This window comes from Hibiscus syriacus, unplaced genomic scaffold (assembly GCF_006381635.1).
Source record: "Hibiscus syriacus cultivar Baekdansim isolate YM2019G1 unplaced genomic scaffold, ASM638163v2 tig00110858_pilon, whole genome shotgun sequence".
Classification (NCBI taxonomy): Eukaryota; Viridiplantae; Streptophyta; class Magnoliopsida; order Malvales; family Malvaceae; genus Hibiscus; species Hibiscus syriacus.
The window spans coordinates 1554584-1624974 of NW_024062890.1; the positions used below are offsets into that span (position 1 = coordinate 1554584).

The 70391-nt window shown below is 32.8% G+C and overlaps 3 protein-coding genes and 5 pseudogenes across 3 annotated transcripts; 4 read left to right on the forward strand and 4 right to left on the reverse strand.

Moving 5' to 3' along the window:
* Window positions 1-4668: 4668 nt before the first annotated feature.
* On the forward strand, window positions 4669-7253 carry LOC120143506 (protein CUP-SHAPED COTYLEDON 3-like). Its single transcript, XM_039157813.1, has 3 exons — window positions 4669-4961; window positions 6323-6588; window positions 6674-7253. The coding sequence occupies exons 1-3, from the start codon at window positions 4793-4795 to the stop codon at window positions 7043-7045; spliced, it is 807 nt and encodes a 268-aa protein (XP_039013744.1). The 5' UTR covers window positions 4669-4792; the 3' UTR covers window positions 7046-7253.
* A 49-nt stretch (window positions 7254-7302) lies between these two features.
* Window positions 7303-8815, reverse strand: LOC120143613 (annotated as a pseudogene).
* Window positions 8816-8826: 11 nt separating this feature from the next.
* On the forward strand, window positions 8827-13247 carry LOC120143614 (annotated as a pseudogene).
* Window positions 13248-18493: 5246 nt separating this feature from the next.
* LOC120143616 lies at window positions 18494-20094 on the forward strand (annotated as a pseudogene).
* Window positions 20095-37713: 17619 nt separating this feature from the next.
* On the reverse strand, window positions 37714-38608 carry LOC120143617 (annotated as a pseudogene).
* Window positions 38609-42171: 3563 nt separating this feature from the next.
* On the reverse strand, window positions 42172-42982 carry LOC120143501 (ethylene-response factor C3-like). The gene has a single exon (XM_039157807.1). The coding sequence runs from the start codon at window positions 42887-42889 to the stop codon at window positions 42191-42193; it is 699 nt and encodes a 232-aa protein (XP_039013738.1). The 5' UTR covers window positions 42890-42982; the 3' UTR covers window positions 42172-42190.
* A 7967-nt stretch (window positions 42983-50949) lies between these two features.
* Window positions 50950-51462, forward strand: LOC120143497 (ethylene-responsive transcription factor ERF098-like). Its single transcript, XM_039157802.1, has one exon. The coding sequence runs from the start codon at window positions 50966-50968 to the stop codon at window positions 51344-51346; it is 381 nt and encodes a 126-aa protein (XP_039013733.1). The 5' UTR covers window positions 50950-50965; the 3' UTR covers window positions 51347-51462.
* Window positions 51463-52104: 642 nt separating this feature from the next.
* On the reverse strand, window positions 52105-60326 carry LOC120143618 (annotated as a pseudogene).
* Between the last annotated feature and the right edge of the window lie 10065 nt (window positions 60327-70391).

The window sequence follows — 70391 nt, forward strand, 5'->3', positions numbered from 1 at the left end:
ATGATATTAGGTAATTTGCTCATTTTAATTTGAACAGAGAGCCGTGACCTATGATTTATGGTAGAATTACATATAATTAATGTAGTCTGATTTAAAAGAATTTCAAAAAGTTTGAGAAAAGAAGAAGTAGTAGATATTAGGTAATTTGCTCATTTTGATTTGAACAGAGAGCCGCAACCTATGATTTATGGTAGAATTACATATAATTAATGTAGTCTGATCTAAAAGAATTTCAAAAAGTTTGAGAAAAGAAGTAGCAGTAGTTCTCTCCCTTAGTTTTGGTCGAAGAATTTTATAGTGACCTTTAATATTAATATCAGGCCTATGATTATGTTGGCTACTCATAGATTTATAGGTGAATAGACATAATTGACTGACAATATATTAAACTTTGACAAATTATTTGAAATTACTAGTAATCATATTAAGAGAAGATGACTGGTGGGAGAAAATGAAACTCAAAAGTATATAATAGATGAAAAAAAATATATTACGAAGACATTTGTTTATCTAAAAAAATTGATTTTCGAGAAAATCATTTATGAAAAAATCTAGAATAATAACAATAATAATAATTGCCAAAAGTTGTTAACATAGAGTTTCTCTAAGATGAGAAGCAAGGTAAAGTTGATATGAAAAACTGATTAAGTTTGGTTTATATATAATACTATTTGTGGGCAATATTTTTAGGCAAATTAGGGGAGGAAGGGATATCCCTGGACCTGAATTATTGGTTTCAAAGAGGAACATGAAGCCGTCACATCTCCTCCAACGTCATCGCACATATAGAGCTTTTCATTACATAATATAAAATAAATCAAAATATTATTCGTTACAAAAAATAAAATTATCGTTAATTTCATCAAAAATTATTATATTATTAATATCATAAAAAGACCATTTTACAAAAAATAATTATTTTAATGATTCTCTTATAATATCTGAAAGCTCGTTGATTAAAAAAAATCACATTAACGTAATTTAATAACCTTTGATGCAAGGATGACAAACGGGTACAATTTCGTGGATTCTGTATCGTACCCGTTCTAATTGGGACGGGGATAGATATAACTTTAGTGGGTAGTAGGTGGGTATAGATTTAGAAAGTGGTATACATCGTGGGTAGTGGGCGGGTGATGGGTTTAAGATCTTACTCGCCCCACATCCGCCCGCCCACTAAATACCCATTAAATTTTAGACCATTATGAATTTAAGTATAATTTTAGAGATTAATTTATAAATCTTAATATTATATAAGATATAATATTATGATGTTTTATGTACTTTAAGATCTATGTTAACACTTAACTCAGAAAATCATTGGTTTATTTTATTATGTTTCTTAATGGACATGTTTGTTTTATGTTTGTTGCTTATGTATAACTTAAGGTTGCTGTCAAACGGGTCTAGCTGGGTATGTCTCCAGTTAGGTAGTTGGTGTGGGGATGGATTTGAGAATGTACCCGCGTGGGTGGGTGTGGATTTGAATTTTTTACCCATCATGGGTGATGGGCGGGCGATGGATTTGAATATGTTAGGTGGATATGGGATAGGAAAAGGGAATCAGCACCCGACTCGTCCGTTTGCCTTCCTTACTTTGATGTATGCTACCCATATATTTTTTAATCTAAACCCATCTATTTTTTAATCTAAAGTAGCATATGATTATTTAGTATTTTTTATACAAATATAATGCATAAATTAAATAAACATAAAATTTTTAAATTGAAAATATTATATATTTAACTGTATTTAAACTAATAATATTTTTAAATACAATAATGATCATATCAATTAAATGAAAACTCAATTAATAATTTAATTGATCATTTTTTTTCTTTTGCAAGGATACGAAACATGGATTGATAATTGTCCAAAGTAGAGTTAATTAGGGTGACAACATATAGAAAGATGTAATGTAATTATGATAACGACGACAACCTTCACTTTCATAACTTTAATTATTAGCAGGCATAGCTCTTGATCATGAATTTATGTAGATGCTTCCAAATTATTTCGCATTAAATTCCCGACAATATTATTATATATTAGACCGATTTTTTTAAATTTATATTTCATTATATATTATTTTGATGTAAATTATATGTATTTTGGTTGTTAATTATTAAGTAATAAATTACAATTGAAAATTTTTCCAATTTAATTTATTTTAATTTTTAATTTGAAATTAAAAAATTAAACAATTGACAATTTTTCCAATTTATATATTTATTAAATTTTAAAATTTTAAAATGAAATATAATCTTTATTTTTGAGTTGTTAATTTGAGAATTAAATAAACAAAACTCTAACAGAAACTCCCAATCAATTTTTATAATTCAAATTCATAATTTAACAATTTAATATTGATTTATATTTACATGAACCAAACAACCTAAGAGGTTAAAGATTTTTTTTTATGTTTCGAGTTCGAGCACTACGTATGCATTGATGTATTAAGACTATTAACATTTAATATTAAATGGTTGAGAGTTTTTGAATATATACTACCTTTTATTCATAACATAATAATAAACAATATTTAACAAATATTATTAAGTAATTACCTCAATTTTTATTATCAAATGATTAATAATCTTTATCGAACAAATTTTACCTTATAATCATCACATACTAACAAAAAAATAGTGTCACGAGTCTCATTTGAATTTACAGATTTAAGATTAATATTTTAGATTTTAAGACTTAAAATTTAAAAATAAAGTTTTATATTATAATATTTAAAATTTAAATAAAATGAAATTTATATAATTTATGTATCAAATAATAATCCATATAATATAAACTACAATATAACAATAATAATAACAAATGTCTAGTGGCAGACCCGACTATTAGGGGGAGCGCCCTGAGCATTTTTTCATCCTTGTAATTGGGGCTCTCATTTTTTCATCTTTATAATTAGGTTCTTAACTTTTAAATCTTATTTTTTACCTTTATAATTGAGGTCTTAATATTATTCAATCTAACTTTTTATCTTTATAATTGAAATCTCTAATTTTTCAATCCCTTTTTTACCTTTATAATTGATGCCCCTAATTTTGTAATATCATTTTTAACTTTACAATTGAGGCTTTTAAGTTTTTTCAATTTCACTTTTTACCTTTTCAATTAAGGACTAAGTTTTTTCAATCTCAATTTTTACCTTTATAATTGAGGCCTCTAAGAATTTTCGATCTCAATTATAATTTTATAATTGAGGCCCCTATTTTTTTCAATCTCAATTTCCACCTTTATAATTAAGGCCTCTAACTTTTTACAATTTCATAAAATTCTCAATTTCTCATAACTTTCTCCATCTCTCTCGTTAATTCATTTAATTTTGAATTAAATCAAATTATATTTGTCTCTTTTTTTTACAAATCTTATTTTTCAATTTTCTAAATATTCTTTAATTCTTAGTCTTCTCCAATCTCAATCTAACAATAACATAATATGTTATTCTTTATTTTTTAATTTATTATTTAGAATAAATCTCTATATCATAATTTATACCCACATTCAATTTTTTATTCTCTTAATTGTATTTAAGATGTTTTCTTAACAAAACAATGAAATTAATATTCGAAAAAGTTTAATAATTTTCTACGATATTAAAGTAATTGTTTAAAGTAATGAAGTATATTTTTAATCAGGGCCTATTTTTTATTTTCGTTCAGGGTTCCGAAAATATTCGAGACGATCTGTCCGGTGGCAAAAATGACCTTTCATCTCAATAGGTAGCCAACTTATATGCAAGTTAATGAAGTTATTCCTGTCCCCTCATAAAAGCAGAAAGGGCAATGTCAACTTTTCGGTAATGATATATACATTTCTCTAAATATTATTATATTAAAAGAATTTTTTTTGAAAGGTATATCTTAAAAGAATTAAATCAAATTACTAACCGAGAAGAATATTACATCAACATAATTAATTTAAAGTTTAATGCTAACATAAAACATTTTTTTATAAATTGAAATTTGATTTCTAAAATATCAACAACAAACTTTAATCACTGCTTTCTAAAGCCATTGACATTAATAAACTAATAATAGAATTTAAATTCTTTAAAATGATGAAATTATATATAATTTTTTTAAAACATGATAAACTTATATTTAATCTTTATTAAAACAATATTATTATAGTTTATTTTGTTCTTCCTCTACGAGAATGTTTTTTATTAGTCTATGGTGATTACAATGTATTATTTGTTCAAAAGATCATCTCAATCATTTAACAATAAATGCTCAAACACCCTTACAGACGATGTGCTCAAACCCGAGACTTCTGGAGATAACAATAATCACCTTAATCAATGAGATCGTTTGATTTGTGAATGCTAAATATATAAAAGTTCATAAAAATAAATAAAGTTACATTAGTTTTAAATTGAAATAAGTAGGCCCGTCCTAAATTTATTTTACATAAAGTGAAAACTGATTATCTAATAAAACTGTCTTGTTTTTGTCCAATGTATATCCACAATAGTAAAGATTTCTTTTAACTTTAGTTTTTCTTATTACTTCCCAATTATGACTAACTAGTCACACAAGCATGGCCCCTATGTACATATATGGTAGAATATATCGTAAGAAGCAAAGGCACTTGATTTTCATCCTAATCTTTTCCTTTATATACATACACACGTTCCTATTCAATATACTTCTATATCTATTGTCAAGTCCCCTAAACAAAGCAAATCATAATCATACCCTTCTTTTACTTGATTCATAAAAAAACTTTTTCTGAATTATTCTTGTTTGTTAGGTTGAAGATAAAAAAAAAAATGGGACTAAGGGACATAGGAGCAACACTGCCGCCTGGGTTTAGGTTTTATCCGAGCGACGAGGAGTTGGTGTGTCATTATCTTTACAAAAAGATTGTGAATGAGCATGTTTTGAAGGGTACTTTGGTGGATATTGATTTGCATACATGCGAGCCATGGCAGCTCCCTGGTATGTCTCTTTGATTTCCAATCTTTATTCTTTCATTGCTTTCTTTCTTTCTTTACCTCAGTTTTATGGGTTTTCCACAAAATTAAAACCTTTTAAGGTCTGGTAGTAGCTGCTGTTGTTTTTTAATACAAACCAGAAAAAGGAAGAAAATTATTGAATTCATCTTATAACTGATAAAACTAAAGCTGTCGTCTGTCATGTTTGCTTATGCATGCAAATATGTGTGTATGATTGTATGGTGGTGTACCTGAATAATTAAGAAAAATCGACCTCGAAATCAGTAGGTGTTGAGGTTCGAAGTCGAGTTCATGAATCGAATAATTTTAAAGGACTCGCTTATATTTTCATCTTTTAATTTTAATTTTTTACAACGTAGTATTTCCTTTTTAAAGTAGGAAATATAAAGATATATCATGTTATTCTTACACATGATACCTAATATCTGTCCACCATTTACTTTCTTTCTCTTTGTGCTATCTCGTGTACTTTCCAAATTAAGAGTATCTTTGTCTATGTATAGCCAAAATGGCAAGTCCTAATATTATACATAAGCAAGATCATTACAACATCATGTGTAAGGTAATTAAATTACTTGAAAAAACAGAGAAAGTTGCATAAGACAATCTCTAAATGTTTGAGTGTGGTCTTGGGGGTCTTAACATGTGACCTATAAGTAGAAACCTACTCTATTTTTCCTACTTAATTATTTTATTGACATGTGACGGTTCTTGTTTTGGTGTTCTTTAAAAGTTTATAAGTTTTTTCCAAATATAAAACCTAACAACAAAGAGGATTCTATACGTAATTGTTATTGTCTCAAAGTTGGTTTCAAATATTTCCTTTTGGTAACTTTAATATTTTATTGTATATATTCGGAATTTACGGTTGTTCATGTTAATAATACGTAGAAGTAGGCTAAGGGGACAGTTGTTTCCTTTGAAAATTTTAAATTCTCTTATATTTTAGATTTTTTTTATATTCCTTTATTGATAATTTGTTTTTATCCTCTCAAATTTTATAAATTTATTTCCTTATAAATTTTATAAGTTCTACGTCTAACATAAAATCTTCCGTTTATGATAATATGATTTCTAAGATTTAGATTTGAATTCTGTCGTTAGAAATGTAATGTACATAAGGGCAAACAATTAATATATATTTATACATAAAAGATATTGGCATAGCATGCAATTCTTAGACATAAATCAGGTGGTGAAAAAGACTTACCAACACTCTCAGCGATTCAAGGAGATAAGGTTAATGAAAAAATTATCTTTTTTATGTCGACTCTAAGAAAAATGAAGCATAAACTGTATGCTTGGGATTAACTGCGGACTTCTTCTTTTTGGATTAAATTACAGAGGTGGCAAAGTTGAATGCAAATGAGTGGTATTTCTTTAGCTTTCGAGATCGAAAATATGCGACGGGATTCCGAACAAACAGGGCAACAACATCAGGTTACTGGAAAGCAACAGGGAAAGATCGAGTGGTGGTGGACCCAAGAACAGAGACGGTCGTAGGGATGAGAAAGACATTGGTATTTCACGGAAACCGAGCACCTAATGGAATCAAAACAGGATGGATCATGCATGAATTTCGCCTCCACACTCCACATATGCCTCCTAAGGTCAGTTAACTTCTCTTATGTATGTATGTAAATGACTAACTATATGTATGTATGTATGTAAATGACTTATTATATGTGTGTATAGGAAGAGTGGGTTTTATGTAGGGTGTTTCACAAGAGCAAAGAAGAGAACAGCACCAAACTTAGCTCCCCAATGATGTTGGAGACCTCAAATGACACCCCTTCTTTAACCCACCGAACAACTTATCAACAAATAAGCTCTTCCACCACACCTACCTATCAAAGCCACGCCCAGTGCTTGCTAAACCTGCTTCAATATAATTCTCATCAGGAAAACAACAGCAATGAAGTTACCTCCAAAGTCTATGACGGCTACGACGACTTATTGTGGAACATGGAAGAAAACAGCAGCTTGGGAGGTCATCATCTTCCCCAGGTAGCTTCTAATGTAGGGAACACGAGATTCGGGACTGACAAAAAGTATGGTTTCTCATGAAAGATGTTGAATACTTCATGGAGTAAGAAGGAAAACCATTTGTAATGGTGGTATGATCAACTCAAAGTATAAGATTCGTGTGTTTTAGCTTAGGGTTTATTTATTTTTTGTATTCAATACTGGTATTTGTGAAAATTAAGCATAAAACATATATAATTGTTCTTTACAAGCCTTGAGAAAAATATATGAGATTATGTCATGGTTGGACTAAAATTCTAGTTAACACATACAAAAGAATTATGTCAAGGTATTAATATTCAAGAACAAATATAAGACAGTTCCATATCTCAAAGGCCAGCAGAAACTAATCCATGATATGTGACAATGCCAATCAAGATATTCTGATGACCAATAACAGGTAGAAATTGTACAGGGGAAGGCGGCGACTCCATCTTTTGCATGGCTTCCACAGCCATTGCCTCTGGACTGATGGTTCTCGGTTCCCTGATATAAACCAAAACGGTATTATTTGAGTGACTTGATTGAAAACAAGATCCTCTGATAATCAGAAAACAACTTCACAATTTGCTACAACTGATTTGAAAATGCTCCATTTGAATTTACCTGTTGCACATTTCTCCAACAGTGAGCTTGAATATGGCTTCTCCACTGGCATTAAGAGTACGCCTCAAATCGCCATCTGTAAATGTGCCGAGCAAGTGATATTCATCGTCTATAACCAACAAGAATCCGCATCCTTTACTAGTCATCTCCACCAGCTGGTCCATTATCAAATATCCTTCCTTGCAAATTGGAAGTTCATGTTGCTTATTCATCACATCTTTTACCTACAAACACAAAAGCCCCAATCCATCATTCTACAAGTCCAAAAATGTTTTTTTTAAATAATTCTTTTCTTGACCTTCAAGTCGCCTCCACATTACCCAATTAAGCAATGAAGAAGACAATGCACAATTCAAGCAACAATAAAATATGAAAAAATAAGACAAAAAAGAGAGGAAATTTCAATTTCAAATGTCCACCGATCTCAGTTGACAATGACATGATCCTAGAAGTTGAAGCTCGTTTTAATACATCAAAATTACTACAATAAAAAGAATTTAATTTTCTTTTTTAGTTTTCATCATTCTACTGCTTCTTACATCAACCAATTATTATAGCAAACAAAAATAACAATATTTTTTAAATCAACTTTATCAAAATTCATTAAACGCCCACTACTGAAAAAGTATCTCATCTTCACAAGCAATTACCAAATTTACCAAAAATCTGATTTCTAATAATGAAATAATAATAAACCTTGAAAATAAGGCTTTTCCCAATCCTCCCAGCGGGATGATAGGCAGCGTATTGCTCCTTAGTCAAGTTCCTAGCCCCCATAAGCGCAATAGCCACGGTGTCCCCAAATACTATCTGGATCGCAGTCGAAGTCACCGGCGCCAGATCGAACGGACACAACTCCCTCCAACGGCAAATGCACATTCATATGCAAGCATTGGACAATGCATTGTTGGAAACGGAGATGAGATAAGCCCCCTTGGCTCTAACACAGGGAACCAGATGGAGGAGTTCTTCGGTGGAGCCGGATTTCGAGAAGAGAACGAGAACGTCAGCGGATGAGATTGCGCCGATGTCGCCGTGGAGGGCTTCGAGAGGGGAGAGGAAAGAGGAGCGTATGCCGAGGGAAACTAGTGTTTGGGAGATATTGTTGGGGACGAATCCGGATTTTCCGACGCCGGAGAAGAAAATGGTGCCCCGGGAATTGAGGAGTGTTTGGGTGAAGGACAATGCTTGGGACAAGTCGAGATTTTGTGTTGGAGATGAAATGTTTGCTAATGAATAAAGAGAGCTTTTGACAGTTAATTTTTCGCGGTAAATAGATGAAAATTTAGTTTTAGAGACGTCTTTGCTCTAAAATATTATATTTTGATGGGATTCTCTCTTGCCAAATATTCTGGAATACTTTATACTGCCAAATGAGGAATAGTATTTTATTATATTTTTATAAATGATGATTTTTCATTATTCAAAAGAAGTAGTGATATGCTATAAATACAAGAACCCTACTGGGGATTGAACATGAAGATATGTGCCATGATCAACAGCCAAGAGTTCGACACAACCTATATCTCTGGGGCCATCAAGAAGAAGTTATCGGCCAAAAACAACGTCACCCAATCGTTGAGCCTTGATTTGTTGGAATCTTGTACGACGAACTGCGCTAAGGTGGCTTCGGAGGGAGTGCTGGAAGAGATGGTGAAGATGATCGAGAATCCGCACACCAATCCTGGGAATAGAGGAAGGGCTTTGCAGTTGATTTGTGTTTGGGGACAGTCCCAGGATCTTGCTTACTTGCATGTGTTTCACCAAACTTATGTGGTAAAAATACCCATTTTTTACCCCCATTTACAAAAAGTCTCAAGGTCCAAAACTAAAAACCAACCGGGCCCTAAGCCAAACCAAACCCAAACCCTTTACAAAATATAAAACCCAAACCCTTTAATACAATCGGGCCTCAAGCCCCATACCGAAAACCCGACCAGGACCCAAAATCCAACCTAAAAACCCAAACTCGGGGCCCAAAATTAGACCCGACCCAGGTCTAAACCTAGCCCTAGGTAGCCGCCCACTCCCCCAACCAATGGCCACCATTTTTTGCCCCAATTCCAGTAGAAGTCATCCATGCACTCCAAGCACCACTCTCCTGCAGAAAACATAAAGCAAGCAAACAAAAAAATTGTAATGATTCATTTATTTGTAAATGTGTATAAAACCCGAACAAAAATTACAATGTAACTCTCTCGGTTTCGGATACATCCAAAAGCAATAAACATAAGTTTTAAAGGTTATTTTTCTTTTTATTTCAAGTATGGATAAATCCTTTTTGTGTGTTAGTTTTGAATATCAGTAGAAAATATTTTTTTGTTTGTTTTCGAAGAGTAAAAAAAACTTTTTGATTTTTTGAACAGCTTGTTCAAAATAACCGAAGAGACAAAAGTAAAAAACAACATTTTATGTTCGAAAAATGAACAACCCAACCATTTTTACAGTAAAAATGCGCTAAAAATTAAGGGAATAAATAGATCCGAAGTTTACCTTATTAAGAGGCTTCGTCGGTCGTCAGAGTCCGCGAAGCATAGGGGTTTCGGTGTTTTCGGGTGTTAGGGGAGCTCTCTCTCCTTTTTTTTTATTACAAATGAAAAAAATGTTTGGTATTTATAGAGAAAGTTTGGGGGGGAATCGCATTAAGGTCCCCTCACTTTTAGCGTGCTTTTATAGTTTGGTAACTTGTAGGGACCAAAATTGTTATTTTTCCTTTTTTGTGTGCTTTAATTTTTTTAGGTTATTCGTGTTTTAGTCCCCTTAACTTTAGTGTGTTTTTGCATTCTGGTCACATGCATGGACCAAAACTATTATTTTCCCTTTTTTTGCATGTTATATATTTTTTTGATAAATTTATTATTTAGTCCCTGTAAGTAGGCGTGTTTTTACACTTTGATCACATATAGTGACCTTTTAATTTTATTTTAATTTGTGTGGACTGATTTTATAATTTTTCCTTTTTAGTTAAACATGTTATTTTATGCTTAAATAAAATTAATAATTATCTTTAGGTCCCTATAGTTTTCACGTTTTTTATATTTTAGTCCTTAATCTATTTTTTTATTTTGTTTAGATTTAGCCATTTAATTTTGATTCATTTTAATTTAGCCCCTATTGTATGTCTAATTTTTTCCCTTTTTAGTTTGGTAATTTAATGTTTATGCGATTTAATCCTTATGTTTATGCTTATCTTTATTCTTTTTATGTTGTGTTTTTGTCTTTTTTTATTATTTATTTTAAATAGGTTTAAAATGTTTCGTTATTTCATAGTTTTAATTTTTAGATTTAACTCTTAGGTTAGGACGACACCCTAGTTATTAATTAGGGAGCAATTCAAATCGAATTTTCGCATAAGATGCCCGATTACTGAAATCGATTGCTCGACTTTTTAAAACTTATTAATTACCAATATTAAAAGAACACTTTAGGTTTAATTCCTTTTAATAGGTTAATTTAAATAATACTTAGGATTTTGGTTTATTAATTAGTCCGCAAACTTTAAAAACCATTGATTTAGGTCCTTAAACTTTTAGTCTCTTAAAACTCGGTATTTTAGACCTTTGACCTTTTAGTCCCCGAACTTCAATTAGACCTTTAAGATTGACATAATCAAATAAGTTAAATAGAGCCTCCATTTTTAGCTAGATTTCAATATAGTCCTCTTAATTTAGGGAATAATTCAGTTGACCCTCGCGTAAGTGCTCGAGGGACCATCCCGATTATTCGATCCAATAATTGGTTTAAAAATCAAATAGAGTTAATATTAGAACCTACACTTCTAGGTTTGTGCCCATAGGTTCTTTAACTTTCATAATTCGACACTTTAAACTAGAAAAAGCCTTAATTTACCCTTAGCTTAATTAGGATTAATAAAAATTTGTTTGATCACATTTTATTTTTAAACCTAAGGCATTGTTCACTTATTAGGGAATTAATAGTATATATCCCGCAAGTATGCTCATGGGGTGATTACCGGTGATTCCCGAAATAGGTCGACATCCTTTTCAAAACTGCATCATGATTTCTAAAATATCGAGGCAATATTCGGTTATTGAGCACAATAGCTTATCTCCCGCATTTATGCTAGGGGCGAATATTATCGACCTTAATAAACAAACATCCTTTTCAACTTTGCATCCGTAATGATTTTTAAATTAAATAAAGTTCAAACTCAAAGTTTCCGATTCTAAATATAGGGTAATCAACTAGGTATCAATTTTTTGGCTCTTGTGGGGGTGTTAATTCTTACCCACGCGTAACTGACTCCCAAACCTGATTTCTGGATTTTCGCAGACCTTAAACTTGGTAATTTGATGAAAATAAAATATTTTATTAAAATCACCTGGTTTTTATAGTGTCTCAATCGCATCTTAAATTATTGGTGGCGACTCCTCACATTTCAAATTCTTTTTAAAGAAAAACCCCCAAGTTGGTATCGGTATTTCCCCGCCTGTACGAAAAACGTCGTCGACACACATGTTGATCTATGACCATCCCTCAGAAAAATATCTGGACTTGTTCAAAATACATTTAACAACATGAAATTTGTCATCATGTTTATTGTTAATTATGATCCCATTAGTATTCTCTCCTATGATTATGTCAAAATGTTAGTTTTCCTCCTTTTTTGCTAATGATTTCTGTTAAATTGCCTTTCAAGTGTGCCAACACTAATAGCATGTAAGATATCATGCATTTAAAGAGAGTAATTCTCCAGATTTTTGCTAACCTTTTTCCCTATAAAGCAGAGCTTGAAAGAAAGAAGTACACATCCACCGGTAGCCAATGGGAAATGCACCCCTTTGCACTTTACCTTGGAGTCTTGTATGAATTTTCCTCCCCCCAAAAATTATCCTGTTGATAACATGGGACCGGAAGTCGGTGATTTTACCTATAGTTATGGGAGTCTTTCTGCTGAAGAAAAGAAGGAAGTTTTTGAAGTAACTCGGAACAGCCTTGAGGTGCTTTCTAGCATGTTAAGGAAACAGAGCCGAAACCAATGGTAATTATACTGCTTTTAGCATGAAATCATGATTTCAACTGTGATTGTGTACTTTGTATTTCACAGTCCTTGCTGTAGGCCCACCCATTTATGCTTATGTAGTCATTTGGCATGGTAGGAAATGAAGTGTTATTGTTTTTAGCTTCTGTTATATCTTTCCAGACGATATTATCAACTTCATCATGAAGCATTTTGTTCTTCCTATGTAATCTTTTTTGCCATTCTGCCAGAACGACGTTTGATGAAGGTTCTTGTGTGATTGTAGGACGAGCTGACGGAGAGCATGTTGGAGAAGTGGAAGCAGTCGCAACCTGTTATTCAGATGATCATTGAAAGCACTACCGATGATGATGGAGTTCTCTTCGAGGCCCTGAATCTGCATGATGAGCTTCAACGGGTCATTTCCAAATTCGAGGAACAAAGTCCGGAAGACATCTTAACGAAAACGCTGGCACCACTGCGGCTAATCCCACTGTTCCTGTCGAGGCTTCTAACGAAAATATGACAGGTGCTTCCCCTTCGACCAATGAGGAACCCAAGGTGAGAGCATCTCCCACCATCCATAAAGAAACCGTGATGAGTGTTGCAGAGACAGTAGATGGTAATGAACGAGCAGTAACAATAAAGCATGATTGAGAATTGAGGAGTTCAAAGAGTGTTTCCCTAGTTTAATTTACAATGCATGATTTCTTGTGCTGGTGACTTATGGTTGAAATATTGTAAGTAGCGAATAAGATTATGTAGACCAGTCCCAATGAATGCTAGTTTATCAGGTCCAATAATGTTTTGTACCGTTAATACAAACATATATGAAGTTCGTATTCGATACATTTGTCGGACTTCAATCCGCGGATTCGGATTCCTGATTTTGATTCTCTCTCAAACACATTGCAGGGGAATGCCATTTTTCAATTTCATCAACAAAAACAACAACATATATGTATTTTGTCAAATTTACTTAATTCATGTTCTATTGTGGTTGGCAGGGGCGGAACGTACTTAATAAAAAAAATTAGTTTTTTAAAAAAACGTATATTATTTTAGAAATTGAAAACCAATAAAATATTATTTATTAAACACAATTGATATCCATTTTTTTATTTCAAAATACAAAAATTATGTATTTTCCCTCTTTAGTTGTTCATCTTATTTTAGTTGATGAATATTTAAAAAAAATTACTTTTAATTTAATAAATATATATATATATTATGTGGGATCATGAATTTTTATCTTTAAATTTTTTTACACACACACTCCTTGTAACATCTTGAAATCAGGGTTAGTGACAAAAATGAGAATTTTTAAAATTTGGGGATCAATTTAGGAAAATTTAAATTCAAGGATTTAAATATGATTATTTCAGTATTGGATGAAAGGGGTAAATATTAAAGGATTATAAGAGCATTATGGTAATTTTAGCTTAAAAGATATTTCTCCCCTTTTATAAGAATGAAACACGTGGGTTTGGAGAGTTATTTGGAACTCTTCTTTTTTCTTCTTTCTTTCTTCTTCCCGTGTGTTCATGCTTAAGCCTCAAAGGTGAGTTTTAATTTTGATGGTTAATTCTTGAATATTTGAGTTGTGTTTTATTCTTTGAGTGTTATATAAGCTTAAAGAAAGCTTATATAAGCTTAAAACACCAAGAGGAAAGAATTAGAAAGGAATTTCTATTAAGTGTTTAGAAATGAACTTTTTTTATAGAAAGGTTTTTGAAGTTCCAAGAATGAATTTGACTTGGCAAAGGGTTAATTAAGAAGTTAGAGGTGATAGAATTGAATTTAGAACACATGAAAATTTTAATGAAATTCTTTGATTCAAGAATTATGGTGGATTATGGGAGATGGTAAAGTGTTATAAGAAGGTTTATATGTATAGATAAGTTTTAAGGTACAATGAGGGATTAATAAGTAGAATTTGGGGTCAAAACAAGACATTTTTGTGCTCAAGATGTAATTTATGAGTTGTGTGCATCGATGCACATTCAATGTGTACCGATGCACTCTCAAATAAATAAACATCGAATTCCATTAGTGCATCGATGCATAAGGAGTGCATTGATGCACCCCCTTAAAATGAAAACATCGAAGGTGATTGGTGTAACGATGCATGGGTAGTGCATCGATGCACATGTTAAGGGATGCATCGATGCATGGTATAATGTATCGATGCACTTCAATAGGAAATGGAATAAATCTTTCTTTCAGTCTAAGAAATTATAGATTATAGTATATCAATGAGATGCTGATAGTATAAATATATGATTGTGTAGACATCGATCAAAAGCAAAGTTCGGATAGGTCGACAGAGTAAGATACGCAAAGAAAACAAGAGCTTAAGAGTGTTCATTGAGACAGGTGAGTACATGATAGTAAGTGTACGTTATGTTTAGGAATTAAGACTTGCGATGAGTCCAATTCCGATATTATATGATATAAGTACTAAAGCATAAATATGTAGTGAAATGGTGTTAGATGTATGGTATATAAGTAAATGCATATGTTTAATAGTTGAATGACATGAATACATGTTAGTATAATAAGATAGACTAGATGTTATAATTGAATGAAGGGATTGTATGAGAACATGTGTTGTATAATAGTGATCTATGAGATATTGATAATAAGACATAAGATTACATGCATATGTAATATAAGTTAAAAGATAAGAAATAATATGTTATATGCATATGAGAAAAAGGTATATGTGATGTGACCATGTGTGAAAAGGATGAATAATGTGAATTTCATGGAAAATGCTATGTGAAAGTAAACTATGTGACTATGTGATCATATGAAATGTGATAAAGAGCTATGTAAAAGAACTATGTGATATGAATATGTGAATGTGTAATGAGGTAAAAGATAATGCCCATGTCATGTGTTATGAGAGCTATAGGTATAGTTGGCATGCCAAGAGTCGAGGGTCTACGCGGTCCTTCGGGACATAGTGGTCATTCGGGACATCTACGTGGTCATTCGGGACATCTACGTGGTCCTTCGGGATAAATTCTACGCGCCCCTAGTGGGATTTATACGAGCTGTGGTGACAGCATAGTGCACAACCTCTATGTACTCACATACCTTAAGTTCTCAATATTGTGCATGGGCTTTGAAAAGAAACATAATTTGATATAATGATATGTGTGTTTCTCGTGAAATGGTATATGTGATATGTGATATGTATAAGTAATAAGTTAGGATCATATGATAGTAATGGTAACAAGTGCATATGTGTAATGGTAATATTAGATGTTATATGGTTATGTATGATATGATCATAGTAATTACTCATGTATTGTTGTGTGTTGAAGTTATATTATATGTTTTTTTCCAATATATGCTCATATAATGGAATGGAATTAATGACAAGGAAATAAGTAAGGATAAACATGTTAGTGATGAGTTCAATAGGTGTATAAGTATAATGTGTATTACATAAGATGTTCATGCAATTGTTAGTTTACCTTATATTTTACATGTCTCACTAAGTCTATGACTTAGCGTGTAAGTGTCTTACATGTAGGTGTGGATCAATCAGAAGATCAAGGTTGGGATCCGTAAAGCAGCATATCTCCGCGCAAAGTTCAAATCAGAAATATTTTGTAAAGTACGTCGTGTCATATAATTTAGTATGTTGGCATGTAACTAAGTCACTAAATATGTACGCTCTGATGGAGTTTGTTAAGGTTTTGACACGTTTATGTAAAAGAATTTCTTATAGAATAGAAGTTTTAAATTTTCTATGGTTTCTTTTATAAAAGTATATACTTTGACTGGTTAATGTGACACCTCGGACTCGTATCCGGGTCGGGTACGGGTTGGGGGTGTTACACTCCTCCTATATCTCTGGTTGTTGAGGTTGAAAACTTTAATCTTTCATTTATAGAACGTGATCCCGAGTTACGTAAGTCAATGTAGGAATATCAAGTTAATAAATATGATAGGGGTTAATAATATTCTTGGTTTGCTCAAAATCTTTTTAAATACCCCCATAAAATAATGTTGAGTTCCTCTACTGACTATCATTGCACAAAATAGTGGGCAACCGTATTTTGATGAATTATTTGTTGAACTTAAGGTTATTGTTTTCTTTTGGGAACTTAGTGTAAAGTAGGGATGTGTGTTAGTGTGTGACTGTATTCATGCGACAAAAAGAGACAACTATCCGTCACCAAAATGAAGAGGATGCTTCTTAGAAAGGCCCCTCCAAGAAAGAAATGTTGGAGCTTGAAGAGTTGGTGAAAAAATCACATAAAGATCAGAATAGATGAATTACTAAGATGATATTTGTTAATTTAATGATGCGTATTTTATCTGTTTTCACATCTCATTTTTATAAATTATTGCTAGAGTGTATAGTTTATTCATGAAGCTATAAGAATGAACTAATGAATAATGATATTTTCATAGGTTGAGTTAAAGATGAACAAGTCAACCATGAGGCTCGAAGGGCAGTTGAAAGAGGAGCGAGTGGCATGTAAAAAAGGATGAATACATGGTAAGTTTGTCCAAAATGCATCAAATGAGGAAATTCACAAGCTTAGGAATGATCTAAAAAAAGAATTGAGAGAGAACAAGGAATTCCACAGAAAAAAGATGAAAGCACGTGTACCATCCTTTGACTTTACTATTGACGCAATTATAAAAATTACCACCAAATTTTTAGAACTATTGGTAATGAATACATGGTAAGTTTGTCCAAAATGCATCAAATGAGGAAATTCACAAGCTTAGGAATGATCTAAAAAAAGAATTGAGAGAGAACAAGGAATTCCACAGAAAAAAGATGAAAGCACGTGTACCATCCTTTGACTTTACTATTGACGCAATTATAAAAATTACCACCAAATTTTTAGAACTATTGGTAATGTTGCATGTCCAAAATTATCGATATTAATGAAATGGGGCTAAGAATGGAGTTTCAAAACAAAGGGACAAATACATTTTAATGATGATTTATTGTGAGACATGATGTATATATATGTGCTATAAACTTAGATTGGAGACATATTATACTTTTTTTTAAACAAGTTAGATGATAATTTATGAGGTATTTAATGTATTTTGGCAATATCATATTAAATTTAGGGACTAAATGATTACATAGTTGAAGATAATGTTGATTAAACATTGTGTTGAAATCCAATACAACTTCTATGTAAATATACAATTATTATTTAAGAGATATAAATTAATATAGAAAGAGTAGATATGCAGAAATATCCATAAAAAATAATCTAGATATTTGTATTATTTAATATTATGTCTAGAATTATCTATTAGAAGAATCTAGATATTTATATATAAATGGCTAAGATGTTAGCATGTGTCAACAATCCAATGACTACTAAAATCTAATAGGGTTAAGTTTTATCATTGTAATAAGATTGAAAAAGAGAGAAACGAAATCTTATAATTTAGATTCTTAATTAAACCCCGTCTTATAATTTTTAAAAATCTCACTAAACTTTTTAAAATTTAAAAAAATTTAGTTAGACCCATGTAAACTAAACCCTTCAAAAAAAAAATTAATTGTTTAAAATTTTAAATTACCTCCAAAATTTTATCATAACTGCCATTGGTTGTTGGATAGTTATCTATGTTTTGGCATACAAAAAAGCCATTTCTTTTTATAACCTATTAAACAAGTTATCCTAACTGGACGAAGAAAAAAAAAAGCAACACCAATCCTTTTTAGCCAAGAAGGAGCTATTTCAAGGGTTTGCAAACCTGGCATGAACTAAAATTTAACTCATGCATTTGACTCTAAATTTGTGGCCTGATAATCACATATTCCAATACCATTTTATTTATTTATCTGTCTTCATTAAATCTCTTCATCTTTAGGGATCCAGTTTCCAGTCTGATTCCCTTTTCCAGCTATGGGGAAGAAAAGAGAGAAGAAGAATGAAGCAAAAGATTCTGGAAAGGTTCAGGATCAAAACATGGCTAATGCATTTGAATATGAGATTGCCCTCCAAGTTCAAGAAACCAATGAGGAAACCTTTGAAGAGCCTTCATCAGTTCTAGAAGATGGAAAGAATGTTTCAAAGGGAAAGAAGCTAAGCAAATATAAGGCCTTGGTCGAATTCAGGTGTCGAGTTGAAGAGTCGATTCTTGGGAATTATCTCTTGGGGAAGCCTAGCAGCGACATTAGTCGAGAAGAAAGCGCAGAGGCCATTGAAGAACTGAAAGAGATTAAACTTTGGGGTGTACCTTTGTTGCCGAGCAAACGCCACGAAGGAACAGATATTGTGTTGTTGAAATTCTTAAAAGCCAAAAACAAGGTTCACGAGGCTTTCGAAATGCTTAGGGGGACGTTAAAATGGCGGAATGAATTCAAAACCGATGAAATCGTGGAAGAAAACCTGGGTGATGATTTTGATAACCTGGGTTATCTAAATAGCAGAGACAAGGAAGGTCACCCTCTGTATTACAACATGTATGGTGCCTTGAAAGACGATCAAATCCAACATAAAATACTTGGTTCAGAAGAGAAGCGTGAAAAGTTTTTAAGATGGAGAGTTCAATTCATGGAGAAGGCTATTAAGGAACTCGAGTTTGAAGCCGGTGGAACGAACTCCATTGTTCAGATCATAGATTTGAAGCACTCATCGGGGCAAACCACGAAGGAACTTCGTTCCGTTTCTCGAAAATCTTGGAAATTGTTACAAGATCATTATCCTGAGCTCATCCATCGAAACGTAAGAGCAAAAAGATTCTCATATGTATCTCTACGTGTGTGTAATTGATCAATATCATAACCATTGAGATACTTGCAGATAATCATAAATGTTCCCCTGTGGTTCTATATATCCAATGTGTTTTCTTCACGGCTGAATGTTCAAAGAAAGAATAGTAGGATTGTCATTGCCAGACCAGGGAAAGTTACCAGCACTCTTCTCAAGTAAGCAATGCCATAATAATTTACTCATCAATTCTAGTTTTTTCAATGTCAAATCTTCCATTGTCATTTTCTTGTTTCGAAACTAGATTTATACCTCCGGAAAATCTGCCGGTCGAATATGGAGGTCTCAAAAGAGAGAACGACGACGAGTTTTCCGCAGAGGACAAGGCTTTAGTGGTTAAGGCCAAAGCAAATACAACTGAGCACATCCAAATTCCAACCCCTAAGGTACGAATATAGTAACCCAAAAGACTATTCATCTTGTAAGAGAGACTAAGCAATGTATATGTGATTATATCAGGTTGGGATGACAATGGTTTGGGATTTAACGGTGGTGGGAGCATGGGACGTGTCGTACAAGGAAGAGTTCATCCGGACGATGAAGGGTCGTACAGAGTGTTGATCCAAAACGAGAAGGATAAGAAGAAAGGAGGGAGTGTTAGGAATTCATTCTATATTAGTGAACCAGGGAAGATTGTTATTTCCATTGGTAATTCCCTGCGACAGGAAAAGAAGGTTCTTTATAGGTACAAAACCAAACCCACTGTTCCCGTGTACGCAAGGATTAACAAGTAGGAAGTAGAAAATTTAACCTACCGTGGGGGAAACCCCCTCATCCTTTGTATTGATTGTCTCTTCGTAATTTGTAATCTATATACTCCAAAATAGATATCTATATTAGATAAATTTCAAACCCTTAAATAGAAAAATGATATATTTTTAAGAGCGTTTAAATTTAAGTCTTCTTAAGTGTTACAACACTATATATCAACTTAGTTCAGACTGATCGGTGTTTTCCAATTTTGTTTAAATATTAATTATGGCTAGTCGTATTTGATATTGTCGTACCAACGTGAGAATTCTTGTTTCTCAGCTGGCTATTCTATGGCTACTAATAAAAAGTAAATCAAAAGCACTAGAGATTTACTAGCTATGTTTTCAGCAGTGGCCTTAGTTTTATTAATTGTTTCCGCTTTGAAAACTTATATCAATTGAAAAGTATGAACCTGATCACCGATGTTGTTCACGTTGCCCAATTGATATGGCTATCGCCTCGTAGCGGGAGTTTGTGTGTTCGAATGCCATTGGAGCAGTAGTATAATATTTTTGTTGGATTTTGGCCCAAACAATGAAACTATTCACCCGAGTAATTCTGGAGTGGAATTTTCTTCAATGCGTTTGTACTTTTTCCTTTTTCAAAGGCTATTTTCTATTTCTTTATTTGTTTTTTTTAACGTGAAACAATAATGAATTTTATTAAAACAAAAGAAGATACAAACTTAACAACACAACGAATTAAGGAGAAAATTTTAGAGACTACTTCCATAAAAAAAATCAAACATAAAATAAAAAAAGAAAAAGAAAACTCAAAGATGCAAAAGACGCAATAACAATCGAATTCTTCTTTTGAATATGACGTTCATCATCTATTGTAACCCAATAATTGTCAATAATATTCTTTTGTCTCTATCCAATTATGTTAAATAGATGATGAAAGAGTGACGGAGGACCAAAACAAACTTACAAAGCTGCTTCGCAAAATAGATTTGAATACATCAACAAACAACTACAAAGAGAATCTAACCAATAAAAGATCACTAACAATTGTAAATCATATACGAGCGACAAGAAAATCTTTACAATCACATATATACCACAGAGGTAAACAAACAACATTTCATAAGGTAGAGTAAAGGGTGCCACAAGAGTAAGGTTAAAACATACCAAAAAGCATATGAACAAGTGCAAAATATACGGAAATTAGAAGTTAAATAAAAATATTTTTATTAATAATTAAAATAAAATTGAATAAAATATCACACCAAAGCGGAATATGTTAAAGATGAATATTGACGGTCGATGACCAACACTAAACTGATATCACTGTCAATAAAATTAAAATAATATATATCATTTAAACTCGAATTATTAAAAAGTATATGTCTTCCCTCATCATTAAAATCATTCTTTGGGTTCAACTAAAAGATCAAAAATTTGATTGATAAAGTCATTTTTGTAACACCCCAATTTAGGGCTAAAATTAAGAAATTATAAAGTGGCGGATTTAATTGATATTTTGAAAGAAACATTGGGGATTAAATTGTAAGTTTTAAAGTTGGCAGACCGTTTTATGAAGTGCAGGAAGTTCAGTGGCTAAACTCTTGGTTTAACCATTTTTAATTATGAGATGTTATAAACCCCCAGACTCCCGTATGTTTCTGGAAAATTTTCCAGTTTCCTCTCCCGTTCTCCTACTTCCAACTCCGATCTACTCGCCGTCCGACCTCCAAACGACAAGCCGAAACAACCATCGTGTTCGTTGTCAACCGAGGAACAAAACCCCTCAAACCTTTCGTCGTGAATCATCACCGTTCGTCGTGAATTTCAGTCGGAAGTATCGTCGGTAATAACTCGGTTTTAGTTGGTTTTTCATCGATTCACGACGATCGCGTCATCCGTTTACAACACCTCCCGCACCATCGTGTTCCTTGTGCCGTTCCGAGTCCACCGGTGTTCTCCTTTTTCTCCGGCGGCGGCGGCGCGTTGGGAGGTGAACCGGTCAAACTTCCCGATTTGTTGAAATCGAGCTCTCCGCCGTTCAAAATTGTGAACCGAGCTTGTAAGTATCTCGAAATCGCTCAAAATAATTTTTAGAAATTTTTCTGGGATTTATCACTGTTCACGCGCCCCCGCGCCTCACTGCGCATGGGGAAGGGAAAAGTGACCGGTTTGACCGGTTTTGGAACTGTTTTGACCGGTTTGACGGTCAAACCGACCCGACCCATTTACCCGACCGTTGACCGTTGACCCGTTGACCGTTGATCGGAGTTGACCACTGTTGACCAAAACTTTGACTGGCTTTGATCGGCATTAAACGACCTTTGACTTCGACCGAGTATACCTATCCTGACATTTTTCGACGTTCCAAATCCGATTCCGCTGTCCGTTTTTTCGAAATTCGAACCCGAAGGCCTCGAAATTGTCAGTCAAACCCGTTGACTTTGATTTTGACCGAAAATTCCAAATTTCTGAAAAGTCATATTTTATGCTTTCAACGTCCTGAATCCAAATCCGAAGTCCGTTTCGCCAAATTCGAACTCGGTAAGCCGTCTTTCACTGATTTATCACCCGATTTGATCCGTTTATCGTAATTAAGCTCCGTTTCTGATATAATTTATGTTGATGTATCTGAGGAATTATTGGAAGTTGAATTGAAGATCAAAGGGGTTCGAATGGAATTTTTATGGTCGATCAATATTGAAATCGAGGTAATACTTTACTACCTCTTTATGCTTTATAGAACATGTTGGTATTGGTAAATGCATGAATGGAAATGTTTGGTCTCATATGTGTAATTAATGAAGTTCTACACTCGATCTGAATACGGTAAAAAGGTTCAGTAATTGATTATGGTTCAGATGACTTTTATAAGAAATTAAGGGATTGCTAGAATTAAATTACAAGTTATGTGCTTAGTGGTAAAGAAATCAACCTGGATCTGTAACTTATAATTTATTTCATCAAAGGTTAAATGTTAAAGGCATTTGGATGTGAATTTATGAAAATACTCCGGTAGGGTAAAATTACGAAAATACCCTTGTGTTATAAAAAGACAAGATTGGAATATGGAAGTTAGATAAGAGATTTTACAGACATATTGATCTGATAAAATATTGATGTGCATAAGAAATGATAGTTATACGTAGACATTATGGATAACCGGTTTTTAACCCCAAGAGGGTTTATGCAAGATACTAGAAGTGTGTTAAGGGAATTATTTCAAGATCAGAGATTGTTCAAGAAAGCAATTAATCATAGGATCTCTAAATTATATTATTTTCGTTAAGAGCTAATATCAAACTTATCTGGTTAAGAAATTACGAAATGCCTTAAGAGATAGAATAGTCTGAGATGACTCTGAATGAGAAAATACTTAGAGGATTCGTACTTAACTCGATTAAGTACGGATTTAATTGTTAAGATCCTGACTTAGTGTAGGAAAATTTTTGATATTCCGTTTGTAAAGTCTGAGAAGACACTTGACCTGAAAAATATTCGAATAATGATTAAATACTTGAAGAGTAATTTATCGGGGGTATTCTGCTGTCAGAATTGTTCGAAGGACTGAAGTAAATGATAAGATTGAATTAAATAATAAGATCGGATGGAAGGAAAAGATTGAGATACCGTATCTGTAAAATGACCAAAATACCCCTGTAATGGAAATGACCCAAGATTATCACCAAGCTCAGGAATGATTGGATATCCTCGAGCTCTGAAATGAATGGAATAAAACTAAATACCAAAATTACCAAAATACCCTCATACCTATACCAGTAAATGCCTTGGATTAATTAAGGAATCCAAATAAACATAGGTATTGGCATACCTTTAAAGTAATGGAAAACAACTTAAGTGAGTAGATCAACCCTAAATTTATGTCAATACCTTAAAGCATAGATATTACTGGAATGCGTGTTCGTCTTCTTAAGTTTGGCTCGATGATAATTTTGGAAGTATTCAACTCAACTCAACTCACTCTAGATCGCATTCAGTACTATGAATTGGACGTTTGTTAGTCAAATCAACCATGAAGACCAAATCGAATGGAATGGAAGTACAACATGTATCTAAAAAAAACATAGAACAGTAAGAAAATTAATTATTATTTCTTCCTAACAAATCATATAAATTATATAATTTATAAGTTATTATCAATAACTCATGTAATATTTTTTGTGGACAATCTGTAAAGTCTTATGTAAATTTTAATTGGGTCTTAAGTATGTCCTGATCTTGGATTGAGAGAGCCACCCCTGACCTAAACTTTATTATACAAAAAAAAATAACTCATGTGATATTTTTAATTTCAATTGTAATTATTATCAATTGTATAACATTTTAAATTATTAAAAATATATAATTATTATTGCTTCATAACTAAATTACACAATTAGTACAATCAAATAATTTCAGTGGTTAAAATATTTATTATTCTCCCTAAAAATACCGATTCAAATACCAACAATGATATGAGCATTCATTGTCAATTGATTAAAAATATATAAACAGATATTGCTTGTAGTTATCTCATGTGCATTAATTTTTTTTTGCATAATTAAATTACATATCTATCATGATTACAACTTAAACTGTTATCATCAATAAATTCATGTAACATTGTTAATTGTAATTAAAATTATTATCCATTATATTATTTTTAGAATAATAAGGATATTATTTTAGGTTAAAATTAATATAATATAATTTTTTAGTTATAATTAAAATTATTATTAATTATATAATTTTTTAAAATAAACATAATAATATTTTAAATTAAAATCTACCAAAATCAACATTAAATTTTCCGACTACAGTAAAACTTCCGGTTATATATTAACAAATTGGAAATAAATATTATTTTGTAGTATATATATATATATATATATATATATATAGGAAATATCCTTTTCCTTGATCTTTTATGTATCAAAATCCCTTCCTATTGAAGTGCGGCGACGGGGTGGTCGAAAGGTCAAATTAAGATTTCTATTATATATCATCATCCATGACTAATACTAAAATGTAAATTAAACAACACTATCTCAATAAAGAAAAATGCTCGTGCTTTGGTACAATAACCAAAGATTGAGGTGTTGGACAATTAAATCAACTTTCATTTTATGTAAATTATATATTATTTATATCTAGGTTTTATTTTAATGTAAACTTTATTAAAATTTAAATATATATTAATTATTATTCTGATTATACTTATACCTACAACTTTTTAATAAGAATAAATAAAGTAATAAAAATCAATTAATTATAACTAAAATATTAGTATAATTAAGGTATTTACGTTTTTCATTTTTTTCCATATATTATATTTGAAAAAGGACTTGATTTACCGACATTATTTTAACTTTGTATCTTTGTTTATTAAATAAATTAAATTATTAATAAAAAATTATATACAAAGATGAATATGTTTTTATGTATGAGAATGAATTAATAAAATTTTAGGGAAATAAAATAGATTATCAATAAAAAAATTATTATATAAACATTTGAAGTTTTCAAGAGAAGGAGGTGTTTTGTTGTTTTCCTTAGACAAATACTCAAAAACTACTTTTTATATATTTTATAATTTATGACTTCCAAAAGTTAATCAGGAAAAATGATTTGGAAAGATTATTTAAGGTAAAGGTTTCTTGACGAAATTGAGAAACGTTTTTCTAAAAATAATAAGGTTGAAATGACATGACTTTTGATTTCTTTGATGTTTATCAAATATATGATTTAAGAAAATGTGAGAGTATATTGTGGTTATGTTATATGTTGCTACAAAACTTAAGACACTTAAGATCGAGTTTTTTTCTCTAAAATAGTCCCTCATTATAGGAAGATGATTTGTTAAGTCTCTCAACAGTTAAAAGTTACAAAATGATCACTCGACTATCCATTATGTTCCAAACTCGTCATTTTCTGTTAAAAAAATGACGAGAATCTGAGTTGGACGTTAACATGCTGACTGAAAAATGATAAAATTTGATTTCATAATCTCAAATGACTATCATATCTCAGTCGGCTTGTTAACGTCTAGCTTAGACAACAGTTAATTTTTTAACAAAAAAATGACGAGTTTGGAACATATTGAAGAGTCGAGAAACTATTTTATAATTTTTAACAGTTGAGAGACTCAACAAAAACAATTTCCTATAATCGATGGATCATTTTGTAACTTTTAATAGTTGAGAGACTCAACAAAATAGTATCTTATAGTCGAGGATCATTTGTATACTTTATCCTAATATATTCTACTAATAAAAAATAAGTTTGAATACATAAAAAAAACATATTGAAATGCTATGAGAAGGGATAAAATTATTGAGAAGGAGAGCACGTGCTGATATGTGAGGAAATTATTATATTCATTGGCCAATAAAGTCTCAGACAAGTGGGATAGAAAGGCAAACGGGAAAGCTGCTTTGGCTTCAATATATAATTATAATTGCTTCTCCTTTTTCATCCTCATGCGTACACTACACAAATCGTTGCAGAATCTTTTCAGTTTACATTGTCTAATATTATACTATATATCTAATATTTTTCAATATCTGTTTTATGTATACATTGTGTAATTTGTTCTGCTTTTGTATTATATTTAAATTTTGGATTTAATTTATATTTTTTAATTTAATCGTTTTAATTTTTTTTAATTTTGCATGGCTCGATAATGTAACGTCCTATAACCAGAGACCATTTGTGTACTTTACCTTGAAGTATAACTATTCAGAATTTTTTAAAAATGAACGAGGACAAATTATTAATATGTGTACTTAGATGCTATTGGACAACACGAGTTAAATAAATTTTCAAGGAAGCTAATATGGTAGCAAATGCTCTTGCTAAGCTTGATGCTTCGGACCACAGTAATTTTATCTCCTTCAATACCGCTGGTTCAACCATTTTGGACCTTCTTACGAGGGAGTAATGTTCAAGGCTCTCCTTATATAAGATCATGATATAATTTTGATTTTTTTCTATTAAAAAAATACGTGTAATTAGATGTATAGAGCATTAGAACCAGTGGCGGATGTAATAAGCCCCCATATGGGCCAAGTGCATCCCTATTATTTTGAAAAATTGGTTAAATTTAACTTAATGTGTTAAGAAAAAAAGAAAAAAAAATTACAACTTTTGCATACCCATTATTTTTAATAAAAGAAAATTAAAATTTTGGACCCCTATTCTTAAATTTCTGGATCCGTTACTGATTAGAACCCTAGATTTCCTCCAAATGATGTAAACAATTAATTAGGTAACAAATCGCTTGTTTTATCTCGAAAATTGCCATTGTTTTACAAGCAGATTGCCAAGCAAGTGTGAATTGAAATAAGTTTCAACGTTCAACTACATGGAATTTACGCCGGTGCTTTTTTTTAATGTTTTAAAATACATTTGATGATATTATTACAATATAATATTCATTTAGAATCTTTATTAATTATTAATAGACGTAGATGTTCGAACCTGAAACCATTAAATATAACTAATTTTTTTACCATTAAAGTTACTAAAACTAATTAATTAGCTGAATATCATAGGCTTACGTAGACTTAAAAGTCACAATCTTTTACGTAATTTTATTTATGAGAATATCAGGTTTTATATTTTTACTTCGACAATATTAAAACATTATTATTTTGATTATATTAAAAATTTTGAGATGTTAGATGAATTTGTTAATAACATGAATCAATTCATAATTGAAAACTTTCAAAACCGACCTTACATAAATGGTCAAATTGTTTTAGTTGGGAGTCAATCAATCATATGAGGTGGATGGCAATTTTTTCTACCAATGAAAAACTTCTACCATCTTTGACTAAAACAGAGGAAGGCTAATCACAAAGCTATGTTTTTTTTTACTCTAAAGGGAAAACAAAGCTATATTTCGAAGGGGTGCGCAAAACTACCTAACCCTTTAACTTGACCTATCGATCTGCATTTAAAAAAATCGAGTAATTTTTTAAGAAAATTTATCCGGACGGGTCGGATACCCAACCCTACATTTTTCACGTCGGGCTCGGATCACAAAATTGAAGTTTTTCGGGTATCCGTTTACCCGAGTACTTGGTTAGTTATATATATATATATATATATAATAAATTATTTATATTATGAATTATTAGATTTTGTATTTCGAACTTTTAAATTTTATGTTCGGATGTTGGAATATATAACTCGAAGTTATATAACATTTAAATTTGTGTATATATTTTTTAAAATTAATACTTTGAAAATGAAAAAAAAACTGGGTACCCGCAACATCTGGGTCGAGACACAAGCTGAGAAATCACCGACCCGGATGTTACGGATACCCAAAAAATCGGGTATCCAGATTTGCACACCCCTAATATTTCATTAGGTCAAAATTTATTGTAAAAAGATTAAATAATTAACATCAACAATAAAATAAAATAAAATAATTGATGTCAGCTAAACTATTTACTTGTTGTTAATTGATTAATTTGATAAAAAATATCAAAATATTTAAGGTAAAGTATATAAATGGTTCCCTATTTATGTGATACTGCTTTTTTCAGTCTCTCAATTATTAAAAATTATAAAATAGTCCCTTAACTATAGGGAGTTGCTTTGTTGAATCCACTGACTATTAAAAGTTACAAAAAGGCCGCCTGACTTATCATTATGTTTCAAACTCATCCTTTTTTGTTAAAAAATTAACGGCAGTCTGAGCTGGACATTAACCTATTGACTGAGATATAATAAAATTTAATATTATAATCCCAAACGACTATCTTATAGTTAATGTCCAACTCAGGCGACTGTTAATTTTTTAACGAAAAAAAAATTGTTTGGAACATAATGAATAGTTGGGTGACCATTTTGTAATTTTTAAAAGAGAATGTTGTTTTTCGTAGATGTTCTATGTTCAATCAACTGTTTAGGATGTGTGTACGTTATCGATGAACTAAGAAAAATCTGAACATATACTATCTTTCAATCCATCCAAATTATTAAAAAATGAAAAAGAAATTCAAGGATTAACATGATTTTTTTTTTTTGATAAGTTATAGGATAAAAATTGTTTTTAGACCATTTCATTAAATGGAAAAGTATCTACTTTGACAAGCTTTTTCTCCTCGGGTATATGTAGGGAGACATGGAAAATGGACGATTTTGTTCGGCACATCCCACAATCCAAAATACTTCTTAAAGCATGCTTCAATCTTTATTATTATTAATATTATGAAAGCTTTGAAGGAGACGTATCCAAAGTAGCTTGCAAATTGCCAACATGATTGTCCTCTCTTTTTCTCACTTAGTATAGATGTATGATTTATCAAAAACAAATATAAGTAATTATATTTGAGATTTTCAATAAAAAATATCAAAATATATTATTTAAATTTTAGGATCATAAATATATCATCAATTAATCAATAATATCTCATCAATTATCAGAATTAAAAACAATTAATCCATAATATAATAGAAGACTCCAACCTGAATCTAAAATATCCATAATCTCAATTTTTATTGGTTGAGGATGGGCACATCGTCAGTGTGAAAAAAGCCAACTCAATCCATAATATTTGAGATACCTTTTACCGACACCATGTCGATACGATTTTCTATGGAAATAAAATAAATTATTTTTATTAATGGAAATTATAATTGATGTGATAAAAAATTTAAATATGAATAATATAGATGATAAATTTTTATAATAATATCATGATATTAAAATAGTTTATGATAATATAAATTAAAAAGACATAATATAAAAAATAATTAATATAATATAACATTAAAATTATAAAAAATAATGAACGAATAAACTTGAAATGAAAAACCTGTAGACGACTTTGTGTATTTGTGAAACAGGAGAGTACACAGCCAAATCTATCGTTGTACTTGCATACAAAAAATGACTAAAAGTCTAACCCCTTTTGACGCATGCATGCCAAGTGCTACCTTTACATTAAATAATATAATACTTTTAGCTGACCTATTTCATATGTAAGATAAGAAGAAGTAGGGTAGTAGGATGCTTCCAAAGCTTAGGATGAGAGTAATTTCTATGGAAAAATTTCGGTAATTATAAATTGGTCAACATGAGACCTGATCCCACGATCACAAGATTAAGAGACTTACGCTCTACCAACTGAGCTGGACGGACAATTCATAAATAATATAATATTATATGTTTTAAATAATCAACAAGTGAATCTATTTAATAACCTCAATTATTAAAAGATATATTATTATATTTAAAATTCTAGATTTGAATAGTTTGTATTTAAGATGTGTGAGAGTTATTTATGATTAAGAAATATTATAAATAAATAAAAACTTAAAATCACTAAAAAAAATCAACAAATTCTCATAATAGTTAGCAAAAGTGAGGCTATATAAATATCTAGTAGAAGAAATTTAAACCTCCACGAAAAACTCTTTAGTTTTTTCTCTTAGGATTCTCTCCTACCATTTGAATTTTTTTCTATCTTTGCTTGGTCGGTGACGATATCATTTTTAGTGTTAGTTATAAATTGACAGTATTCCTTGATTTTCTATTATTTTATTACATTACATCCTTTAGTTATCTTTGTTTTTTATTTTTTAATAAATATATCTTTATGACACATTTTTTTCTGTCTTTTGGTATATTTTTAGCATTTTTTATCTATAATTATACCATTCTTTTTGTTTTATCTTTTTTCAATGTTAGATTTAACTGCTTTATTTGCTATCATGTTGATTTGGACCCTTAAACAATTACGTTTGTGGATAGTTTTCTTATGTCGATCGACTCTGATATGCAACTTCTTTCAGTTGTTCATGGATAGTTTTATTTTTTGATTCGCTTGCCGATGCAATCAGATCTATTCGTATTTATTTGTTTATGAGCATAAAAATATCCTAATTATATATTTAATTTATAATCATGATCGTAAATATTATTGTAATTGTGAATATTTTTCTAATAAAACTAGCTGCTTCTGTTAAAAATATTGAGATAGTAGATTTTTTAACTTCTCAAATTCGACTCTTACTCAGTATAATCCAATGTAATACATATTATTTATAACTGTAATTTTACCCATTATCACTTCATTAAGTGATATACAAGACTTTATGCACTCACTAGTGAAAAGAAAACTTTTTTGAGGCTCACTTTTGATATTTTACCTCGCTAATTTTTTTTTTATCATTTCCTGTTTACATCCTCAAACTATAGTGAAAATTCATGAAAGTGAAAAAACAAAATAAAAAGAAGAGCGAATCGTATAGACTAGAAAACGGACGAATGATTAAGAATTTAACATGTAATATATATATGTGTGTGTGAATGAACGTGCAATTTATATTTTTGAGTATTTGATATGATGTACAAAATATTTTATTCAGATATTATATACAATATAACAAAACGTAATAAATTATCACAGGCACGTGGTTGAGCATAGCCTCCGGTTAATTTCAACACCACATGGCATCTTTCATTTTCTAAAAAGATTACCATCTACACTTTAATTCAAATAACAAAATGATGAAAGTTTAATAAATTAGGGTAAAATACATATTTCATTATCATCTATTTTAATAGCAGTTTTGATCACCTATATTAAAAAAAATAAAACTGCTGACGTGAATTTTTTATTCAATGATGACATGTCATTACCTCATGATAACATATAAATATTGTTGTTGGTAGGTAGCTAAAATATAATGTTATGTATGATATTAAAAAAAGTAGTTGATAGGAATCACAGAATAATGGGTGAACTAAATACATAGTTTACCCTACATTTTAGGACAGTGGAGGGAAATTACAAAAAAAGATTGGGAGAGGACAAACGCAGAAGGGGGTAACATAGTAATTACAATTGCTATTACGATTTAGATATTTAGATATTTGATTTTATGTTTATTTAAGTAAAATGATACATGATATCCATGTACTTTTCTGGAAAAAAAATCATTGAGACATTCGAATTATTTTTGCAGTCAATGTAGCCCTTAGACTAAGAAAAAAAACTTAATGTGGCACTTTAACCAACAAATTTTTAGAATAGTATAATTATATTGTTATGTTCATACATCAATTTTAATGTGAGTTTTAATTTATTTTTACTTTGTAGAGACATATTTGTTATTCTTTGAAAAAAAAATAATAAATAAATATTTTGGGTGACAAAAATACCTCAAAAACACATATAGTCAATATCTATTTGGACATTATAGAGTTGTATCTAACATGAATTGATGGTAGGTCGAATTTCCTATTTTTTCTACAAAAGGGTATATTGTTATATTCACTAAAATGCTCCTCTTAATTGTATAATTATTCTTTATATATTTTTAAATTATATAATTTCATTTCAATTTATAAATAAATTTTAATTTCATAACTTTTAAATTTTATTTTTATAAGACTTTATAATATTTACTTAATTCAATTTTATTAAATTTTAGTGAAATAGAATTAGAAAGACACTTGGAGTTTAAGATAATTAGATGTAAATATATGAAATAAAATTTGTGCATGATTCATGAGTTTAGATTTATATAAATAAAAATCAGGTTAAACTCGAGATAAAAATAATATATATATTTTAAGTTTTTAGCAATTTTATTTTTATTTTTGGTATTTTATTATATATATATTTTAAATATTTGTATATTTTAAATATTCAATATTTTTATTTAAAAAAATTAATTAAATCCACAAACTAAAAAACCAATTTAGCCCTCAAACTCAATAAAGAATTAACTTAACCCATCTACCATATCATCAGTCACGTCACCATGGATTGCTACATCAGAATTATGAAGTGACACATTATCATCGTAACAATCAATGACGAAAGTCATTGGTCAAAGGATTACATTAGATTATTTTTCTAAATTCTAGAGCCACATTAAAAGTAAAATTAATTCGATGACCACATTGATTTTGTTTTTTGAAAAGTACATAAAACTAATATACACTTTTATATTTTATTTTATATTTGGAAGTCAGAAATTAGAAGTGAATGTTGGTATTAATAGTTACATATTATTATTTTATTTCATAAAATAATAAATTTGTATTTAAATATTTATTATCTGGATCTATTTTATTTTGTCGAGATTTAAATTCAGATATTGAAATTTATCATGTACGAACTAAATGACCTTAGTGATAAAAAATTATTATTCTTTTGGGTCCTTATCTTTGAACAAATATTACAATATTTATCCTATATTAATAAAAAAATATAAAAAATATTGGATTCACCATATTCTTTAACTTCTAAAATATTTATCTGCTTTTAAAGATTATCAAATTGGGATATTTAAATGTCTTATATTTTTTTCAATTAGAAAAATAGGAGAACCCCATTTGGGCGGGATCACGATCTACACAACGCATATCCCAAATATTCTGTTCAAATAAATTAAATTTAAAGCTCAGATCTGAGATTTTATTTTATATTTTAATGAAAGAGCATAAGATTCTGAGAAATAACAACAAAACAAAACAGTAATCTAAAAATGTTCTTATCCGGGCCGCAAGGCGGCCACCAAAAAGTATACCTAAAAGTGATGCCTTTTTTCACCTTATATATTACTCCCTTTTCTATTTCCCTAAATTTCTGATCCAAATTGTAAACTTTGACTTTTTATTTTATTGACATCATCACAATCGATAGAGATCGTACTTATTTATTATCATATTGATTTTTTTACGTTAGATTCTTAAATTGGATTTAGTCATACGATTTGTTTTCGTAGATAATTTTTTCACATCACTCGACTCTAATATACAGTTTACCGGTGATCTTTGAATAACTTGATTTTCTTTTGTAGTTTATTTATCAATGCAGTCAAATCTGTTCGTATCTACCTTTTGTTGGAGTTTATTTGGTTAGATTATTTAACATTTTTTGGTTCTTGTGTGATATTAAGTGATTAGTTTATTGTGTTAACTATTATAGAAAAATATCCTTATTATGTGTTTAATTTATGAATATGATTGTAAACATTTATTGTAATTTGAATATTTTTTATTTTTAATAAAACTAATTATTTTTATAATAATAAAAAGAAGTTTAAGATTAAAATGAACAAAAAAGTCGTCGAGTATCAAAATAATAATCAGTACAATTTTAGGGGCTAAAATACTATTTAAACTTAATTTTTTTTAAATATTTAAAGAAAAAAGTGTGGATGGAGCAACCTCCAAAGTTCTAAATTTTGATGTTACAAATGCTATAAATTAAAAACATCAAATTTAACTTAATCATTAATGAATAAAATATTAATAATTGTAAAAAAAAAAAGTTAAGTCAATACGAAAAAGTTGGAAAATGAGACATTTTAGAATGATAGGTAGCAATGACGAATGATAGTCAAAGATAGGTGAAAGACGGTGTCTCTTTTGTGCCACTTGAGCACTTGCGGAAGTAGTAGTAGTGACATTGACATATAGCTCAAGCATGAATCGTGTGATATATAAACTTGAAAGAGACCAAGTCTCCCACTCCCTCGTCTATATCTTGTTCATCAACTATTAGGCTTGATCTAGGGAAATAGATAATATTTATGTTAGAGAATAATTTTATAAAATTTTAAGGACGAAAAAAATATTTTTTAATAAAAAATACATAAAAATATTTAAATTATATAAGAATTTAAAATTTTCAAGAACCACGGTCCCTATCTGCTCTTTTAATCCATCTCTAGTTTACCCACGTGCATTAGTTCCATGGATTTTTTTTTCTTCATTTGTTGCATAAACAATGCGAAAAGAAAATTTAGTAATCAAGTCCCTTAATCATGAAAGTTTGACAAATATTGCATTTCAAGAAAGGTGGCTGAAATGAGGAAGAATGTGGATTACTGGGTTGGGTACATTGGAAAAATATGAAATGAACTCCTATTCTTGCGAAAAGGGTACGTTGATTTTCAATTATTTCTTCTTTGGTCAAATTAACAAAATTGATTTTTTTGGGGGTTGTTTGAGGATGTAATTCGATCTTGTAGGAAAATGTCTATGTTGGAAAAGTGACATTAAAATTAAATTATATGTATGGGAATTTGAAAATTTTATTTAAATGTACTTTTTTCAAAAATTATTTAATAAAATTCTTTAAAGTTAATTCACGAAATAACATTTATTTATTTATTTTTGGATAATTTGAAAATTTTATTACCCAAAAGAAAGCAAAATCAATTGCTACAATCAACAAAATCACAGAAAAAAAACCAACAATACTCACCCACAAGGGGAGATACCCCAATCCCCACACAAATGGGAATTGACCAAATCTACATGAATAATACGCTTTTTACTAAATTGGACCCGAACTACTTCAATAATTTGACTCAAAACACTATTTGATGAGCGAGAGAGACTGAAAGACCTTCTTATTCCAATCAAGCCACACAAAGTATAAATGGGCACTCCACGCCACTCTCAAAATAGAAGAAATCCAATATGAGCTGGAGTTTAAAGCAAATTCTGAAGCTAAGGGCTGGAGCTTCATCTTTTCTGCCTTAGGTTTCCAAGAAAATTAATGACCTATGGAATGACATTCGAGTGAAAAATCCTAAAGTTCAGGCATTCACTGCTTTGGTTTCCTCTTCTAATTCCCAAGCACAGTCTCATTGCGTGGATGGCCTTCCTTGACAGACTTCCTACAAAAGAGAGACTGCACAAAATCAATATCGTTAAAGACTGCCAATGCACTCTTTGTGGTGGTGGTGGTATGGAAACCAGAAACCATTTATTTTTGGAGTGCCCGATTGCCACTGCATTATGGACTGAAATCTTCACCCTTAATGGTTTTCGATTTAGACACTTCACGTGGACTGCTCTCTTTTAATGGGCAGTGGCAACTTGGAAGGGTAAATCCCTTCTTACTTCAATTATGAAAATTTCTTCTAATGCTTTGATCTACATTATCTGGAAAGAAAGAAATAGGAGGCTTTTTCCAATCTCATGCATCTACTGTCGAGGCTATGTTTGGTGAGATCAAGGAAATTGTTGAGATCCAACTTAGGAGCAAGTTTTCACATAGATTAGACATTGTTAACACTACTCTTTGTAACCAATGGGGTATAGTCTAAGTTTGTTTTGATTAGCATTTTATTTTTTAAGGGTGATCCTTGTATTTCTGAACATTGATTGTATTTTGTAGCAGTTCACTGCTCCTTGGGTAATTAAATCAAATTATCCAAAAAAATAGAAGAAATCAAAGACTTACTCTTAAGGAGAGAAACAACCCAATTGAGCTCCTGATCCCAATCATGACATGTCGGTGCACATTACATAACCTTAGCATCTCTTCCCTAACCATCATAGAGAACGGGTAAGAGAAAAACAAGTGGTTCCGCGATTCCAACTGTCCACAGAACGCACACTGAAAATCAGCCACCAACCCCCAACGAATCAACCGATCCTTTGTTGAAAGCCTTCCCAAGATTGCAAGCCAAGCAATAATAGCATGTTTGGGAATAAGAAGGGGAAACCACACCTATGCCAACAAACAGTAGCATACATCGTCCGAACCTCATACCAAATCCATGTAGTGGTAATCAAACTCCAATCGGTCACACCCCCAAGCAACACAAAAGCCTCCTCTTTAACCTTAAGGTTTCGTCTCACACACCAACTACAGTACATTTTAGTGCTAACTTGCCATAAGGTAGCGCCCTTCAAAACATACACCGGAATCCATGTAACCCAGAAAGAACCTTAATGTACCAAAATATTCCGAATCAAAGAAAACAAGCAGGCTTTATTCTAAGTACAAAAATCCTTTAACCCAAGTACACCCTCTGATTTGCCATAACATCTATTTATGTTGTAAAGAATAAAGACATATCATATTAACTATATTTATTGGCAGTGGCCCAAATCATTAATACTGGAGTCTTTAGCTAAAATGCTGATTAAATATGTGAAGGGAAGAAGCTTGTTGCCTGAACATGATTGCTTATTCTACAAGTTTAATCTCCAAAATTTGTGAAATTTTTTAACCCCATTTGGATTAATCATCTGTATGGAATTATGAAAAGCTTATATCAATCAAAAAATCGCATGACAATCTGGTTTTGTTTGCAGCCAAATGCCATTTGTGGCATGCGTGCTGCTAATCACACTAATGATACATTTATGGAACTAACATGGAAGATAATTTTCCCAAGAGAATTTGGTGTACGAAAAGAAGCAACCGTAGAGTTCTCTATTATTAGAACAACGTACATGTGATAGAAAAATAGCTGGAAAAAAAAACCTGTTGGTGAACTAAAGAGATTTAGAGAGCTTAAACTATCAGCAACCATAAACTGTCCATTAGGATGATGATGACAACAATGGCGGTGCCTTTTCCGATTCTCCATTGTTTTCGTTCTCGCCTGACATCTCTTCTAAAGATTTCCCTTTTGATTCAGGCACCAAGAAAGTGAACAGGAAGCCCAAGGCATTGATTACACCTAATACAATAAGTGAATTCTTCACCAGAATACCTAGAGGATACCCTGCATCTGCCTTGGTTGGCCTTATCTTTATTCTGAGCCAAATACAAGAACCCGAATGCACCGAACTTTCCTGAAGCTGCTGATATACCATGGCAAGTGGACCTCAATCTTGCAGGAATCCAGCCGATGGCGCTAAAGATATCCTTTTGGGCCGTAGAATGCAATGTCCAGAAAGAACCAAGTGGTGGTTGTTCCAAGCAAGTGAAGTCCATGGCGTATAGCAAACTCCTTGGAAAACAAACCATAACTGGCTTTGTCCTGTTCCAATTGCGTATCCTTTTCTGGTTCAGCCTCGGTGTCCACCTGCAAAACCTTCGACATATCAGACGCGGCCTGTTTAATGTTCTTAGCAACGAGGGATGTGTAACGAGCGGTTTCCGGCATCTTCAGCCTCCAGTAGTAGGTAAGAGCTGCTTGGAGTGCACCGACCATCAAAATAATACGCCAAACGTAGTCTGCTACAGGAATGGTGGAGCCAACAGGGTCGACTTCATAAGGCGGGGCAGGAAACCATGCCTCGAACGCAGCCGATAAATAATAGCAAAAACACCACCTGCTAAAATACCAAAGCCTTGCATTGCAAACACTGCAGCAATGAAAGCTCCACGAGTCTTTTTGTTAGAATATTCGGACATGATGGTGGCAGAAAGCAGATGCTCACCACCAATTCCAAAGCCAAGCCAGAACCGGAAGAAGCAAAGGTTTGATATTACTGATTTCGGGTGACTGCCGAAAGAAAGAGTCGATGCAACAGAGCCTAACACCATGAGCATGAGAGTCATATTATATACCCTTTTTCGGCCTAGCTTATTACTCAGTCAACCGAAGAAGAGCTGGCCCGCTAGCATTCCGCAGAACGGTACACCGTTAACACATTGAAGGGCAAAGATCCAGGGCTCTTACCGCCATCGACGTGATAGTATATCTGGCCGAGCAATTTGGTTACGAGAGATATGCAGAAGAGATTATATGGATCAGTGAAGAAGCCCATCCCAGCTATGATGATTGCAGTGAAATGGTACCATTGTGTTTTACTTTAAGCATACACATATTTCAAATGTCGTGGCATTTCTAATAGCAGTAATATTCATTTTGCGTGAATCACAAAATCCCAGATATTTGGAAAACTTCACAAAGGATGAACATTATTATGAGAACGGCATTGCAACTAAGTCATTCATCTTATCTGCTTATCCTTGTTTAAAGTTTCCACTGAACAGATACACCAAAGGATGAATTAAGCAAACATATGGAATGGGTTTTGAGAAAAGCGTTCAACTCATAAGATATATGTGCTTCAACATTAAAATATCAAATCATACAATATAGTTTGGCTTATGTTGTGTCATTGAATAAATCAATAAAAGTAGGTCCATATAATCTTTAGTTGTAACATAAAGAAACTGAGAAATGTATACGAAATTTGGCGCCGGGGGGGGGGGGGTGTTTGAAGTTGTAGTGTCTGATGTGATTGTTTCCTCAATATCATATTAGATAGAGCACAACCAAATGCCTGGTAGACCCTTCTGCTACCTTCTGTTTCTTGGTCAAAACATTAGATTGAAGATCATGATGATGGCCCAAAATTAGAGGTGGCAAACGCGTAGTTTGGGTCAGGTCATTTTGAGCATTGACAACGTTCGGTTTAGGTTTAATTTGAGTCGAATATGGTTTAGATTTAATCGGATCGGATCAATATCAGATCAATTATTTTTTGGTTCGGGTCAATATTGAATCATTCGATTTTTAGGTCGAGTCAATATCAAATTTATCAGTTTTTGACCATATAAGTTGATTTTCGAGTCAGGTAAACCTTGGATCTTCAAGTCAATTCGGGTTGAGTTAGGTATGAGTACAATCGAGTATATATAAAATTATTGATATATTCGTATAAAAATGTATTTTTTGTTTGTTTGTCAATCTTATCATTTAGACTCAATTTCATTCGAATTCAATCATCATTTAGTGATGATAATTTAACTTGAACCCAACTTATAAGACGTGTTAGAGTTTGTGACTTTTTCGTATTGGTTTGATCTGAAAAATATATGATGTGACCTATTTAATTAAAAAAATAATTATAAATTTTATTATCAATTAAATTTTTTTACTAGATATTTGTATACACTTGGATACGTCTACCCCATTATAGGGTATTCTTTAATATAGAAATTTAAAATTTTATTTGCGAATCTGTGCGAGGCTTACCATATTACGATGTGACGATGGCTGACCCAAAATCGATCAAGACCTCCTCAGACGAGTATGCCTTCTCGTGTTGTCGAGGCCTCGTCCCGGTGTCCTACAGGTCACACAAATTATAGAAAATAAAGTTAAGTTGGGTGGAGATGGTATGTTTCCATTGTTCTCTACAAGGATTGGAAGAGGCATAGCATAACTCAGATGGATGAGGACCTGTTGTTTTAGTGCCCTTTTCTCCGTCGTATGTTGCACTCCAATAGTTGAGGTGCACCTCATGCGTACATCAAGTGATTCCAGGAGGGGACATCTTGGCCATACGTTGTGTGTGTAAGAAACAATGTCCTCGCTAGAAACAATGTCCTTGCTGATGGGCTTCTTCAATGTTTCTTGTTAGAGGCAGTGTATGCTTGACCTTGGAGGTCGTGAGTTCGTTCACTGAAATAGAAGTCTTGTTGATAATTGATTGAGGAAAATGTTTAGAAGAGTGATCAAATATATTATGAAAGGTTAGGAAGGATTTGTAATCCGTCCGACTATAGGCATGTCTGTGTAACTAACTCATTAATACAAATAGGTTTGAGGAGAGAATTTTTGGATGAATACGGGAAGTGAGACAGATTGCTTGAGGATAATCAGTTTGGAGGGTTCATCGTGATTGATACCTTTGGTTTGAAGTTGTTCACGTTTACTGTATCAATTATTGATTGAAACAAATGAGTTAAGTCGATTGTTGGCGATTCATCTTTTCTAACTTGAGAGAAAAGTTGCAACCAGTATTTATTCGAATGTAGACAGCTATTCAAGTTTACTGTCTCCATAAAAAGAGAGAGAACGAAGATTGAAGATGAAGATATCATATCCTTTTCTTGATCTTGGTTGAGAAGCTTAATAGTGACTTCTAATATGAATACCAATCGTATGGTTATTATGGTTGTCTGTAGCATGGCGTGCTTGATTAATATGATTATTTATCAAGATTAACATATTTATTGTTTATCATAGATTATATCAAAACATTATAATTTTTTTTATACGATATAATTTAAAAGTGTACTCCCGAAATATTCTCTGAAAATAGAGTATAGAGATCAACTTTGTGGAGGAAAGGTGGAAGAGGTACCACAAAATTCAATTGAAATTAAACTTCTAGAACGCGGCCTCCACATTATTGCTTCAAACTTGGCTCCCTTGAGCTGGCATAAGCATGCTAAAGCCATCTTGGTTTACATAAACAAAGGATAAATTTAGATTAAAAAAACAACCCTCTAGATTCGAATTAGAACCCTAAATTTGAGCACAATTTACTTTAAAGAGATCATATCCAAGCATCAATTAAGAAACTGTCTTTATTTTCATCTCATTAGAAAATTAAATAATTAAACGAAGGAAAACTAAAATGAAAGTTGCTTACCTTCTTTCTTTAATTGATTTTTGGGTGATTATAAGATAATATTTATTTTTAATTTTTTTTAGTCGTCAATAAAATACATACACCTCATAGATATAGTTACTCGAACTTAAAATTTTTATCAGAATAATATTTCTATTAACCATTAAAATCGTTTGATGAATTTTTTTAAAAAAAAAAATTATTAGTTATAAATTTGGTAGATTGTCGGCTTGTTTTTTAGTAACAGACAAGGGAAAGCAGAAGGTATCTTAAACAATATTTATCTCTTGTCTTTCTTTGTTTGTAATATCCAATGATATTTTAGGGAATCGATCTTCTTTTAGTTTATTATTTTCGAATAACTAAATTCAACTTGTTATGTTGAGTGTAGATTTTTTTTAAAAATAATTTAGATGTGTATTAAGTTTTTTTTAGTTATATTGATTAGCTAGTTAGTTTAATTTATTTTATTAGTTTTCCATGAAATACATATTATTTTATTATAATTTATGTCATGATTTGTTGACCAACAAAATACTATCATTTTCTTAAAGTTGTGTTGCGCCTGTATCACCAACATAATTCGATATTTACCATTGGATTCGTAATATGATGGCATTTGTCATTCTATCTCAAACCCAGAATTGAATTTGTTTGATAAATTGAAGGTATATTTTATACTCCCAAGTTAATTTTAATTCTGAAATTTAATAATTTTGATCATTTGTACGTTGTAAAGTGTTCAGTCCTCGAAGAATATAAATTGAAGTGGATGATAAAGGGGAGAGCACTTCATAGTGATTCCCCCACATGCTGCAATAATTGAAGCAGAATACGTAAAGATAATTTTATTTACATTTCTATTGATTTCTAAGTTTTGACTTCAGAAAGAAAATTGTACAAAGGAAAAGAAGAAGCAAAATCCGATAAGGATTAAATACGCACCAACAAAAAGTTGCAGACCTCCAGGATTTAATTACATCAAGAACGATTGGAAAGAAAGCAAGAGCCGAAGTTTCAGCAAGGAGAAATAGTGTCACATGAACTTAGCAGTTGCTCCAAGTAATCAGATCCTAAATCTTCCAACACAACCAAATTGTGTTGTTGCCTTGACTTGGCCGCCACTTGGTTTTGTTTGCCTTTGATTTTATTCTTCCTTCGCTTTCTCAAACAGTGCCTCTTCTTCAGAGCCACCACCGGAGAGCAACCTTCCTCGCATCCATACTTGATGTCCTCCAGCGATTCCCTCACCACTTCCACCGGGAAATTCAGAGTAGCCAATGACCCTCTCATCGAGAATGCCGCTTGGTCGTACGCGATCGCTGCCGCCTCAGCACTGTCGAATGTTCCCAGCCACACCCTAACGCCATTCCTCGTCGAGTCTCGAATCTCGGCCGCGTATTTCCCCCACGGCCTCTTCCTCACACCTCGGTAACTCTTTTCTTTCTTAGTACCATTTGTTTCTTCTTGTTTAGCATCCGAGGTGACCTCTTCTTCTTTGACGCTGTTGGTGGAGTTGGACTCCGATGACTCTTTGGGTCCTTCGGCAAATGAATCCATCCAATTCATTTCGACTTCGTCGGTGCCGTTGAAGCTGAAAATGAAAGGAATGGAGATATCGTAATTAAGAAGCTCGTCCCACCAACTGGACCCGAACGATGATTCTGGGGAGAATTCTGAAGTAGTTGAGTACTGGAACAAAGTGGGTTCCTCCATTTTTGTTGGGATTTCAAGTTCTTGCAAGAGTTTTCGATTTTTGAGGTTGTTGCTCTGTTTGTTGTTCTGTTTTGTGGCGAATGAGCAACTATGTTTTGGTCTTCGCAACATTTGAACTACTTTTAACCCTTTATATACCAGAGAGGAAGGGCAGATTTGAGCAATAATTTCTTTTCTCATTTTTATTTTAAAATTAAAATAAGGAAAATATGCACGTGAGTCAAAAGTGACGTACGGCGGCGGGGGTTGGACCCAAAATTGCGTAAGAGAGGATGTATCTGCCGTGTCAGCAGTCCACCACGGCTTCTTTTACCTACGTGGTAGCCATTTGTCAATACAAGTGGCACGGGATTTCCTGGTTTCACTTTTCAGGAAGAAGGTTTGAGAATGAGAAATAGAATCGACAGTTGGAGCTCATCTATGCAAACTGAATTAAAATTCACAATTAAAAAAAGTACCCAAACAGAATTTAATTGGTTAAAGTAATTAACATTTACCAGAATTTAATAATTGTATTTTTGTAATTATTCATTATTCTATGGGTATCAGAAAATAAGTTTTTTCTAAGTAGAACTATAATATATTTATTGGTTAAATAAAACATCATCAATAATATTTTGCCACATATATATGTGATAAATACATTAATGTTTATCATAAGCAAATTATAATAGTGATCGGTCAGTGACAACCTGAACAAGAACATGAACAATTAAGACAATGACATACAGAGATAGATCACTTGAATGTCTTAAAACATCAGACATGGAGAAAGAAAACCTGAAGAATATACGAGATAAACGAATAAAAAAATCCTCATTTAATCACAACCTTGTCCGACACATATATCCAAGAACCAATAGAATGTTAAATGCAAACGAACTGAGGAACCAAGTATCGGAAAAATAAGCAACCATGAAATCCTGAATAAGCATAGACAAAAAAGAAAATCAGTAGAAGAAAACTGCATCGAGAGTCCAAAAACACCGGTACCCATTATATCCTTTACTAGAAGAAAGGTAAAGAGAAAATATTTTTTTAAGTGCGTTAAGATATAACTGAAAATTAAAATCAAACAAGCGATTAAAGAAAAGAAAAACGACAGGGAAGTGGCTTGAAGAGACCACCGCCGATGCCCTTGATGAAAAACTTATGGTAATCGCTAAGGAATTGTGTAACAACAACAAAGATTTTTATGGTGTCCGACAACAAGTTAAATAAAATATATAGTCATGAATTTGAAATATCTATGAATATATGCACTTTAAATTTGTACTTTTTATACATTTTAATTATATAATCCTATCAAATTATAATTGATTAATACTTTATTATCATAACATATATAATGTAATAAAATATAAATTAAATTATAGATATTGATGAGCCATTTCCATAGAAAGAAAGAGAGGTGTCCAAAGTAGTAGATAGAATAATTTTGGAAATTAAACGCTTAATTATCCTTTATTGATTTAAAGGTTGGGAAAATTCGCTTCAAGATGCGTACAGATTCAAAATTAATGTCTTTAACTCGCTTTAAGTTTTGAAGAAGAAAAAGAACATCCAAATGATATCAGATTCTCATAGGGCCCTTATATATGAGAGTGGCCCTCATAATGTATAAATTTAATTCACGTTTTCATCATGTAAACTGCTTTTCTTCTTCTTTGCATGCAAATTAATTATCGCTTCCAAAATAATTAAAGCATCAATTACTTGTACAAGTCTGTTTTGGGGCATATTAACGGACAAAAGTTCACCAATCACTTATCCTATTAGATGTTGATTACATGTATCATTTTAAATGTTGATCATCGCTATTGTCAGTATCAACATATAATATTACACAACAAAACATTTTTTTTTACACTTTTTGAGAGTTGAATTTACTTCAACAAGTGATTATAATGTATAACGTTGTTAACAAGGGGGTAAATGAGGAGCTCATGTGAAAGGGGGCATGTTTTGGAGTGTTTTAAACGAATAAGGCAAAGCATAGTGACACCTCCATCCATGTCTAAGTCCTGTCGACATGTTAACATCAGCACGAACAGGATCTAAACAAGATTGAAAGCGATGTGCAGATGCCCATAATGTTTATACGTTATGAGTTGAAGTCACATTTTTCTTCATCAAGCTAGCCCTAATAACCTAACAAATAAGAGGAAAAAAACAGTGGTGGTTGAATCATCCGTAGCGGGTAATAAATAAGGCAGGAGGAGTGCTTTGGGTGGGGAGGAACTAGGAAGAATGAGTCTAGGTTCAGCCCCCATCTTGTTGAAGGAGTTGTGGATAAAATTGGTTGAATTTAGTAAGCACTACCAAAGAGGAAAGATAGGTATACGGTCTTTGTTTGATCGTGACCACTCTCAACAACCTTTATCTTAATTAATTAACTAATCATTTTGACCATTATATGTCTGGAATGCTACTCGGTCAAATTTCAGTTTTGATCACTCTATTATTATGTTCAGTTGAGAATTTCATCATTATATTTAAATTTGGCATAGTTTGACCCCTTCCTTTCGGAATAAATCAATTTCTACTCAACTTCTTTTTTTTCACATTAAAACCTGAACTTTATAAATTTTTCGTCTTAGTCTTTACGAGAGCATCACATCGTCAAACAAACTAAAAATGACCAAAATCTAAACTTAAGGGCTAATGCGAATAAAAAAGTCCTAAAACCACGTTGAGAAAAGTTGCTAAACTCAAGACTAAAAGTTGTTTTATCTCCTCTATTTTATAATATTATTAATTGGTCCAAGCGTTTAAAACCTTTAATTAGCAATTTTAGTTAAAATATTATTGTGGATTTTTTTCGTAAAAACATTACATCTTCTAACTCGTCATGTTACCAATTTTTAATGGGAACTTGTGTTTTGAAGAAATCAGACTAAAATGATTAATTATTTGCACTAATTACATACATTATAAAAAGAAACTTTAAGCATAGCATAGGGACTAAAACTAGAATTTGACCATAAGTGAAACTACAGTAATTTTGAATATAAAAAAAATCAAAACCTGTTTTTAGAAATTGCAATTAATTAAAGGGAAATGAACATTTATAAGCTAGGGTCAAATTTAGTCGATTGTATACTCTTGCATGAACTAGAATGATATTAAAGAGTTAAAATGTGATTAAGTAATTAAACATGGATTAAAAAGCATAACATTTGAAGACTTTTAAAGTAAACTAGTCCACTTTGTGATGTCAATCCGTGCTTCTGATTTTACCCCTCAAAAATTCACTTCAAAATGGGGACAATAAGACACCTAAGGAGCACATGTTAGCATAGTAAGTACTAAAATTATTGACTTTATACGTTTATAATAACAGTTTTTAGAGAGAAAAAAACAATGACCCTTGTAAAACTATCCTGATTAAACTCAAGTAATAATCTGTATTTATATTATCATGAGTGATTGAGTTTGATTTGAATTCAATTAACTTATTTTTAATAATTTAAAATATTAATATATCATATTTTGAATAATAAAATTAGACTGAATCAAACTAAACAACAGGTCTAAAGTCTAAAGTTGAAATTATTTTATAATCAATAGACCCTCTACATAGGGACGTCCCATCCTTCCTCCATTTATGGGAAGGGTACATGTTGCATTGGTTTCTACTTACTAGGAAACTTCCATCGCGTGACAAAGAGCGTGGAAAGCAATTAGGTCAATATGAACAGTACATTCGTACATTGACCATTTTAATTTGAATACAAAAATAATAAGACTTATTTAAAAATAAAAATAAAAACTATGAATAGGCCCCACAACTCCAGGAGTACATGGTCACTAATAATTACATAATTCTTATTTTAGTCCATCACTATTTCTTTATTAAGCCCTCAATCATGACCCGATTTCCTTTTATCTTTTGACTTATCCCCTTATTCTATATAGGGATGGGCATGAGTCAGGTTTTTAGTCCATCCGACTTGATCCGAGAACAAAGAGTTCTCCATCCCGACCTAATTTGATCCGACTAAAATAAGATTTCACTCGACTCGAACCCAACTCGATATATAACTTAAAAACTTGATTCGATTTGACCTTACCCAAAATAATAATAAAAATATTATTTATATTCAATAAAAATAGTGACTTAATTGAAAAAAATAATATATAGAGGGGTATTATTGTAATTATTCCTAAATATATAAAGTGAAATTATATATATTTTTGGGTCGGATCGGGTATTTTTCACCCTAAACCGGAACCTGACCCGAACATCACATTAAAAAAATCTGACCCGACCAGACCCGAACCTGATTTTTTTTAAAAAAAAACCCGATCGAGTCAGGTCGGAACCCGTCGGGTCACATACCCATACCTATTTCTACCCTCCTCCAATCAACTATCGTACATGTTTAGAGGATTGGCTTCCTATAGTTATTTTAAATGATTATTGCATTCTATAAATTATATATTTATACTTATTTGATTAAATAGTTTTATACAATTTTTTAAATTTTTTATCATTAATAAATTTTAAATAAAAATTGATAAATAATTTTTTTAATAAAGCGTAAGAAATATTAAAGATTAAGAGATATGTACTGAAAATAAAATATGTATAAGACTTTGATTATTTTAGATCATCCACTTGTATTTGAATATTTAAATTCGATTACAACAAATAAAGCAGACAATACAATTTTTTAAATAAAGACAAAATTAAATCCTATCTATTTATGTCGTTGTCAATAGTGAGAGAAATAGGAAAGGTTTCCTAATGGGGGGATATGGATGGTGACTTCATTGCGCTGCTGTCAAACATTCTTTATATCGACGCAAATCCTCTCAAGTTTTTAGGGTAAATTGTACTATATATCATTAAATTTTAGAACATATATAATTTTTATCACTTAATTTTTCTTCAATTATTACATTAAATGTTCGTTTTTCTTCGAGGTAAATATTGAACTGTTAAAGTTTAAATGGTGTGATGATATAAACATAAATTATTACACTTTTCAAAATGTTCTCATTTCACACCTCTTTCTTCTCATGGGATTAGCTTTTCACAAAACTCACTTAAAATTGATAAAAAATTCATTTATTCGATATATTAATACTTAGATCTCTTTCAATGAATATCCAATGAGGTTAGCTTTAAGGTGGGTTGTTCATCTTCTCAAAATAGTACTTCTCACTCTTCGGATTTTCGAACAAGCACTTTAAATCTCGTATCTAAGAAAGTCTTAAAACATCTAAAAATTGTATATATATATTTTTTTAAATTTGCATGAATATTGTGAAAAAATAATCCCATAAGAAGAATGAATAGCAAAATGTGAATGCTTTGGTATTAATTTTATCACGAAAGAAGATCGATGACATGCAGAGATTGACTGTCAACGACGAACAAAAAGTATAAAACTAAAATTCATGTCATTGTCTAGTTAGTGGTTTAACGATGAAGTGACATAATTAAATATAAAATTAAAATTCAATGTTATAATTGACAAAATAAAAAATTTAGCGGCATAAACAAGCCAACGTTCAAAATGGTATTTGATGTAGTCTACCCTAAAATTAAACCTAATACAGAAATGGAAAGAAGAAAGCGAAAGTGCACTTTCGGTTTCATATGGGGGCAATAAAAATTCCAACGCTGAAAGCGATCGGATGGTGATTTAATAGTAAAGTTAAAAGGATGGGGCCAGTCGGCTGGCCATGGAAACCATTTTCTCCCCTTTCATTTCAATCCAATTCATTTGGGAAAAGGTTCATGAACCAGGTGGGGGAGCTTATGCTTAGCTAATGAATCCATTCAAACAACAAGGTTTTGCATAACAAAATGTGATAGATCCTGACAGTAATTATTATTTAGTAATATAAAATTATGTTAACCCTATTCATCGTGCCCACATTCAGTGTTTCATTCTCCATTAAGTAACAACGCCCTCAACCTCTTTTGATTAATTAAAGATAATGATATCATAATCTACGTTTATTATTTATTAGCCTATTATGATACACAGCCTTTCCTTAATTTAAAAATGGGTGGTTTGCCCAAATATCTTTTAACAAATATTTTGTTTAAATAGGACGGATCCGTTGTCTTAAATTCCTCGTCAAGGGTTTGAAAGTCTTGAATTCCTCGTCAAGGGTCCAAAACTGACTATAATATGAGGAAAATAACATATGATTAAAATACAATTAATTGAAAATAATAGTGTTAATTAAAATGATGGTGGGGACAACCGAATCTAAATCAATCCCAGGGCCATGTCATTGGAGAGCAATATGGGGTAAATGCATTGCACAACTGGTTGGAGCAAGTAATTAAACTAATAAATTGATGTTTAGGACCAGTTTATTAGATTATATAATTGGAGAAACAAAAAGTGAGCATCACGAAGACGTTTTAATCTTTGTCTTTGGTCTTTGCCTTTCGGGTTTTGTTTTATTTATTTATTCGGTATTGCAACACTATCAGTGCTGCTTCCGGGAAGTTGTCGGAGAGAGATACCTCGTACAAATCTAAACATATTCAATATCGACGGTTACCGGAGGATAAATACGTGGATAAATTAAATATTATATTATTTTTAAAAAGAAATCACTAATTTTATTCAAAATAGAAAATATCCTAAATTATAATAAAGTTTTACAATCATAATCGTAAAGTAAACGCATAATTAGGACAATTTTCTATAATCATTGAAACAAAGCTAGCAACTTAAGATCACATAAGAACCATACAAGGAAAGATTAAAATCTAACCAAGAAAACTCGAATAAAGATATATACAAATAGATCTCATTGGCAATCGAACAACAAAAGGGGATCAAGCTACTGAAAGAACACCGAAAAACACCAAATCAGACTCAAAAAGCGTGAAAAACTATCAACGAACGCAAAACGGGTATCCAAATCTAATCACAAGGTCCAAAACATGGAAGATCGACAATATAACAGATAAGCGTCATCTTAATCAGTCATGACCTAATCAACCCTTAAAAAAAGATAAGTGAAAACAACGGCCGAAAAACATTTCAAAAGGCAAAGGAAAATATACCATAAAGGCAGAAGAAAATGTGTCATACAGTCAGACTTATTGAAATAAAAAACAAGAGAAAATAAAATGACAATGAATAACATTGACGGTCGGCAACTAACATTAAAGTTTGTGCCGCCGCCGATCAACAAAGACAAAAAGAAAAAGAGATGAATCACTTACTTAGAAGGAACAACTAAAAATGATATTGTTATTTCAATTAAATATTATTTTAGTTTTCTGATTGGTTTATCGTAATTACCAATTGAAATCAATTGAAATGAACGGGCTTTTTCTAATCAAAACGATTTGCCAAGGATTTAGTACCAAAGGTTTAGTTGTGTGTGAAAAGAATATTGAAGCAGCTTCAGGTTTGTGGTAGTTGGAGATTGAGAAAATAATGATTCTGTTTTAAATTGATGAAATTAATGTTTTGCATGTACAGCCAATAAAGCGTGGTATATTATATTATAAAATGCAATTTCTTCCTTCATCAAGCATAAATCAGGGATTTGCAGGTTCCATATCCAATGACCCATTTGCTTTCTTGGGTTCAGTTTTTATCATTTAAAGTGGTAATGGCAAAGCCTTAGCAATGGCTAATAGATTAAATACTTCAATAATGTAAATAATATTTCAATCCTTCAAATTAAAATCAAAACCTTTTTGTCTTTCTTTTCAACCAAACAAAGAAAATGGTAGCATGGTTTTGGATTTTGCAGCAGTCGAACAACATCAAGGAAAAAGGCACACAAACCAACGGCAAAAATGAATCCACTCAACATAGAGCCGCCACTTAAGAAACTCGTCACCAATAGCATCATGAAACTCCCCACCACTAGGCTTTCAGCAACAAAAAGAAAACATTACTACGGTCTCCTACTTGTTTCAGACATCCAAGTTTTGCTTTTTCCCTCCTCCCACGAAGTTTCCTCGCAACAACCAATTCCAACCGTCACTTATGACTCCGGTTTTCTCTCATAATAATAATCCATGTAATATTTATACATGTCTTCATTTTGTAAACTTTGTTGAAAAAACAAACCAACCAACGAATGGAAGCACATCAAGGAGGGAAGAACATAGGGAACAATAGGGAGGTTCGATACAGGGGGATTCGACGGAGACCGTGGGGGAAGTTTGCAGCGGAGATTCGCGATCCGACGAGGAATGGCGCGCGGTTGTGGCTTGGAACTTTCGAGACGGCCGAAGAAGCTGCAAGAGCCTATGACAGGGCCGCTTATGCTTTCCGGGGTCACTCGGCTATTCTCAACTTCCCGAACGAGTACCAATACCAGAATCCGACATTGCCTCCACCGTCTTCGGCTTCATCGTCTGCTAGAGGGCGTGGAGCTGAAGTTATTGAATTTGAGTGCCTGGACAACAAGTTGTTAGAGGATCTTCTTGAAACGCAAGAAGATAGGCAACCCTTATAGGAACAAATGAATTAAGTTTTTAGCAAGTTTTATTATACATATTTGATTAATTCAACTGTTTTTTTTTTTTACTGTAAGCAACTGGAATTCAATAACTTGATTCTGATTTTGCATTATTTTAAATCTCCATTGAATCATTACACAAAGTTGGGACCAAGAAAATTTCTCTGTTTACAAGGAATTATAGGATGTGAATAACCCTTTCGATTGCACAAATTACAAATTCATGGACGTTTTAGGATTTCAAATCCAGAAAAAATTCTTAATATAGGGTTCGATTATAGTATAGGGACTGGCAATTTCTTCTTTTATATTGAAATTTTCTTCGAAAAATGAATTTGTTTAAAATTATTACATGTTTTTCTGTTTTAATTCAATTACTTCATTTAATAAAAGTTAATAATCAAATACATGCTTAATTTGGATTTAAAATATGTCCAAAACCAATAATTCATCATATGTTAAGTAAGAATTGACGGGGTTAATGATCAACGATGATAAAACCATTAAACAAACATAGCAGGACTTGAACCCTAAGCTGAACAAAGAGCAAGATCAACACTATTAAATATTAACGTTGCTAATTTAAATTTGACATTTTAAATAAATTTATAAAATATATAGTCGAAGGTTTTATTTATTTATTTATTTTATGCATATAACATTATTATTTTATTAGAATTCGAAATCTTCAACTTTTTATATCCCATAACATTGCTACTTGATTCGAATCCAAAACCTTTAAAAGCTATAGAGTTTTAAGCCGTTGAGTTATATATAAGCTCCTTCAAAGCTTGACCGTCATGGTTGAGAATGGAAGCTTTAATGAAGTCAGCAAATTTGAAGGCCTTGTAAATTGCAGGATTGCTTGCATTAACCAAACCTTTCGCCGGTCCGATGAGGCTTTCATCACACGGATATATGAAGAACGAAACAGTGGTCCGAGCATCTCTTGAATTCGTCACCACTCGATGTACAGCTCCGTTCAGTTTCCCATTGCTAATCATTTATATAAACAACAAAAAGAGTATTCAGAAATCGAATTTTTTTTTACAATTTATGACGAATGGTTTGATGTTGTACCTGTAAAAGGAAGCCTATATTAACCACAAAGGCATGAGAAAGCGGTTCGATGCCGATCCACCGACCATCTTTGAAGACTTGGAGGCCATTTATGTGGCTTGGAAGAAGAATGGTGATGATGGTAGGGTCACGGTGTTTCAATAATCCCAGTGTTAAACTCGGTTCAGGGCATGGAGGGTAGTGATTAATCATGATTTTGGGGACTTGACTGAGGTCATTGCTGAAATAATTAATGTGAAGCCCTAATCCTTCGCATATAAGCTCCAGGATTCTACAACTCAGTTTCCTTAACTCAACTGAATAAGCCCCAACTACTTCTCTGAAATAAATGAACAGAAAAAGAGTGATAAAATCAAACTGTCGACAGTCAAGAAGAATATTTCATGCACATTAAAAGCTGAAAAAGTTTCAGTTATGTCATAGGTTGATGGGAACAAGTCAGTGAACGTCGATAGTTGACGGTTCACCCTTTTAATGGTTTGGGTGAAAAGTCACAGTCTGTGTAAAAACAACTATAAATTAATGTTTCTCTATAGGAGAGAAGAGAAAGGTCTCATGGGAGAGAAGATAGATGATATAGATAAGTGGCGTTTGGTTAGATAGAATCTATTGTAATTAGAGGAATTGGAATCTAATTCCACCTAATTCCAATGTTTGGTTCAAGTTTTCCAAAGGAATTGGAATCCCTCATGGCTTCAACTTTCCATCAAACGAGGGAAAGTTAATTCTATCCAAGAATGGATGGAATTCAATTCCCTTGTTGGAGGGAATTGAAATTTGACCATACTACCCTCATCAATCTTTTGATAACTTATTCATATATTGAATAAAAATATTTTTATTATTATTTTGGGTCGGGTCGGGTTTCCAATTCATATATTCGGGTCGGGTCAGGTGAAACTTTATTTTGGTCTGGTCGGTTTTTTTTAAGTGTGATATTCGGGTCGGGTCGAGTTCGGGTTTAGGATGAAAAATACCCAAACCAAAAATATATATAATTTTACCTTATATATTTATGAATAATTACAATAATACCCCTCTCTATATATATTTTTTCAATTAAGTCACTGTTTTTATTGAATAAAAATAATTTTTTATTATTTCGGGTCTGGTCGGGTCGGATTTATAATTCATATATTCGGGTCGGGTGAAACTTTATTTTGTTCGGGTCAGGTCGGGTTTTTTAAGTGTGATATTCGGGTCGGGTTTTTTTAAGTGTGATATTCGGGTTGGGTCGGGTTCGGGTTTAGGGTGAAAAAAACGGGACCGACCCGAAAAAAATATACAATTTTACCTTATATAATTAGGAATAATTACAATAATACCCCTCTATATATAATTTTTTTCCAATTAAGTCAATGTTTTTATTGAATACAAATAATTTTATTATTATTTTGTATCGTGTCGGGTAGGGTTTCTAATTCATATATTGAATAAAAATAGTTTTTGGTATATTTTTTGGTAACTAATTAACATACTCCGATTAGAATGTATCGAAATATTGATCTATCTTTTGGTAACTTATGAATATATTTTGATTGCGATGATTTTAACTTATGATGTTTATTAGCATTATTTTTATTATTTATTGAAATGAATAATCAATCAATAAAATGAAAATTTAATATTTTTTTAATTTTTTTATAATATATTACTACGTTTAAGTTGTAAAAAAAATAAAATAAAGCAAAAAAACAAGAAGGGTAATTTTGTCATTTTACATTACTGAAATCAAATTCATCTGACATGTCTGCGAACCAAACAAAATATGAAATTATATTCCAATTTTATTTCCTGCCAACCAAACAGAATATGAAATTGGATTCTAATTTTTGACAGATTCTAATTCCTTCATAGATTCTAATTCCTTCATAAACATTCCAGTGAACCAAATGCCACCTAAGAGAGTTGATAAAAGAGAGAATTTTCCATTTCAGTCTTTCCTCGGGGTATTAATATCCCGATTATAGGGCGATTACACTTGGAGTCACCATGCCTATTAATAGACTGACAAATCAAACATATATGCCTGTCAATTATCAGAATTAACTCTATTAAAGGTCAAGTTAACGACAGAGAAGTATAGGTTTCAGAGAACGATCTCGACCGAGGATAATTCCAGAGATGTATAATCTTTCTAAAAGCTCTATTGAGAGGGTGAACTCTTCCGGGAGTTTTCATTAGCAGAGATTTGTAGGTATAATAATATATATATATATATATATAAAGTTTGATTCGAAATGACGTGATAGTTTACCTGTATCTAGTTGGCTTTTCAGGCCAAAATTGGATGTGTTGGTCTAAAGGACGACAAGGGTGCATGACGGCATCTCTCCACAAGTGAATATCCTCCCTCGGATACACGTAGCTGCTTGTGTACAGCTTGCAGCTCCCGTTCGGGTCCTTGGTGCATTCCCTTTCCTTGTCCGAGCCTGGCATTGCATGGAATTCCTCCGCAACGTTCATGGTTTCTTCCATTAAATCGTCGGAAACTCCATGGTTGATTATCTGCAGTGTTTGAACATATGCATCAGTTGTGCATAAAGATTTTAATCAGTAATGATATGCTTGGAGTCTTGAAATTATTCGAACCTAGAAAAATCCAAACTCTTGGCTGGCTTTCAGAATTTGTCGAATGTGTTGCGGAAAACGACTATCAAATAGAGCAAAATCGCAACTGATAATTTGATAAAATAAAAATGAAGATAAAAAAGACACAAAATTTACGTGAAAAACCCCTAAATAATATAGAATAAAAACCACAGGCAACGATAGAATAATTTCACTATGAGAAAATAAGAATTACAACTTCTCTCGATCTACCAAGGAGAAAACAATGATAATTCTCTCTTGATAAAAAAGAGAAAACAACTCTCAAGAAACTCTCTAAATTCTCTAGTATTGGGAGAAAACTAGAATGATTTGGGATGGTTTTGAAACTAAATGAGCTAGGGTATTTATAGTTGAAGCTTAAGGACTAATTTGTAAATACCCTAAATTACAATGACTAAAATTGAGATTTTACCCCTACCTAAAGTCATTAAATTCATGCTGCCATTTGCACCACTTGCATCGAAAAAATCGTTGCCAAAATCCCACCGAAAGTTTGTGTTTTATTTTGACTTTTCAACAATCTTCCACTTGAAGATTTGATTGAAACAATCATATCTTCACACCATTCGTTCTACCTTGTACCTTCATGTTGCTTACGTTTCTGACAAGCCACAAGAGGATCGACACCAAATAAATTTATCGGTATTGATCGCTTTTGTCATGAAATCTGCTATGTTGTCTTCGGTATGGATCTTTTGCATATCTACCGTTCCTTCTTCCACCTTTTCACGAATGAAATTGTACTGAACTCGTATGTGCTTTGTCCTTGAATGAAATATTGGATTCCTTGCTAGATGTAAGGTGCTTTGACTGTCACAAAATAGAGAGACATACTCTTGATTGTGCCCAAGCTCCGCCAATAGCATCTTCAACTAAATTGCTTCTTTACTGGCCTGTGTAGCTGCTACATATTCTGCTTCTGTTGTTGATGTAGCCACAACTGACTGCAATTTTGAAACCTAACTTATAGCTCCACCAGCAATTTTGAACACATATCCTGTAGTAGATTTGCTTTTATCCAAATCTACTGCATAGTCAGAATCTACATACCCATTGATTAATAAGTTTGATCCTCCGTAACATAATGCAACATTTGAGGTCCCTTTGATGTATCTCATGATCCTCTTCATTGTATTCCAATGCTCTTTGCCTGGATTCACCATGTATCAACTAACCACTCTCACTGCTTGTGCAATGTATGGTCTTGTGCATATCATAGCGAACATTAAGCTTCCCACTGCCGATGCATACGACACTCGAGACATCTTCATCCTCTCTTCTTCACTGCTAGGACTCATACTAGAGGACAATTTGAAGTTAATAGGAAGAGGGGTAGAAATTGGCTTACAATCTTGCATGTTGAATCGTGACAAGATCTTCTTCAAGTAATTCTTTTGTGAAAGCCAAATCTTCCTATTACTTCTGTCTCGGTGAATTTGCATCCCTGGAATCTTGTTTGCTAATCCCAAGTCCTTCATTTCAAATTCCCTAGCCAGTTGTGCCTTCAATTCTTCAATATGATCTTTGTTGGGTCCTACAACCAACATGTCATCCACATACAACAACAACATAACAAAATCGTTATCATCAGACCTCTTGAAGTAAGCACAAGGGTCTGCATTAAGTCTATTGTATCCAAGGCACATAATAAAGGAATCAAATCTCTTATACCAACACATCAGTGCCTGCTTTAGACCATACAGAGATTTGTTCAACCTGCAAACCAAGTTCTTCTTTTCTTTTTCTTCAAAACCTTCAGGATGGAGCATGTAAATCTCTTCTTCAAGATTTCTATGAAGAAAAGCTGCTTTAACATCTAGCTGCTTTAGATATAAGTTCAATGTAGCACTCATTGCCAAAACTACTCGAACTATTGTTAGTCGAACCACGGGAGAAAATATTTCATTGAAATCAATACCTTCTTTTTGAGCATATCCTTTGACCACCAGTCTTGCACGATACCTCTCCACTTGATCGTTACCATTTCACTTGATTTTGAAGACCCATTTGTTACCAATTGGCTTCATTCCTTATGGTAGTGGCACAAGGTCCCATGTATTATTTTTATAAAGGGCTTCAATTTCCTCTTGCATCGCCATCATCCATAGTGAAACATATGAGTTATTTATTGCCTCCTGGTATGTTGATGGCTCACCGTCTTCTGTTAAAAGGCAGTATGCAATATTTCCTTCTATAACATAATCTGAGTGCCAATTGGGACGTCTTCTCACATGATCTGATTGACGAGTTGTTGGAGCTTTAGAACTCTCTGGTTCTTGTTCATCATGTGTTGGTTCTGCTTCAGAAGAATCTCCTTGTTCAACCTCATTTTCCATATGTATCGGTGTCGTCTCTGACTTTTCAGCGCTATCTTCTTCTTATTTTCTTTGTAGTTTATCTTCTACAAAGATAACATCCCTACTGATTATCACTTTGCGGGCAGTGGGATCCCACAAGCGATACCCCTTTACACCATCAGCATACCCCAAGAATTTGCATTTTCTGGATTTTGGATCCAACTTTGAAATTTCTTGGGAGTTTTATATCACGTACACAATACTTTCAAATACATGGAGGTTTGAATAATCAGCTGGTTTACCAGCCCACATCTCCATTGGTATCTTCAGCTCAATTGCAGTTGATGGAGCTCGATTCACCAAATAACAGGCAGTATTGACTGCTCTTCTCAGAATGATTTTTCTAAGCTTGCATCCCTCAATATTGCTCTTGTTCTTTCTAACAAGGTTCTGTTCATCCGCTCTGCAACTTCATTTTGTTGAGGAGTGTTCTCCACTGTAAACTGTCTTTTGATGCCTTCTTTCCTGCAAAAGTCATCAAATTCTTCGCTTGTGTATTCTCCTCCATTATCTATTCTGAAACACTTAATCTTATTTTCAAAATCAAGTTCCACTCGCACCTTGAAGTTTTTGAAAGTTGAAAACACATCTGACTTCTTCTTAATAGGATACACCCAACATCTCCTAGAGTAGTCATCAATAAATGAGACCAAGTATTTTGCTCCGCCTAGAGATGTAACTGGTGCTTGCCATACGTTAGAATGAACCAATTCTAGAACACTTTTGCCTCTAGAATTTGATGTATTGAATTTCAACCTGTGCTGCTTACTTGTTAAGCAATGCTCACACAAAGTAAGTGATACCTTTGTTAAGCCTGGAAGTAACTTTTGCTCCACAAGGACTTTCATTCTTTGTTCTGACATATGTCCAAGTTTCTAATGCCATATCATTGTAGAATCTGAACTACATGAGGCAACAGAGGCTTCTGCTTCTAGCAAAGTCTTTCCCTTCAGCATGTATAAGTTTGCTGCTATCTTTTCGCCTTTCAGTACCACAAGCGCTCCACGGAACACCTTCATGATTCCTTTCCGTGCTTCAATCTTGCTTGCATTATTATCCAACAATCCGTTGGATAATAAATTTTTCTTCAGGTCTTTCACGTGTCGCACATCTCGAACAACTTTAATTGTTCCATCATACATCTTCAATTTGATGGTTCCCACGCCAATGATCTCTAAGGCATGATCATTGCAATTATACACAGATCCTCTTGAGACAGGTTCATAATGATGTAGCCATTCTCTTCTTGAGGTCATATGATATGTTGCTCCCGAATCAATGAGCCATATATTTGCATATCTCTTTCTACCTTCCACGGTAGTTGACACTTCACAGCATAGAGCATCTCCATCTTCTGAAGTGTTTGTGGTATTGCCTTGTGGATTGGAGTTTTTATTTAGACTCCAACAATCATTTTTTAAGTGACCATTCTTTCCACAATTGTAGCACTTTAAATTCTTCTTGCTTCTTGACTTCGATATACCATGTTTGTGACTGCTTCTTTGGCCACGTTATTTTGATCTCCCTCTCATCGTTTTCAACGCTTCTGCTTGTTGCAGATTTACTTGTCTTGTTCTTGCGCCGATTTTCTTCTTGTAGAACAGCAGCTGCAACGTCATCGAAGACTAGACTGGTGACATTATTGTTTGTCAAGTTGATGATGAGTTGATCATACGAATCAGGTAGACTTTGAAGTAGAAGTTCAACACATTATTGTTCTCTTATTGTACATCTTAAGGATGTAAGCTGAGAAAATAAAATGTTCAGTGTATTTAAGTGCTCTGTCACTGAAGTAGATTCTGGCATACGAATAGTGTACAATTTTCTCTTAAGGAAAATTTTATTGTGCAACGATGTGGCCTCGTACAATTTGGTGAGATGATCACATATCTCCGTAGTTGTCTTCTTCTCCTCGATGCTTGTCAATACTCCATCTGCTAATGCTAGATGAAAGTTTGTTATAGCATTACCGTACATTTCGATCCATTTGTTGTCATATGTGAAATCTACCGGCCTTTCACTGATAGCTGCTAGACAAGCGTCTTTCCTCAGGATGACCTTCATCTTCAATTTCCACAATGATATTTTTTCAATATCAAATTTCGTTGACATAGCTTCTATTACGGATAGCTCCCACTATTTCATTATCGTGAATAATTATCTGGAACCTTCAAAGAATGGGTAATAACTTCTTATTTTCTTATGTTGGAGGATCCACCTTTTAGTGGCAACCACAAAGACAATAAGCAGATATTACACACTCAAATATGACTCTGATACCAATTGTTGCGGAAGACGGCTATCGGATAGAGCAAAATCGCAACTGATAATTTGAGAAAATAAAAATAAAGATAAAATAGACAAAATTTACGTGAAAACCCCTAAATAATATAGGGTAAAAACCACGAGCAACAGTAGAAGAATTTCACTATGAAAAAATAGGAATTACAACTTCTCTCGATCTACCAAGGAGAAAACAATTATAATTCTCTCTTGATAAAAAGGAGAAAACAACTCTCAAGAAACTCTCTAAATTCTCTAGTATTGGGAGAAAACTAGAATGATTTAGGATGGTTTTGAAGCTAAATAAAATAGGGTATTTATAGTTGAAGCTTAAGGACTAATTTGTAAATACCCTAAATTACAAAGACTAAAATTGAGATTTTACCCATACCTAAAGTCATCAAAATCATGTTGCCATTTACACCACTTGCACCGAAAAAATCATTGTCAAAATCCCACCGAAAGTTTGTGTTTTATTTTGACTTTTAAACAGAATGGTCTCGTTTCGATCGTTACGCTGAAGATCGATAACTGTGATGGATTTTTTCCAATGGAATAATGAGGTCGATGGGTCTTATATCGGGTGGCATCACGTAACTTTCCGGCAAGGATCCATCGGAACACCAGCTTGAAAGAAGTTCCATGTGTTTCTATTTGAACTACTTTCCGGGAAGAATTAAAATCCTTAATAGAAAGTTTACCCTTAAATAAGCAAATAGAAAGCCTTTCAGAGGCGTATGCACTTGCATCATCAAAATTTCTAATTATAAAGCAATAAAGATATTGAATTGCCAAGTAGTTCACATTCTTTTTCTACCTTTCATCTACGTTAAGATGATGTATGAATTAATACTTATCGGTAATATAAATAAATTATATTCCACATTAGTTCTAAATAGACTTTTCCATGTGTTTATATAGGACTAATAAACTTAGGTACCGTTCAAAAACGCTTTAGCACTCTCAAACATCCCACTTTTAGGATGAAAACCCATCAAAAGTTGTATTTTCTTTTAACTTTTTGAGTAGTATGTAAATCACGTTGTCACAAAAAATATAGTGAGATATATTGATTTAAATTATTGTTTGTTTTATTATTTTTGTTATTGGGTTCTCGGTTCACAAAATTTCGTTTTCACTAATCCAGATTAACCCGCGTTGTACACCTGATTTTGGTGGTCAAGTCTTCTAATGAGAATTTTTTACATACACAAGGACTCGAACCTGAAACTTATTTAAACGATATTTTTATCTTATTATGTATTACTTTAAATCTCATAGATATTGGTACTTTAACGACTAGTTTTACCATTGCTATTTTTTAAAAAAGAAATATTCTTTTTTTTATTAGTAAAATATTATTTGTAATTAAAATCGTCTACTTCTTACATCAGTGAAGAATTTTGATAATATAAAAGAACTATATCCAGGTTAGAGATATAATTTTTGAAGTATTTATATATTTTTAGACTTAAGCTATCAAAGATAAAACGCACACACATGTGCCATTATGCCAGTAAAGTGAAATTGCAACTATATTAACAAGTATTATCTATGTATTTAATTTTAAGTATGATCACTTGAATTTATCAAATATTTTCTACCAAGGTCATTTTTAAATAACAAAGGTCATATAACTTTATCTTATCAAATATATTTTTATTGGATTATTATTTTTTTTAAAATAAGCTATTGTAAATTTGGGATAATGTTTTTCCATTTTTGTCCCTCCTCTTCTTCTATAGAAGGAAAGCTTTAATTCATTGTTTTGTACATCTAAATCATCTACTTCCTTTCCTCTTTAGTTTTTGCCAGCATTTTTCTTTTGGAAAGAATATTTCATTTGAGTTCTATCTTCTCAATTTAAGTATAAACTTGTCGATACTGATGTTTATTATTTTGAATATTATTAAATTCTTGGTCTGAAATATAAATAATTACGAAAAAAGAAGAAGAAGGTGAGTTGGCATTATAGATTATTTCTTGGTAGCATCTAATCTTCATGAACCGATGCATATTATATAGTAACAAACAATCAAACATGACGGTGAAACTTTTTTTTATAACTATTGGTTTCGATTTATTAATCGATTAATCCATATCAGGTATTATAGAGGCAAATACGACCCTTTTAATCCAATTTGCTCCATTTATAATCATAAAGATTCGAACTTCTGACATTGCTTAAGAGATTTACAACCTTATCTCACTAGACCAACGGATTGTTTGGGGTAAAACCACATTTTAATACCCAATGCTTGCTTCAAGTGAAGTGCAAACAAAAGAAAAAATCACAATAGCTTTCCTTCAATACTAATATTTTGTAATTAAAAATGATTTGCAGCATTTTACTTTTTTAGGCAAAAAGACACATGAGGCCCCTATACTTTTTTTAAAAGATCAATGTGACCCTCATATTAAATTTTTCATTCAATGTGGCCCTCCAACTCAAAAAAAGAACTCAATCTAACCATTTGACCAACATTTTCTGTCATCGACTAGCAATGTTGTTAATTTCTGCTGATATGACACGTCTAGTAGTCTATCTCGCTCTATTTAAGCCTAACTTGGCGCTGATTGGATTTATATTAATATGAGTTAGAAATTAATTAATTAAAAAAGAAAAAAATTCTACATTGGAAACTAATTGTTGCAAACAAAGGGACAAGATCAAACATTTTTGGTCCCCTGAAGTTGAATTCGTCGTCCATTTTCTCACACCGCCCCAATCATCATAGATCTACAAAAAGACTCTTTGATCGCTGTTGATTCCATCTCCCCGATCTTCGCCGTCCGCTGTTGGATGAAGCTACCTCCACAATATGTTGCTCACATCGTTGTATGTAACATCTTCACCATTGGGATTTACCAACGGCCTTCGGGAACTCCTTTTACTTTTAGCTTTGGTTGCTTGTTTGAGTTGATGCGTTATTGTCATTTACTTGCATGTGACCATGGCGTCCATCGCCGTTTGTTGAAGCCGACGAGAGCAGTTGTTGATGGTAGTTGCTAAAGCCGTCGAGAGCAGTTGTTGATGGCAAAAGTGGCGATGACTGAGCTGTTTGAAAGCCCCATGTTGAAAGCCCCATCTTCACCATTGATTGTTTTTTTAATTAATTAATTTCTAACTCAAATTAGTTTAAACCTATTCAACGTCGAGTAAGCATTAAATGAAGGGAAGTGGACTACTTAAAGTGCGACGTGTCACGTCAACAAAGAATTAAAGGTGCAGTTGGTTAATGACAAAAATTATTGGTCAAAAGTCGGATTTTTTTTAAGGTGGATAGCTATATTGGGTGAAAAAATATTACGATTACTACATTGATTTTTCTTTTAAAAGTACAAGGGTCTTGGGTGCCTTTTTGCCTACTTTTTAATATATAAGAATATTTCGAGTGGTCTCAATGGTAAAAAGAATATTGTTCTACCTATAGGTCTTAGGTTCGAACAATTTCGTATGCAAGATGTGTGTTATCAGTAGGTTAAGAAAGTTCTGAACAAATATTACCTTGTAATCAGCTCAGATAATTAAAAAAAATTAAAATGTAAGACAAATAAAAAGATTATTAAAAAGCAAATCATTCAAGTGATAGCTTTCCTTCAAGTGGCTAAAGTTGAGTCTCAAATGCAAACTCACAAGATCGAAACGATTTTTGAACCTGGTGGAGGAGAGATTTTGGAAACCACGTCATTTTTTAATTATTCTCTTTTCAATCGAATTTTAATTAAAAATAATGCAATTTTAGAAAACCTCTCGTTTCGAGAAATTGGAAATTCCTTTAAGGTAAAAATATATGGTTCGAAGAGTCGCCACCAATATTTGATTAGGGTGTGATTGGGCACCCAAAAACGTTGTCATTTTAAATAAAAATTAATTTTAATTAAAACGACAAATTTACGGTCTATGTTACCAAAATCCAAGTTCGGGAGTCGGTTACGTGTGGGGAAGGATTAGCACTCCCACAATGCCCTAAATCGGCACCTAGTCGATTAATTAATGTCTTTGCAATGAATTTCACAAGTTCGAGTTTAATTTGATTAATGATCCCTTTAAATAACAAAAATGCTAATTTTATAACATTAAAAAACAACAAAATAAGTTAAATTAAAATTACCAAGCCATTAGAAAGATAAAGAATGTTCGATTATTTAAATATATTGAGACCAGATCTTTAGGTCAGTTATAACGACCTTTTCTGAACAAATTTAAATAACCGAACATTTTCTTTTCTTTCACTCCCAAATTTTAAAGTGAAGAAATCGAATTTTTGGTGTCACTGATGGGATACACTTGTAATTTAAAATCGTCAAGAACAACTTTCCTATAAGTTAAGAAAAGCCATTCCGATAATTTTAAATTAAAAGGGTATTACCCTTAATCCGATTATGTGATTAGGTCGAGTTATGCACGTGAGGTTATCATGCAAATCATATAAAGCGATGTTAATGCAAAAATTAACTAAACATGTGATTAAAATAAATGAGTAAATAAATCTAGAGCTAAAATCACTATTAAACAAAGATCTCAAAAAAAAATCTATCAATGCATTACATATACTAAGATCAAAGTAAAACCGAGAATACCTATAAAACTAAAATGAAAGCCGGGAAAATGCTACGCCAAATATGCAACATCACACAAACTTAAAAACATACCCACATGACTAAAACGTAACATGCAAAAACCTTAAAGTCCAATATCTAAACAACAGAAATTAAACAAATCAACATTAAGGACGAAAACTAAATAATCATAAAATAAATAGACAAAATTTGAAACACACAAACTTCGACCTAGGGACTAAAACGAAACATAAAGAAGATAAAAGCAACATGTCTAAACAAACTGAAATGAACACATTACTAATTCAGGGCTAAAATTAAATTCGGGTAAAATAAATAAACAGAAATATAAACATGCAATCTTTGGAGATCAAATACTTGGAACAACATAAATAACAAAGGGGACTGAAATGAAATACGCCTGAAATTAAGATCCATATTTTAAAAAACAACAGAAACTCGAAACAGGGACCAAATCACAACGCCTTCAAATTAAAGGGAGCCTTTACGAATTGAACCCATCACAGACCCAGGTTCTACACGACGCCGTTTTGAAGAATTGATATAAATAAACTTTAGATGAAAACTTACCCTAATCTTCATTTGTAAACACACACTTCTCTGAGCCGTTCTCCCTCTTCTCCACTCCTTTCACAGCCGAGAACCTCCAAAGGCTTCCATGACCTTCGCCTTACACTTTCCTTGAAGAGAAGATGGAGACCATGGCCACCCACGACCAAGGCCCTGCTTTGGGGTTCTCCGATGAAGATCTAACACACAAAGGATGAAACCCGAGGGTTCTCTTCTTCACCAGGACCTTCACGAACCGGATTTAGAAGACAACGAACCAAAGAGGCTCTCCCCTTCTACTACCGTCAATGGTTATCGACTCAAGCGAAAACTAAACCTTGGCACTCGTTCTATCTCCCTAAACCCAGAAATCAAACCAAACTTACATGTAACAACCCATAAGTTCTAAGTCGACGAGATTCTTCAGCTTTAAACCCCGATATTTGCCCCAGTGAGGCCATCTTGCTCCTTCCATGCTTCGGTCTTGGACCCCGATGAGGGTACACACTTCGGTAGAGAGGTAAACCTCTCTATCTCTTTTCTTTGTTCTCCCGTATGATTATTTGATGTTATTTGTGATGAGTGATTTATGGATTGTTGAGAGTTTAGTATTTTGATTTGTGATTGCAAGAGAAAATAAAAAAACATGTTTTCATTCTAATGGACAAAACGGGGGTAGGCCGAAACCCCTAATACACTGCTTTCAAAACAAAAAATTCCAGATGAGAAGTAAAAGCCCCTGTTACAAATATTTTGTTTCCCCCTTTGTTTCTTGTCGCTGAACCCCCCAATTGTTACTGATCGCCACTGGTTTACTGTTTGAGAACCCAGAACCCCCGTGTTTGGTTACTGCTCCCAGTTTTTTTTATGGCTGATCCCCCTCTATGATTCTGGTTTTTCTTTTTGCTCACGTGCCTCCCCTATTGCTGAACCGAGCCCCCCGTTGTAATTGTTTATTATCGTCCCCCCACTTGTCTCGGTTCTCTGTCTTGGTTTTTGTACTGCAGGGCATGGACAGTGGTGATGTCGATGGTGGGCGACGAGCCTTGGTCTGCTCGATGTTGTCGGCGTGGTGCTCAAGGCTGAACATGGGTGACATTACTTTGGGCTTGCTGTTTTGGTAGTTGAGCTGCATATGGGATGTCGTGGAGCATGCTGCTCGATTGAAGTGATCCATGTAGGAGCCATGAATGTTGCTCAACTGTGATGCATCACGAGGGAGAGGTTTGCACAGCTGGTGACCGGGTGGGATGCTCAATTGTTGAGCAGAACAAGGCCTTAACGTGGGGTGCTCGGGTCTTGGGTTTGTCTTGAGTTTCACTGTTGTAATCTGATTTTTAATTTGGGCCTGTAAACATAAAAACATGGATTTAGTGAATGTTATATTATAATTACTTAATTACTAATTTGAAAATATATATATTAATATCCAAACTTATAATAACATTAAAAATAATAGACTCAAATAAAATTCAAATAACACCCCGGAAAAATTGAGCATCTACAGCTGGCCCTCTTTACTCATTGTCGTGCAATGAGAATAGAGCAAAGATCAAAAGATGGTCAAGTTTGTCCGATCTTGCAAAATTCAGAAGATAATCCGCTTCACTGCAACTTCAAGATAAGTGGGACTTGAAAAATTCTCCAAAATAAGGTTCGCTCTCTATCGTTTCAGGGAGTAAAAACTCGAACAATCTTCTTCCTACGGGTCTGCTCTTTTTTTCTTCAGGGAGTAGAACTCGAACAATCTTCTTCCTACGGGCTCGCTATCTCTTTCTTCAGGGAGTAGAACTCGAACAATAATCTTCTTACGGGCTCGCTCTCTATTTCTTCAGGGAGTAAGAACTCGAACAATAATCTTCTTACGATCGCGCTCTCCCTTTCTTCAAGAAAATAGAACTCAAACATCTTCAACAATCGTATATGCTCTCTATTTCTTCAGAGAGTATAAGACTCGAATCATCTTAAACAAACTTATCTGCCCCCTATTTCTTCAGAGAGTATAAGACCCATAATCTTCATCGATCGCGTCTGCCCCCTATTTCTTCAGAGAGTATAAGACCCACAATCTTCAACGGTCACGTCTGCCCATTATTTCTTCAGAGAGTATAAGACCAACAATCTTCATCAATCGCATCTGTCCCCCTATTTCTTCACAGAGTATAAGACTCGAACAATCTTCAACGATTGCGTCTGCCCCCTATTTCTTCAGAGAGTATAAGACCCACAATCTTCATCAATCGCGTCTGCCCCCTATTTCTTCAGAGAGTATAAGACTCGAACAATCTTCAATGATTGCGTCTGCCCCCTATTTCTTCAGAGAGTATAAGACTCAAACAATCTTCAACGATCGCGTCTGCCCCCTATTTCTTCAGAGAGTATAAGACCCACAATCTTCATCGATCGCGTCTGCCCCCTATTTCTTCAGAGAGTATAAGACCCACAATCTTCAACGATCGTGTTTCCCCCTATTTCTTCAGAGAGTATAAGACCAACAATCTTCATCAATCACGTCTGCCCCCTATTTCTTCAGAGAGTATAAGACTCAAACAATCTTCAACGATTGCGTCTGCCCCTTATTTCTTCAGAGAGTATAAGACTCGAACAATCTTCAATGATTGCGTCTGCCCCTTATTTCTTCAGAGAGTATAAGACCCACAATCTTCATCAATTGCGTCTGCCCCCTATTTCTTCAGAGAGTATAAGACTCTAACAATCTTCAATGATTGTGTCTGCCCCCTATATCTTCAGAGAGTATAAGACCCATAATCTTCATCAATAGCGTCTGCCCCCTATTTCTTCAGAGAGTATAAGACTCGAACAATCTTCAACGATTGTGTTTTCCCCTATTTCTTCAGAGAGTATAAGACCCACAATCTTCATCAATCGCGTCTGCCCCCTATTTCTTCAGAGAGTATAAGACCCACAATCTTCAACGATCGCGTCTGCCCCCTATATCTTCAGAGAGTATAAGACCAACAATCTTCATCAATCGCGTCTGCCCCCTATTTCTTCAGAGAGTATAAGACTCGAACAATCTTCAACGATTACGTCTGCCCCCTATTTCTTCAAAGAGTATAAGACCCACAATCTTCATCAATCGCTCTGCCCCCTATTTCTTCAGAGAGTATAAGACTCGAACAATCTTCAATGATTGCGTCTGCCCCTTATTTCTTCAGAGAATAAAAGACCCACAATCTTCATCAATCGCGTCTGCCCCCTATTTCTTCAGAGAGTATAAGACTCGAACAATCTTCAACAATTGCGTCTGCCCCCTATTTCTTCAGAGAGTATAAGACCCACAATCTTTATCAATCGTGTTTGCCCCTTATTTCTTCAGAGAGTATAAGACTCGAACAATCTTCAATGATTACGTCTGCCCCCTATTTCTTCAAAGAGTATAAGACCCACATTCTTCATCAATCGCGTCTGCCCCCTATTTCTCAGAGAGTATAAGACTCGAACAATCTTCAATGATTGCGTCTGCCCCCTATTTCTTCAGAGAGTATAAGACCCACAATCTTCATCAATCGCGTCTGCCCCCTATTTTTTCAGAGAGTATAAGACTCGAACAATCTTCAACGATTGTGGCTGCCCCCTATTTCTTCAGAGAGTATAAGACCCACAATCTTCATCAATCGCGTCTGCCCCCTATTTCTTCAGAGAGTATAAGACCCACAATCTTCAACGATCGCGTCTGCCCCCTATTTCTTTAGAGAGTATAAGACCAACAATCTTCATCGATCGCGTCTGCCCCCTATTTCTTCAGAGAGTATAAGACTCGAACAACCTTCAACGATTGTGTCTGTCCCCTATTTCTTCAGAGAGTATAAGACCCACAATCTTCATCAATCGCATCTGCCCCCTATTTCTTCAGAGAGTATAAGACTCGAAATATCTTCAATGATTACGTCTTCCCCCTATTTCTTCAGAGAGTAAAAGACCCACAATCTTCATCAATCGCGTCTGCCCCCTATTTCTTCAGAGAGTATAAGACCCACAATATTTATCAATCGCGTCTGCCCCCTATTTCTTTAGAGAGTATAAGACTCGAACAATCTTCAACGATCGCGTCTGCCCCTTATTTCTTCAGAGAGTATAAGACTCGAACAATCTTCTTTTGTTTCACTAATTTTTGTGAAGGCTTTAGTTTGATTTGCTTCAAAGGTCGAACATGGAACTATTCTGGCTCAATCATCAAGATTTTAACATCACGCATCTTCTCTCTTCACTGAAAAATCTGTCAAAATCATGTGTTAATGCTTGAAACACTAATGTAATTAAATGTATCAGTGTAATGCATTTTCTTTTATGCAAATGATGTTTTCATGAATGCATAAATGTTGAATCAATTTTCTCCTGGCTCCGGAATGATGAGCTCGATCTTCTTTTTACTTGATCATTTTTTTAAGGGTCTGCTTCAAATACCCGTGGAGCAACTCATAGCTTTCAACTTGCATCTTTGAAGAGCCATCTGATCTTCTTTTATCTTCTTTTCGCCTTTGTCTTTTGTCTTCATTTTGGAGAAAGCGCTTACTCTCTCGACTTCTTGTTATGGTCATAAACATGATCTCGTTGCCCCATTTTTGGAGACAATGTATATGAATATGCCAATCTCCGCCAAGATCAAAGGGAGAGTTGCGTCCATTCTGATTTGACTCTTGAAACACGACGCCAAGAGGATTTAATCAAATAAGGCTTGTTTATACTATTTCATGTCGAGAGATTAACAACAGCTCATCATTCAACCTTAATTGGCTCTACTAGTTTCTTGTTGTTTAACATTTCATCGCCTTTTCTGCTGGAAGAAAACTTCATCATTTCTCCTTTTAACCTTGGGGTTGTAGAAAACAACCTTCATCTTGGTAGCGGAAACAACACATGACCGCAACACTGGTTCAACACCATATTTACTGGTTCGTAAAATATTTGTCAACATATTCATCTTTTCATGTGGCTTCTGCCCATACCTTTCAATTGGAGAAGCTCTTCATAGCATTCAGAGTTTTCATATGGTATTACAATGATACCAAAACTCAATGGAGATTAAAGTGGGATGCTTAGGCTCACCAATATTAATGGATGTGCAATCACCAGAATAGTGCAACTGATGATGGACAAAATGATCATTTATAGTAAACTCCACTGTCATTGTTTCACCATTTTCAGTATTCATACATTTCTATCCCATTCGAAATATTTGTTCAATTCAATGATTGTTCCGCATGTCTTCATTGGCTTCCAAAGATGTCCCACATCAATACCTCTGGCTAAAACAGACCTTCACTAAGTCGCAACATTATCTTATTCTGGTATGGGCCTTCAAAATACCCCAGCACCTCTAATTGTAAGGATCATTCTTCATGCCTCCTTGGTCTGAAAATTAGCCATCTCAACATGATGTGGGTTCAGTCGTGCCCCAATATATCACAACTTGAATGTTCTCATTCTGGTGTCACTACACAATAGTGTTGTCAAATAGTTTAAGGGCTTTTCTTCATGTTGCCACAAACACTTAAGAAGTGATCGATTTTTTAACCAAATGTCTTGCATTTTATACAAATCGTAATATGTGC

Bases quoted from the DNA above. Each gene is read 5' to 3' on its own strand.
- LOC120143506 (XM_039157813.1), top strand. From the start codon at position 4,793: ATGGGACTAAGGGACATAGGAGCAACACTGCCGCCTGGGTTTAGGTTT. The intron at 4,962-6,322 runs GTATGTCTCTTT...ATTAAATTACAG, and splicing joins CGAGCCATGGCAGCTCCCTG to AGGTGGCAAAGTTGAATGCA. The intron at 6,589-6,673 runs GTCAGTTAACTT...ATGTGTGTATAG, and splicing joins CTCCACATATGCCTCCTAAG to GAAGAGTGGGTTTTATGTAG.
- LOC120143501 (XM_039157807.1), bottom strand. From the start codon at position 42,889: ATGGAGGAACCCACTTTGTTCCAGTACTCAACTACTTCAGAATTCTCC.
- LOC120143497 (XM_039157802.1), top strand. From the start codon at position 50,966: ATGGAAGCACATCAAGGAGGGAAGAACATAGGGAACAATAGGGAGGTT.